General features: G+C 42.0%; 8 protein-coding genes across 8 annotated transcripts in view; 5 read left to right on the top strand and 3 right to left on the bottom strand.

Moving 5' to 3' along the window:
* Positions 1-381: 381 nt before the first annotated feature.
* si:ch211-196f5.2 (uncharacterized protein LOC556372 homolog) lies at positions 382-1722 on the top strand. The gene is made up of 4 exons (XM_061094312.1): positions 382-581; positions 656-755; positions 843-972; positions 1625-1722. The coding sequence occupies exons 1-4, from the start codon at positions 382-384 to the stop codon at positions 1720-1722; spliced, it is 528 nt and encodes a 175-aa protein (XP_060950295.1).
* An 831-nt stretch (positions 1723-2553) lies between these two features.
* ipo4 (importin 4) lies at positions 2554-13440 on the bottom strand. Its single transcript, XM_061093674.1, has 30 exons — positions 13122-13440; positions 12772-12858; positions 12554-12633; positions 12410-12451; positions 12033-12162; positions 11135-11314; positions 10896-10961; positions 10673-10774; positions 10473-10556; positions 10185-10337; positions 10036-10089; positions 9720-9829; positions 9492-9600; positions 9002-9131; positions 8777-8890; positions 8395-8508; positions 8185-8308; positions 7949-8060; positions 7731-7864; positions 7248-7325; positions 6942-6999; positions 6397-6502; positions 6027-6220; positions 5877-5927; positions 5456-5581; positions 5139-5365; positions 4915-5047; positions 4674-4778; positions 4004-4073; positions 2554-3288 (listed from the first exon to the last, which is right to left on the bottom strand). The coding sequence occupies exons 1-30, from the start codon at positions 13185-13187 to the stop codon at positions 3158-3160; spliced, it is 3270 nt and encodes a 1089-aa protein (XP_060949657.1). The 5' UTR covers positions 13188-13440; the 3' UTR covers positions 2554-3157.
* Positions 13441-17410: 3970 nt separating this feature from the next.
* On the top strand, positions 17411-19507 carry nanog (nanog homeobox). Its single transcript, XM_061094230.1, has 4 exons — positions 17411-17813; positions 18423-18811; positions 18907-19050; positions 19199-19507. Exons 1-4 carry the CDS (start codon positions 17411-17413, stop codon positions 19505-19507), a joined length of 1245 nt encoding a protein of 414 aa, XP_060950213.1.
* Positions 19508-20254: 747 nt separating this feature from the next.
* On the bottom strand, positions 20255-27347 carry tm9sf1 (transmembrane 9 superfamily member 1). Its single transcript, XM_061093592.1, has 9 exons — positions 26830-27347; positions 25309-25520; positions 24811-24942; positions 24014-24136; positions 23564-23922; positions 22937-23091; positions 22503-22688; positions 21454-21727; positions 20255-21215 (listed from the first exon to the last, which is right to left on the bottom strand). Exons 2-9 carry the CDS (start codon positions 25513-25515, stop codon positions 20822-20824), a joined length of 1830 nt encoding a protein of 609 aa, XP_060949575.1. The 5' UTR covers positions 25516-25520; positions 26830-27347; the 3' UTR covers positions 20255-20821.
* Positions 27348-27470: 123 nt separating this feature from the next.
* Positions 27471-32545, top strand: fen1 (flap structure-specific endonuclease 1). The gene is made up of 12 exons (XM_061093942.1): positions 27471-27551; positions 27809-27903; positions 28657-28759; positions 28906-29008; positions 29378-29441; positions 29600-29709; positions 29964-30100; positions 30613-30679; positions 30899-31030; positions 31126-31277; positions 31839-31953; positions 32234-32545. Exons 2-12 carry the CDS (start codon positions 27822-27824, stop codon positions 32309-32311), a joined length of 1143 nt encoding a protein of 380 aa, XP_060949925.1. The 5' UTR covers positions 27471-27551; positions 27809-27821; the 3' UTR covers positions 32312-32545.
* Positions 32546-43320: 10775 nt separating this feature from the next.
* Positions 43321-46054, top strand: ppp1r17 (protein phosphatase 1 regulatory subunit 17). The gene is made up of 3 exons (XM_061094313.1): positions 43321-43390; positions 44114-44260; positions 45984-46054. Exons 1-3 carry the CDS (start codon positions 43321-43323, stop codon positions 46052-46054), a joined length of 288 nt encoding a protein of 95 aa, XP_060950296.1.
* Positions 46055-48127: 2073 nt separating this feature from the next.
* Positions 48128-57625, bottom strand: pck2 (phosphoenolpyruvate carboxykinase 2 (mitochondrial)). Its single transcript, XM_061093457.1, has 11 exons — positions 57304-57625; positions 53188-53400; positions 52874-53058; positions 51848-51918; positions 51569-51704; positions 51287-51474; positions 51027-51189; positions 50724-50939; positions 50282-50419; positions 49785-49880; positions 48128-49566 (listed from the first exon to the last, which is right to left on the bottom strand). Exons 1-11 carry the CDS (start codon positions 57333-57335, stop codon positions 49100-49102), a joined length of 1905 nt encoding a protein of 634 aa, XP_060949440.1. The 5' UTR covers positions 57336-57625; the 3' UTR covers positions 48128-49099.
* A 5714-nt stretch (positions 57626-63339) lies between these two features.
* Positions 63340-69614, top strand: part of psme1 (proteasome activator subunit 1) — a 13037-nt gene continuing 6762 nt past the window's right edge. Inside the window, exons 1-3 of the mRNA XM_061093647.1 lie at positions 63340-63517; positions 64009-64041; positions 64129-64191. Of these exons, the coding sequence (XP_060949630.1) occupies positions 63479-63517; positions 64009-64041; positions 64129-64191 (135 nt within the window). The 5' untranslated portion in view covers positions 63340-63478. The remainder of the gene's footprint in view (positions 63518-64008; positions 64042-64128; positions 64192-69614) is intronic.

The raw sequence follows: 69614 nt of genomic DNA on the forward strand, positions 1-69614 counted from the left end.
TCACCTCAATTTACAGCAGAAACAAACACACTCCCACTGATAACACACACGCACACACCTCACAGTACAAACTCTACCATCTGTCCATCAGACTCCTGACAGTTTAATGAAACTCACATCTGAGCGACACATAACACACATCCTCACCAGCTGCTTATATCAGCCAGGAGGGCAGAGCGTGAGTCTGTGTATCATTCTCTCCACAAGCATCAAGCTTTGAATCATCGGCCCTGAGAGCAGAGCAGACCAGGACGGTGTTTACAGAGAGGAGAGGTTCAGGAGTCACAGGGGTAAAGATCAGACGAGAGAAGAGGCCAAGGGATACGTCTTGTCTTTTGATTTTTGAGTGATCCGAACATCAAGCTGGCGGCAGATGAGACCATGAGCTTGGAGGAGGAGGGAGAGGCCGCCGGAGGCCGGGACAGCCCAGCGGACATGGAGTCGCACGGAAAGCTGATGCGCACTGAGCTGGAGTGGGACATCCCCATGGCAGTGACGCTGCCCATGCAGGTGCAACCTGACCCAGCACATCAACCCTTCCCCTTCCTGGACACAACACTGGCCGACCTGGGCATCGAGGAGTGAGTGTGCTGTGAGTGACCTTCAGAAAACAGATGTTTCAGGTAGATTTAAATATATAAATGTGTGTGTGCAGGTCAGAGGTGAAGGAGAGGGTGGTGTGGGTCGACACCAAGAAGACGCAGGTGAAGAACAAAGCAGGGAAGCTGAAGGAGAAGGAGATCACCATCCTGGAGGTACGACTTAAAGATGATAGGAGTCCAAAAATTATGTTTTGTGGCAAAGTAAACAGCCAAAAAAGACCATTTGGTTTCTTCTCGTAGGTGCGAGTGAAAGCCCAGAAGGCCGGAGAGAAAGAGCTCCAGGAGGTGTTGTACAGCACTGAGGCCCACACTGACCGCTCCTTCTGTCGCACGGGAATGAACATCCTGCCCTGGAAACAGAGATACACAGGTCGGCAGAGAGCTTTCACTGATCTACTAACTTGTGCTTTTACACTTATTTTGCCAGGGGGGCTTGTGCATCACTTGCTGTTAGTGTGGCTTCAAAAAACATAGGGAAATAATTGTTTTTGTGCGACCAAAACGTGAGTTGGTCTCAGGGATGTGAATCACAACACTGTGTTGCACCCTGAGGCCATGAAATGACATCATCCCAAACATGACATGAACGTCCAAATAAAAACACTAACTTCAGAACTTGAGAAATTTGTGAAAAGCCGGCTTGAAGTTGCTCAGCAAGTGTTTTCACCGCTGTCCGTTTCTTTGTTTATGACCAAAAATCACTTAACGGATTTCCGCTAAAACTTAGTGGAAGGATGTTCTGTTCAGTTTTTTCTGTGTTTCTGTTTTTGTGTGGGCTTTTTACATCTTCAATGTTTTCCAAGAGAATGATTCATGGATAAATTAAACATGTTACACTGATATCATTGAGTGTGTGAAATTTAGAGCAGCTTGTTTTTATTTTGAAGGACTATTGGGCTTATTTATTTTCATGTGTACAGATAAGACGGGTCATTGTGTGGTGATACAAATGTGCTGTTATTTCCTCTTGAGCACATACTGATATCAGTGGGCTAACAAACACCTCTCTGTGTCTGTGTCAGGGGAGAATGGAGCGACAGCCGTGCAGATGACGAGGGCACTGGACATGGAAAACAAGCAGCCGGACTCGACTGAGGCAGACGGACAGCGGGATATCTGAAGAGACCTGAAGTGTGTTTTGATATAAATCACAGAGCTGCACATTTGCTTCATCTTTAGAACAAGGGCAGCATAGTTGTTTAACTAATCCATTGCAAAGTTTGTTTAGAGGATCCAAAGTGTCGTCAGTTCCTCGTTCTACACCAGGATTAATGTCTAAGTTTGAAATCTGCCTGAGTTGAAAGATTGTGTCAAATTCTTTGCTAAATTGCTGCGTTTGTAAAAAGAAAAATATTCTGTTACACTTGCCGAGTGTGTGACAGGAAACTTTTGTAAAGTTTTGTGTGTAAAGTAGATTAATTTCCTCGCACTTGCATTACTCCACCGGCCAATCGTGTCTATCCAGCTCAGGATATATGTGTTTGTGCAGTTGTCATTATTCAGACTGACCAAAATCGTATAAATCCCCTTAACCATGACCAATTAATGCCTAACCTTAATCCAATTAAATTCACATTTAATCCCAAACTCTGACCTGATGTGAAATGTTGTTACATTCTCCCCAGTCACTGTGTTGAACATCATGAGGTCACAGTGAAGTTGACCTTTGACCTTTGGAATGCAACACATCATCCATCGACATGTTATCCCCTAAAATATCTGTGTGAAATTGTTTTTGTGATAACCGTGTGGATTCTTGAGTAATGGTCGAAAACATGGTTTGTTGACGTTACAGTGACCTTGACCTTTGACCACCAGTACTACATCCGTTTATGTTTGAGTCCCAGTGAACGTGTGTGAGAAATTTCCCATAAGGCATTCCTGAGAGACGAGGGTGGAGTCCGACCATCTGAACACTTCTGCTGCACAACATGGTCACAGGTCGAGTGGCTCACCTTTAATACTTTACTAAAGGTATAGAAAGCAGTTCAATAATTACAACAACTGTTACTTATGAGTTCAAATGTGTTTAGTTAAAGAGCTCTGAGTGTTTTCAGAGTTTTCACAGGAGCACACATCTGAGATGTTGAGCCATTTGATGGATCCCTTCATAAGAGTAACGCAGTACAAGTGGAGAATCCATGCAGCCGCTGACTACAGATTGTAGCTGGGAATGAAATATTATATTTAACAGGAGCTCAAATTTATTGCTACACATTTGTAGCAAAGCCAGAGATCTGTGTGAACAGCAGCAACAAGGGAACAGTAGCAGTTTGGAGTAGTGCTTTTCAAGGAATGACAAAAAAAAAACTAAATACAAATGTAACCAAAGGATGGTAAAGAGGGAGTCTTAAAATAACCAAAGTTCAAAAAGGGCATGCAAATAAGAAAATAAATAAATGGTTCCTACTCCAGGGGAGAACTGCTGAAGGTAATAGTAGTTACTGTAGATATCTGAAGTGCTTTACTTAGATCAGCTTTAGGGAACCTATGCAAAAACTGTCCCGTTTTCCACCTCCAGTATAAAAATGTTTCTTGGCTGGCCTCCGAGTCGGCTACGCTGCAGAGATGGCAGCACTGAGTTTGGCCTGTTGCTCCCCAGCGAGAGGGATCACAGCTAACTGGAAGTCTGCCAAGTTGCGCTGGGCAAATTCCCTCATCAGCAAGGCCACGTTGTTCTGGGTTTCTGTGGACGAGAGACACAAGCTTGTTTTCAGACGTGAACTAAAAATAAAATAAAAAGTCAGTAAAACTTGGTCTGGAGGCAGAACATGAAGTACAATTTAGAGTAAAACCACATTTTGTGTTTCCTTGCCACAATGACCATCATATTCCTTGACCTGGTGTCATTGCTTTTCAAGTGCCTTTGAGTTTGCCATTACATAAGCCTTTGTTTGTATGATACCTCAGTCACATACATGTTTTCAATTTGGTCGTAAATAAGAGTCTCTTGCTGTCCCTGCAGCTTCTTTGAGAATTTCTGTGTCGGCTCTTACCGCCAAAAGATCTCGAAAGGCCCTGTCTTTCCAAGTTGATCTCTTGGTCTGTGTTCTCCGTGTTCTCCTCTATTTCATCCAATTCCATACTTGGATTCTTCTAGAAGATTATCCCTGACATTTTCTGGATATGTTAAGAGGGTTCTTGTATAGTTTTGGGAGAAAACGTTCAGAGTTACTGACTCAAACATTTGTATCCTTACATACAACGCATCTGGGAAATGTCTGGTGTGAAAGCAGCTCGAAAAACAGCGATGCTACAGATAGAAAGCTGCAGATGGTTGACTGTGGATTTCAGTTAGCGTGAACATTAAAATAAACTAGATTTACTCTCTTTGCACTCTGTTTAGTTTCCGTGCTTCACATCTTGCAGCCTGATTCAAAATTTTAAGCAACAATATTCACCTTCATTAATTTCCTTGTTGCCCAACACATCACTGGATGCAGCAACTATGGGCTTCATTAACTTCACAACCTGAAATGGAAAAAGAAAAAAATTATCAAAACAAGAGTCATCAGGATATATAACATATCCTCCTAACACCCACCCAGAGGTTGATTATACTCCCCCTGTAAACAGAAAGCTGTGTGATATCTTTCTGTTGCTTATTGGTAAAAGGCTCTGAGGTTAGAAGACTCAATTTGACCAAGTAAAATACAGAAAATAATTAAAAATTCAAGAAACAGGTAATATCAAAAGACACCATTTTACTACCAGACTGAAAAATCCACATGGTTACTCTTCCAGACATTAGTAGTTTACAGGCTTAATGATCACAATATCCAAATGCACACATCACACTAGGTTTCTGAGTGTAATCCAACATGTGATTTTTGCTCTGAGATCCAAGTATCTGCTTGTAGATATATTGCACATTTTTCCGTCAGTGTCTATTTATTTATCTCTGCACCTTCCTCATTTTTCTGGGAAAGTCTTAAAATGCTTCCAGACCACATGCATACAGAGACGGTATATTTTCTTATATCAAGCTTCCCAGTAGTCACAATCTCAACACACACGCTCTCTCTGCACTGGGGATGTTAATAGTGAGTGTTAATGAGCTGTGTACTGTACCAGATCAGGACTGTGTGTGTAGAGCATGGCCAGGCAGCTGAACACCGTCTTGTTCTCCTCCAGGTCCTCTTTTAGGGGCAGACGATCCACCAGAGCAGGAACCACCTGTCACACAGCACAACAGCTGATTTCACTCAACAACAAACACACTTCTGCCGCTGAGTGTTCTGCTTGTGAAAAAAATGGTGTCAGTAGTAGAGATAGAACCATCTTGAATGAGAGGTGTAAATTGTATCTGTACCTGCTCCAGAGGAACAGCTTCTATATTACTCATGATCATCCTGCAGAGGGCAGCACACAGGTTGTCGATCACCCTAAGGTCTGACTCTTTGGTGAGCATGTTGGAAAACACCGACAGCATCATCGGAAAATCTCTGGTGCACACTTTGCTAAGGAAACCCCATTAGAAAACGATTATTACACAACTAACTCCAAATAGAAGGAGCCAACGGGTGAAAAGGATACGTTACAACGATGGGTCCAGCTGCCTGGGCCAGACATCCCAGTCCAAACACGCTGTTGTTGCGAACCTCTGCGTCACTGTCCCTCACCCCAGCCACCAGCACAGGCAGCAGCCGGTTGGACAGCCGGCCCGCCACTCCCCTACCCCCGGCTACGCCTGCAAGGGACTCCAGGATTTCTCCAATAGTGCCCAAAGAGAAGGAGCGTTCTGCCACCGTGCACGAGGATTTCTGTTGAACCAGAACAGAATCAGTCAGCTACTGACCAAAACCCGGAAAAAACTGTGTTATTCTAAAAGTCGTCCGGGCGTCTGGACTCACAGCTTTGCTCATGATCAGAGGCAGCAGGTCATTGAGGAACGGGGCGAAGCTGTCTGCAGGGACAGAAGCGGCCACTAGGGGAATCCCCTCCCCGGCAAACTCCTGTAGCATGGCGTCATACTCCGCCTGCAACAAAGAGCACACAGAGTTGTTACGGCAGGGATTTGGGCACGAAACAACATGCACCCAGAGAGACAGATAATATTGAAATGGTCCCTGACAATTCTGTAAATGTTGCCACGGTTCTTCTACAAATGTAGAATTTGAATACTTCTAAAAATGAGAAAAAACAATTCCTGATTTCCAGTTCTTTTAAAAAAAATTCTGAATACTACTTAGCTACTATAACATGACAAAAATCACTTGTGTATGACGTGTAAATATGGACTGAAATATTTATTGCGGTGAGGAGGTGTTTGACCTCTTGTTCCTCATCATCAGCTTCATCAGCACCCCCGTCCTGACAAACCATCTGAACACAGGCAGAAAAGAGAGAACAACAGCAGAGGGTTATAAGCAAAACTAGCTTTGGCAGATGACGTCATCTCCTGATCCCCTTTTAGTCTCTCACCTTCTTCTTCAGCACATCGCGGATGATGTGGCTGATCTCCTTTAGGCGTGACGGATTTCTGAAAACCTCCTCCTTGCAGGTCTTCATAAGGTTGTTCATGGTTTCCAGGACCCCCATCACAACCTGGCGCTCCTGCTCGGTCCGAACCGTTTCCAGGAGGCAAGGCAGCACCACGTCCAGCAACTTCAGAAGGGCTAATATACAGTTCAAATAGGCTGAAGGTGAATACATTCATACCTGCTGGACAGTCTTAGAAAATAAGGAAATCTGTAAGTTAGCTGACCTCCACTTTAATGTTTGCAGCTCTGTACATTTCTGCGTTTCCTAATAATAATATCAGCAGGTAAGAGTTCCTGAGAGTAGAGCTTACCCTGGTGGTTGGCCTCAGTGGGACTCTCCTTCCACGCTTTGTGCTGAGCTCGACAGAACTGGCCCATGGCTCCAAATGCTGCCCTGCGGACGTCCTCATGGGGAAACTATGGAGGGAGAGGAGAGGGGGAGCATAGAAAAGCATCAAGTTACAGCAACGGGAAAGGTGTTGCTCGACAAGACAGCTGCCCAATGTGAAGCCAAAGTGTCTTGATTGTCCTTTAGTGGCTGGCTGCAGTAAAGGTTAGAAACCCTGGCTCCTCCATGTTAGCATATTGAATAATATTTTGTATTTTGCAAATTTCCTAATTAACCAGAGACTATAAATAAATAAAAGATTAGCAATTCAGAGAAGTCATATTATATATCTTTTAAAAGGTCAGTTTAAGAACTGAGAACATGTTGCAAGATCAAAACTTGAAAATCTGAATACGGACACATCCATTTATACCCAGACACGATGTTAACACAAATACCGACCACTAAGTGCCCAGCACAGACCATTAGACAAAGAGGGAAGGTTGGACCAAAGACGCAATGACTTACATCTCTCATCTCGTAAACCTGCTGGAAGCTCGACTCCAGGAAAGCTTGAAAGGCAGCTCTGTCAGAGGAAAGCACAACAAGTTCAGAACCACTTACCGATATTAATATACAGGCTTTTAAGGAAGAAATTACACAGATTAGAAAATGTAATTCAAACTAAGAATCATCGCTGCAGTTATAACCTTTAATTTGCCTACATGAAAAATATTACAATAAAATGTGTGAGAGTAGCAGTAAATATAATATAAAGGCTGAGCCAGAATCCTGTTAATGTTAAAATGTGTGAAGCTGTGGTGAAGATTTTACCCTGTGTTGAAGGCGATCTCTCCCAGTGCGTCACAGGCGTCCTCCTTCTCATCGATGTAGGCATTCTCCACACTGAACCTGAGAGACGGAGAAACGTGGTGTCAGATGGGTCGATAGCAGAAGAAGTTGGGGCGGAGATATACTGTATATACCTACATATATTCTAGGAATCTGTGTCTCAAGGAGGTGCAGTGTTGAATTTGGTGCAATTTGGAAACTCAATTTATTCAATTTGAATAAACTTTAAATAAACAGGGGACCTGGGACTTGAGGCTCTGCGTGCCGAGTCAAGCTTCTCTGAACTTTGATTAAACTAGTGTACAGCTCTCCCCTTAATCCATATCTTTACGCTTGCAACTGTATATTAATTTAAACCGAATATGTTGCAACACGAAGCCTGAAAAACTAAAATTGTGTGAATGTGCAAAAACCTCCACTCTGTATACGTATGAGTGCACGTGTGTACGTGTGTGAGAATTTTACCCTGCAATATCGTTGATATCCGCCTCGGTCTCATCTTCTGTAAAATCAGATACATCTTTTCCTTCATCTTCTTTGTCGTCATCATTGTCTTCATCATCCAGGAGCACGAACGTCTTGTCCTCCTCAAGGTGAGCCTGAGGAGACATGATGGAGAAAAGTCAAACGCTGTATCATACTCATATCATTGAGGAGTCGCATTGACAATATATATTTTTTACCGTGATGCCTTCATTAGACTTGAGGGCGAGCAGCATGACTGTGGTAATGGCAGTGAGGTGAGGAGTCAGGCATTCAGGGCTCACTGTGGATACAGCAGAATATAGGCCGTACCTAAAAGAGGGATAGAGAAGCATATACCATTATTTCTAAATAAGAGAAAATGCACCAAAACAGTTGTGGCAGAAGGAAACAATATTTATTCAGGAAATAATTTTAAAAAACTCTAGCTACTTACGTGCAGCGTCTCAGATCCGGGTCATCGATGGTGTCCGTGAGGTTGAGGCCCAGCTGAATACACTCTGCTGCAAGAGGACTGAAGACATCTTTGCCAATGGTACGAGCCAACACAGACAGAGTGTCTGAGAGCATCAACAAAACACAGTCAACATCCAGTCATTCAGGTTACATGCACTCAGGGTGTTGTTGAGGCAGATGCAGTACCTACCCAGCGACTGAGTTTGTAGGGACCTCATTTCTTCCGTGGTGGTGGTCAGGAAGCCCTTCAGGTTCTCAATTACAGGAGGGAAGTATGGAACCAGCAGCTCTTTGGCAGCGTTGGCTGAGAAGAAAGCGATTCAGATTTTGGTCTTGAGTTTGACATTTTTACTTGACAGTTTCATTAATTATCAGCCTTTTAACCAGAGTTGAACTGGAATATCGTTTGGCTAAGATGTAAACCTGCCGTCTCTCTCAACCCGGACATAGTAAATACTTTAGTAAAATAAACCCATACGCTTGCAAAGTGATGTTGCCATGTAAACTAAGACAATCCTTTTTTTGTGCGTGTGTTTGCATGATGATTTTCTTGTGAATCTGTGACCTCTTACCTATGGCGCCGATGGCCGACACAGCGAGCTCCCTTATCTTGAGGTTTTCAGTGTTGTTGAGGGCGGACAACATGGTCTCCATCAGAGTGGGCAGGTACGGTTCAATATCTGAACCTATTTAGAGAGAAAAGTTAAAGTTGTGTAATTTTCTGATTAGCTTTAAGTTGTTTTACTGGACAAGATGTGCAGGTTCTTCTGGATCAGTCATATAAACCTTTAGCTTACCTAAGTTCTCCATGAAGTTCTCGAGGGCGTAGAAGGCCTTGGTGACGTGGCCGACCTTGGCCTGGTTCAAGGAGGAGAGGTATCCCAACAGCAAAGGCATCAACTCCGGGCTGAACTTACTCACTTCAGGCTGTGAAGAGAAGGGGGTGGAAAAAAAGTTTATAACCAGAAACTTAGAAATGTATCGTATTTTGCAGGGGTGCCCCTACATTAGTATTATTAGGTAAGTAGATTTCCGACTTCCGACATACACAATCCCAATGACATAATCAAAACATTTAACAGTGTTGACTTTCACATGGGATAAAAACTATACATTATATTACTACATATTTGAGAGAAAAGAAGGAGAGGTAACTTAATTTTGCGAATTTGTATTTGCGAATGGGGGCAATTAAACAACTATATCAAAGTGCTTGACTTTGCAATCAGATGTACGCATTGAATGCATGATATGCACTATTGAATGATGATGTTTGTCCTGACTCACCTGTAAGTGTTCAGAGAACTGTCCCAGGGCAAAAAGGCCGGCACAGCGAACCACCTGATTACTGTCAGAGAGACTCTGACACACGGCCTGCAGCATTGGTGACAACAGCCTAACACAGGTAAACACACAGAGGGGTTAATGAACTCAAATCTTAGTGACTGATGACATATTAGTTATTTTCATTTGCCAATAGACAATACGGATCCTCAAAGAAAAAGAAAAACATACTTGGTGCGTATGTGGTCAGCACATCCTTCAGCCAGTACTGCCAGACACAAGAGGCCCCCCTTCTTCTGATAGGGGTTATCACTGGCGAGACAGGACTGAATGAAAGGCATCTGAAACACAAGATACAACACAGGGCTTTTTAATGAAGCAGGTATGTGACCGTCTCTTTACTCACACTTTACTTAATTCTGCATCGAACAACAAAAGGAACTTCAACGTTCAAGATGTAACTCCAGCCGCTAAGAGTCTCTCAATCAATACGATAACAAAAGACCTAGTTTGATGACATCATGAAGCAGCGCGGGAGTTAACTCACCAGTTGTTGGAACAGTTTCTCTGGAGGCATGTGGAGCGCCATTGTGTCAATGATCTGGATGATCAGAAAGAAATGAACAAGTTCAGATTATAATTGAAAGTACACACGTGGATTTTGTAAATCAACCCCACTCGTAAACTTCTCCCCACCTGTGCAGCGCAATGTTTGGGATTGTCATTCTCCGTGTCTCCAGTGTCGTTCTCGTCGTCCTCTGGGTCGTGCTCCCCGGGTGGGGGGGCTGCAACGAGGATGGGGAAGATGGCCTGCAGGCAGGGGTTCAGCAATTTCTGCTTCAGCACAGTCTGTGAAGTAGAGGACAAGGTGATTGATGTGAATTATGGAGTTTATTCCGAGCAGCAGGTGGCACCTCTTTTTCATCACAAGATATTTACTCATTTATTCATTATTTATTTCTAGTGGCCAAGGAGCGACCTTACCTTGCTCTTCAACTTGATGAGGAAGGTGACGCAGGAGAGACCCTTCACCCGCAAAGAGTTACTCAGTGTGGTGTCACTGCCCACCTGACAAAAACACACACACAGTGAAATTCAGATTACGAACATTACATGTCAGCTACAGGGACAAGTTGAGAATATAAAATTTGACAACAGATACAATACAGACAATTAGCTCCTACCTCCAACCAGAAGCGGATCATGTCGGCAACGTGAGGGACGATGACGGACACCTCGCTCTCCATGAGCTCGTTGAACACCTCCATGGCCTCGCTGGCTTGGTCCTGTCAGACAGAGAGAAACACAATGAAAGAACAGGTCGGACTTAACCATAATCTTTAATACACTTGACCTACAGCAGAAACAACAACAGTGATCTAATGTCTTTAACATATCACAATTTACCTGATCTGCCTTGATGAGGACTTTCAGGGCCGCAATCAGACTTGGGATGATCGAACGCATCAGGTGCTGTGGAGCAATCAAATGTAGCTTCAGCCATTGAAACATTTCTTCAAAATTACCTAAAGCTCGATACAGTTTTGCCCTTTGAATATTGTTTGTTCGCTAATGGTTTGTCTTTAGATTATATGAAGCTGTACTGGCAAGATATCGAGTGGAAAACAATAAGGAGGCTGCCCCACCATCTCCTCTGAGCCGGTGTATGCAGTGATGGCGGTGAGGGTGAGGATGCAGTAGTACAGGGCGGTCGGGTTGCTGTGGTCCTGCAGCACGGCACTGAACAGCTGCAGCAGCTGGCAGTAGTGAGGCTTGAAAGACTCCGGGTTGGAATCCATCACCTTGTTCAGCAGCAGGAGGCCAACCTGTCGGGACACAGGAGATTGGATTTTATTGACAAACATAACATAAACAGAAATGGGTGCGGGACTCTTCTCCCTCACCCACGCCTCAATTCTGTGTTACATTAACAAACATAACAGTATATTGCACATCCACATTTCTCTCCTGTTTTGCATTTGACTTTTTATTTAACTTTTTATATCTTGTATATATCTGTTTTTGCATTTTACTCTTTATTTAACTTTTTATATCTTGTATATATTTTTGTTTTATATACAGTTATTTCTTTCTTATGTGAAGTACTTATTGTGTTTTTATGCTTTATGTTAAATGTATGCACCTATTTACCAAAGAAATCCTTTCTGATTCTGATTTCTGATTCACAACACCAGTCTGTTTTCTTATAAATATTTCACACTGAATCTGAAGCTGCAATTTAGCTTGAGGGTTAGGTCCGTCCGTGCCAACTGTGCCATGAGCATGTCACCTCTGCCTTCTTTCATACTTGTATTTGATGCTCAGTGCTTTCAGTCTTCAAAATGCAACCACACTGCCAGAAAAAGGCAAAGAGGAAGAGGCAACACAAACAGAACAGTTTCCACAGACTCTTCTTGCCTCAGGCTCAATCCGTGTTACACTAGACGACCCGAGCACCAGATCAACATAGTTGGGAGGTATGAGACGGGCGACACAACACCACGGACACTAACAGCGCCCACAAGTAGGCTCGACTCCCTGTACCTGTCTCTCGTGGAGGTTGCTGCTCTTGGTGGACTGATTGAGGAACTGCAGCAGAGCAGGCCAGCGGTCCGGGGTCTCGTGTTTGACCATCACTGCGCAGAGCTGGGAAAGCGAGTGCTGCACCGTGTGTCTGCGAAATGAGGAACACAGACATGACTCCGGACTTATTCATTCATATACGAGCTTTCAAGCTTAAGTCACAACTGTATCATCTGTGTGTCTAGACAATGTCACTTTAAACACATTAAACCAGGGAAATTCAGAATTAGAATAATGACACTAGACAATACACATAATAGTGCAGAGTGTTTAAAGTGCATGTACATCATGAGTATTCAGATATAATAAACTACGAGTGTAAAGACTGAAGAACTTACTCTGTTTCCTGCACGAAGGCCTGTAGCACCACCAGCTTGAGGCTGTCAGAGCAAAGCAAACATCACCGATTACAAGTTATGTTCAACTTCATTTCAACACTAATATGGAGGTGTTAAAGTCTTCATTTAAAAGTTACGACGCACCTCTCTCTGTCGCCCGGGCTGATCTTGCTCCAGTGTTTCTTCACTCGCAGCCTCAGCATCACTGCAGCCGACTGACGGACCTGAGAAGTCAAACAGAGAGATTTGAGCTGGTTTACGTACACAGTCAGACACAGAGACAGGAGCTGACACCTGTCAATCATCTGTCATCCTGGAGGTGATGCTTCGATTTTCCCTTCTCACTCAAACACGTGAAGTACCTCGGGGTTCTGGGAGCCGGTCATGACAGCACACAGGGCTGGGACAATGGCTGGATCTTTGAAAGCCTGCTTCAGCTGGGCTGTGGCCTGACAGTGGACAAAAGAAAGAGTGATCTCACCAGGTCTGGCTTCCTGCCACAGTCACAGAGCTGCAGCAACACATGGCACAGACTCTCCATCTTTATGACGAGTTACTGCACTGAGAGCAAACAGCTCAACACAGAACACACTGCTACTAAACACCATGAGCAGGGTGTTTTACAGTTTGCAAGAATTAACTTAACTGGGTTAGTAAGCTAGCTAACTTCTTGCACTGATGCTAACTTGAGTAAAGTTGCGTGGGGCGTCACCTGCTGGATGACGGCATTGTCAGGCTGTGTCAGCTGCAGCAGAATCTGCTCCAGTTCTTGTGTCATGTTGTTCGCTGCAGATGTTTCTCCTCCGTTCACCTGCTGGTTCCGATCCACCTGGACTCAGTGTCACTGTGCTGGCTGCTGACTCGCTGGTGTCCGGCCTCGGTGTGGCTCGGTTCGGCCGCGATCAGCAGAGTTAACCTGCACTTTGTGAACTTGGTGGAGAGTCAGAGGAGTCGTGGAGCTGAGGAGGTGGTGAGGTGGAGCTGACAGACACGAGCTGCTCGGTGAGAGCCGACACGAGGAGGACAGGGGCTGACAGGACTCACTCGTGGGATCAGTTAAAGGGACCTGCGGGTCTTCAGCCGGGCGGCAGCAAACAGCGCCCTCAGCTGGACAGGAGGTCACAGCACAACTCGTTCAGAAACTAAACGAGAACTAGAAACTTCAAATAAAAAAGTATCCCTAAATTAAAATTAGAAAAAGCTAAGAAGTTGTTGAATAAAGTTATACTGAAAATGTGTTCAATGTGATCTGTAAATTATATGTTCTTTAATAATGTTTAATTCTATCTATCTATCTATCTATCTATCTATCTATCTATCTATCTATCTATCTATCTATCTATCTATCTATCTATCTATCTATCTATCTATCTATCTATCTATCTATCTATCTATCTATCTATCTATCTATCTATCTATCTATCTATCTATCTATCTATCTATCTATCTATCTATCTATCTATCTATCTATCTATCTATCTATCTACCTACCTACCTACCTACCTACCTATCTATCTATCTATCTATCTATCTATCTATCTATCTATCTATCTATCTATCTATCTATCTATCTATCTATCTATCTATCTATCTATCTATCTATCTATCTATCTATCTATCTATCTATCTATCTATCTATCTATCTATCTATCTATCTATCTATCTATCTATCTATCTATCTATCTATCTATCTATCTATCTATCTATCTATCTATCTATCTATCTATCTATCTATCTATCTATCTATCTATCTATCTATCTATCTATCTATCTATCTATCTATCTATCTATCTATCTATGGTCCAAAGTGATGTGCTCAAATTTCAGAGGCTGGAACAACATTTCTATAAAGTTTTTCATTAATTAACTACTTTACTTTACTTTATTTGATTCAGTAAAGGCATACCAAATAAATCCCTTTTTGTTCAGCATGTATTGAAAACGTTATTTTTAAAGTTTTTTCTCATACATATCTGAGTCTATGGATTAGAAGTAGGCTGATATCAAGTACATCGGTTGTATTGATAAATACAACATCTGTGTATAAACCAAACTGCAACATTCAGTTACTACTTAGGAGTGTAATGTGATATCTCAGTTTTTCCTTTTTAATAAATTAAAAAATTGAAATAAATCAAACAATCTCAACATAAGGTTGCAACATAACAGAATGTCCAAGAAAAGGATCTGAACTGTATAAGGAAGGATGAGTTTTAGAAATGCATATGTAATATGGTGCGCCATATACTGTAGGGTAATTGAAAAAGCAGATCCATGTCAGTGTAAACAAACCTGATCTTCTTGTTTCTTTCATTGTGGGACTGCTATTTACCACCTGATTAAAACATCCTCTGATTTAAATCCAGATACCTCATGCCTGTCACACAGTGAAGAAAGGCATTCTAGCAGTTCAAGGTTAACTGGGGAAGGGTGGGGCTCCATGGTCTGTTTTGAGAGAGCAGCCTTGTGAAAGGTCATTTGCACGCAACAAGACAACAAACGAGAGACTGATAGCCTCACTCTTCACAAAACACACACCCATTAGACGTGAAAACACATCTGAACTGAGTGATCTGCTCTCAGCCCACAGAGGAAAGGAATGCCAAAGAAGGCAAATCCATTTTTTGAGAAGAAGTTTTCTGCAAGAGTCAGCATTGATTTTCCGGTCTACCCCTGAAAATTCAGCTCATTAGATTTTTACTATTTACTATACAAGGCCGTAAACATTGTTTGTTTATGTTCTCTGGTCCTTGCAATTACAGTACATAAACATCACAGATTTACAAATAATCCATAAAAATATAATGCAATTAAAATCACACTATTATTTAGCTATTTCAACATGTTCATATGTGTGTAGTGTGATTTTCAAATTGCTTTTAATTGTCGCCTTTTTATTTTTACTGATGTAAAGTACCTTGTAAATGGGTTCTTTCAGCGCACCATGTCAAATTATCTAGCACAAATACATCTGCAAAATACAGTCCAGTATGCTCATAGTCACCAAAGGTAAACATTAAGTCTTATCAGCACATACCAGCTCTAATGCTCTCTCACTTCTATACCTATCCTCCATTCAGCCCTACCTGCAACCCCCCTCCTGTATGTTCATGCTCGTAAGACATCAGACAAACACACCCATAGATCAGTTGGAATGCTAATGTTCCCATTAGAGCCAGTGTTCCCACATAATGCCGCCACTAACTGAAACATTACCACATCGATACGCCCAGGGTTGAACACAAACAGCAGAGTGGATGGTAACGTGCAGGCTAATCTAACTCATCTTTCTGAAAAGGATTGCAAATCTGGTTGGAAAGATCTCTGCATCAACATGTTCAACCCAGTGAACCTGATGGAGGCCTGCTGGGATTTGAAGCTACTGTCTTTGCACATAACTGCAGAAATGATACCATTGAATAGTGATTTAAGGCTCTAAATTAGAGATAAATGTTTTCTCAAACAGCCCCTTTTTACTGTAAGTGCTCATACTTACAGTAAAGTAAAGTATCTGCGTTAGAGTACATTTTGATCATTAACAATAAGGCTAAGAATTTTTAGTGGTTATTAAACTATTCATGCTCTTAGTTTAAGAGAGTGATTCATCATGTCAGTAAGGGATAGAACAGACTCAATATCAAGGGTTGGACACTAGAGCCTGTGTGCTGACAAAACAGTTAATGTTGACATTAAATTTAATAATTATGAGAAAATAACCCCAAACAGATGAAATCAAATTTAGTATAAACTGATGACAAGCATGTACTGTAGTAGAGACAAAACTGATCTGTTGTCACAAGTTCCTTGGATCAATGTTTAAAATGTGGCTCTCGTATAATATATGCAATTTTGAATTATGGAACTCAGTATAGGAAGATTTATGGATTGAACAGAGCTACAAAACCGGCATTGATCAACCTAGGCTGAACTTATAGCAGAAACCTTGTGTGAGTGTGGTTGTGAAGGAAAGACAAGGTTGCCATTGATCAACATCATATGACTGTAAGGAATTTATGGATTAAATACCATAAAAGAGTCAACAAATTAACTTGACATGTCCCATGGCTCCCAAAAATAAATACAACACAACACCAGCAGTAACTAGCAGAGAATCAAATTCCTCATCAGATGCTGTTAAAGCTGTCAGACAATTTGATTGAATGTGGGATTTGGGGATGTCACTAATTATTGTGAAGTAATTTTCATCAATGGCAATCCTACAAAGGTGGAATATATATTGATATAATTCTGAATTATATTCAATATACTGTTAGAAAACACAGTGAGGAGGTAAAAAAAAATAATTAACCTTTCTTAGATTCGTAAAATGTGTTGTTGTTTATCAGGTATTTGTCATTCTGTGCGTATAAACAAGAGTTTAAATCGACAAACTTCCCTCATGAGCAGATAACAGTGACATTCATCGTGATAATTGATATATTGATGTTGAAATGTTTCTATTGTAACATCACTTTTGGCCATATATTCCAGTACAATGTGGGAAAAGTTGAACTCGTTTTAGTTTTAATTATCGAACTAAATGCTATATGAATTAGACTTCTAAGTATTTATCCTCGATTTCTCTTCCACACTGGGCCTCGAGATACAGTCGATATCCAGTAATTCTTTATAAAGAGTTTAAGCTCACTTCAGTGATACAAAGAAGAAGGTACTTTAGTGTCTTCTAAGCAAAACTTTTCTTCCTTTTTTTGTCCACAAACATGTAACAGCGTCTGAAACCATCGTTTGAACTTGGATGACCAATCAAATGGCCCTACAGCCGCCCTGTGATTGGCTGCAGTCAGCCGGTCACCTCCCTACCTGTGTACGCCCACACGTCCCTATATAATCACGCTCCAGGTGAGTGGTGCACATCTGATTGGTTCGAGAGTGTGAGTTTGCCCGGAAGCTCCCGCCGCTTCGTGTCGTTTGAATTGGACCTTTTTCACAATTTTCGATCTTTTTAAAAAACATTCAATTCGTGAGGATAATAAACCGACCATGACCGACTGGAAGACGCAGATCGGCTACAAGTACAACCCGTCCTACCATGCCTACGCCTACGGCCTCATGTACCAGCCCGGGCCCGAGCAGAACCACGGGAACCACACCAGCTGCTGGAGCGACTCCGGTGTCACCGACCTGAGCGGCTACAACACCGGGGTCCCGCAGGCCTACTACCCGTCCACCACCGCCCGGGCCCGGGATGAGTCCCCGCCGGGCAGCCCCCCGGAGGAGCAGTCCGCCGTCAGCGGCCAGCGACACTACCCGGGCTCCGGGGTGGTGTACCTCGGGGACGCCCAGGCCGGCCGCCTGCTCCAGACCCGGCCGCACCAGGCCGCGTACGACGACCCGCGGGCGGAGCGAGCCGGGCGGGTCGGAAGCCCCTCCACCAGCGACTCAGGTACGTCAGCCATGGGAGAGTAATCCCAGAGAAAGCGTTATCGAAACTGTATGGTCTCAGTCACCATAGTTCTGCCCAAGAATTAATTTCTTTCTTCATTGTTTGGAAATACTGAAATGTATACTGAAATATCAACATAGTTGGTACTAGTTTTGTTAGCAAACTAGAGTCGTACTCAGGCGCGCCAGTCTACGCCAAGGCAAAATGAGCATAGACATTCCTTTCCCTGCTGTAGAAATATAGAAGATTATGTCTGAAATTGTGTATCTACCATATCACAGTATTTGAAGAACGAAAAAAAAATCCCACAAAGACGTTTATTCAAATTTCAAAGCAATCAAAATGGCGTTTTCTGCGAATCTGAATAGGCCTACAGTAGCACTTATTACTGAGGCCCATCCAATCAAACTGCACTGAGTTGAAGTACCAAAAGCATGCCTGAAAGCCTCCATTATGATTTGCTAAAATAATAGGGCCATCTCCTTTATCAATTTCAACGGCTCTGTAATAATAATAGTAGTAGTAGTTGTTGTAGTGGTGCATAGTCCTGCTACCCGACTGACCTCTTCAACTGAACCTAAAAATCTCTTTTTGTCCTTTTCCCCACAGACTCATGGAGTTCGAGGAGTAGCAGCAGCAGGGAAGGAGGTCTGCCCCAGACAGACCATGCTACTTGGGTAAAGAGGGAACTTGAAAGTGAGGAGCGTGACAGGAGCCCCATTTCCAGCAAGGACATTTCCAGCTCTCATGTGGAGGAGCCGGGAACCTTCACCGCCCCAGGGAACAATGGCGCCGCGGACATCACCCCTCTACAAGTGCCCGTAGCGGACCCCATTAAGCCAAGTCCTCCTGCTGTACCCAAACCTAAAGGGAAGGTGCGGGCAGCCTTCTCAGAGAGTCAGATGAACACTCTTGTCCAGCGCTTCAGGGTTCAGAGGTACCTCACCCCGGCTGAAATGAAGAACCTGGCCGAAATGACCGGCCTGACTTACCAACAGGTGAGGTGTCCACGGGTACGCTGGGTCACAGATGCATTATAATTGGATGCATGTACCCGTCTGATCAGTTGGGACCATCTTCATCTCCTTTGTAGGTGAAGACTTGGTTTCAGAACCGGAGGGTGAAGCTGAAGAGGCACCAGAAAGACACCAGCTGGGTGTCTGAGCAATACACCCACAACAAGGATGGTCCAGCTCACGGAACCATGTACAACAACCCTCCCCCACACATCCCACCCGTAAGCAGTTCCCATTATTTGTAGTAGAACACTGTTTTTATGCATACACTATACTTACGAATATGAACACTTGTATTAAATCAGAAAAATGTGTTTAATATATGCTGCTCTTGGCTTACAATAATGCTATAATGGTTTTATCTTTCAGTATCGGGGTGAAGCCCAGTCCCAGCTCAAGGACCATTACAACCAGCACATGATGAAGGCGACCCCACAGAACCTAGCCTACTACCTGGCTGCTATGGGAGGAGCCCCAGGGCCTGCTGGTTACCCCTCCTGGCCCGCCACCTCTTCCCAGACAGCCATGCCGACCAGGCCCCCAGCAACCGGCTGGTCCATGCCGCCGGGCATCAACCATTACGAGTACAACCACAATGCGTTCAACGCATCCACGGCAAACAACACCGGGCACAATACGAGCTTCGAAACCAAAGACGAGGAGCCGGTCAACAGCTGAAACTTTTTGAAATGCTGCCTTAAGTCCCACATGTACATTAGCCTTTCTCTTAATGTTGACAGCTATGTTTGCCTCCAGCTCTTCAAGTTTCGTGACTATTTGTCAAAGGACTGGGGTGGTTACAACAGGCTGGGTGTACATATGCCTTACTCAGACTCTTGATCAAATGAGTTTTACGGTTTTATTTTTATATTCAGCTATTTATGTATGTTGGTGTGTTGTTTGCGCTTTGTGATACTAGATGGGTCCGGTTTGGATACATTCTTGTTTTACAGTTTTTTTCTAAATCTTTTTTCGAACTCTTTATGGGCAGGTTCAGATACAGACCAGATGTGAACAAATTTGACACTTTTTTTTTTCCTTTATAAATATACGTTCAATTCAGCAACTTGAAACATTGTCTTCATTTCACTGATTGTTTTGTTCTGAGCACAATGACTATATGGTTTCACTATTTTCCTTTGTTTTCTGGTGAATAAACAATTGATGTTACTTTGCCGTTAGTGGCTAAATGCTAACATCTCTCCCAAAAAGGGATATGGTAAGCTAAATGCATCATAAGTGCAAATTGTAAACCTCAGTGTAGAATTTAAATTTAACAGATTAGTCTTGTGATAACTGAGGCTTCCAATATTTATTCCTGTCAGAGTTACAAATGGCTAAAAGTAGAACCTGTAAAGCATTATACCAAAATAAAAGGACATTAAATAGTCGAAGGTTAAATAATCAGCCCAGTGTTGTCTTGCATTATTGTATTTCAAAGAACTTTATTGAAAAGACAATATTTACAATAGAACTAAAATTCTGTCAATGGTGACAAAAACGTACAGTGACAATATTGCTCCCATCACCAACGTACAGCAGCCGCTCTTAAATCTACAAGGCAACGTTCATGTTATCCACCGGAGGGCCATGTTGCACTACAGCATATGTGCAAAACTCTCGTTACAATAGTCTGTGTGTGTGTGTCGGCTTAAAGATCTAATAAGAGTTGTGTATGCAGTAAAATTAAGTCCTGCCAAGTACTTGTACCATGAAGTACATCAGACCAGATGATGCCAGACTGCATCAGTCAATTATGAATTTCAGCCAATAATTTCACAACCACCTCCTGATGATTTTCCCTTTATTCGTTCTTCCATCCCATAATATCAATATCTCATAGTTCAAATCAAGGGTTAAATGCCCCTGTTTCTCCTCCCATTAACCAACCAAGTGTTTTTCTGGGTGTGACAGAACAAGAGAGGAGAATAAAGATTGTCCGTGTGTGCTACGAGGAAATGTTTGTTCAGAGCCGAGTGTGTGATTTCGTGTCTAGTCCATCTTGAGGCTGTGGTAGATGTATCGAATAAATGCCAGCGAGGCCCAGAAGGAGACGCTGCCCAGCATCAGCGAGAAGACGAGCGCGGTGAGCAGAGAGTAGCCAAAGAACTCTGTGCTCTGAAGCAGGCCACTCATAGACGAGCGGTTGTGGTAGTAGAAGACGGAGTAGACGAAGATGAAGAGGCCGGTGGAGCCTGTGCTGAGCACGCTCCTCCACCACCACCGGTAGTCCTCGCCCGCCAGCAGGAAGTAGGTGAGCGCCACAGAGATACACGCGCCCACCGAGAGGAGGATGGCGTAGACGCACAGCAGGATGCCGTAGAGGGTGTAGTGCTCTCGGCCCCAAATGGTGGCGAAGATGTAGTACAGCTCCACTGAGATGGCACTGAGGGGAAATTGAAGGAAAAATAGCGTGATGAATATTGATTTTAAACAGCTGTACGTTTTCCATTGGGGTGGAGAGATCCTTAAATTGTTTGAAGTGCACATAGATGTCTGATTTAAGAACATTTAGGGCCTAGATGAAAAATATTACAAAACCTCAATGGTCCTTTGAAGACATCACTACCTCCACCAAGGTTAGCTAAGCATCACTTAGTTCTACACATTGGACGCCAGCTCACCTGAACGGCAGGAAGCCGCCGATGGCCATGTGCACAGCTGTGTGTTTGTACCACGGCTGTGTGGGGATTTGTCGGGCGATGTTGCGAGTGCGGCAGGGTGCCTGGAAGTTGCCGGCTCGGTTCTTGCCCACGATGCCTCCGATGATGGTGAGGGGGAAGCCCACCAGCACCCAGGCCCCCAGCAGGAGGAACACGGTGGAGGCCGGCAGAGCCTGGGTGGAGCCGCACCACCAGTGGATGGAGTTCACGATGCTCCACGTCAGGAAAAGAGGAGCTGCGGGGTTGAAGGATCAGGTGACTTAAGATCAAAAGTTGTTTTTAAAATTCCACAGGTGAAAGAATGGTGATGTGCAATGACTGAAACTGCATCCTATGAATGTATGCTTAGTAGATTGAGTGATGACAGGAAGGAGGGGGTGACCCCTTGGGACAGGTTTTGGAATTACATAAAAGTAGATAATGATCCCCACTAGGACTAGGTTTTATTGCTTTGCTGTGTTTCTCCCAAGTGGGATCCTGTAATACTGTATACCTCAGCAACATGTCTATATGATGTATGCTATATCATGTATGGTGGTGGTTGCAGGTATGCAATGAAGGTATGAGTGGATATCATTATGTACTCACTTTGTTTTGTAATAGCTGCCTATTTTTGTGACAAATATGTGTGAAGTCTGTTATTAGAGTCAATTCTCAACCATATACTACTTGTTCCTGTATAAAGAAACATGTTTAATTTGCCATGTACCATCCCTAAGAAAAGTTTAATAAAAACCTAAGTTGTTTTTAATTCTTCGAGATGATTCTGCTGATAAAACTGTTGATAAAAACGACGCATCATATAGCTGCTTTTAAAGATAAAATACAATTGAATAAATCTGTATTTTGTGCCAGAGGCCAAATATATTTTTTAACAACAGCCTGAACCTAAATTAAATCAATAACTGACAAGAGCAGCATTGTCACAAGCACCTAAACGTGTACAAGTTCAACCCTGCTCTGACAACCAAAGTGGGGCGTAGTGACAAACCCTTTCACATGAGACTCACCAGCAAAGAGAGAAGAGGTGAGGATGATGTTCCACACCCAGCGCTGGCCATTGATCTGCGTGTAAAAGCTACAGGAGACATAGCCCGACACACAGCTGGTCAGAGCGTACAGAACAATAGCTGCCGAGTTGATGGCGCCGTGGCGGTGTACGTTGAACATTCCCAGCAGTGCCATGATGATGATCCCTGGAGAGAAGCAGAGACATTAGGGTGGGATTTGCATCTGCAGTGTGTTCATATGTACAGAGTCACACTATGTAAGCCTTCCTTTCTCAGGTTTAAGTACAAAGATGGTTGCTACGGGTCACTAGTGCTCAGAAAACGAGTCTCCTCGATTTTCTAAAAGGACAATAGCAGTGCTGATACTGTTTTGGAATTCATCAGGGCAGTGTGTGTGTGCGTGTGCGTTTGTGTTGCTGTGTTTGTGAACTCACCCGTAGCCAGGGTAAGGAACTGGGCCCCCACTCCCAGCACAGCACACAGCAGGCTTTTGTAAGGGGGAAACCTGAAGACGTCCGTGTGAATGATCTTCCAGCCGTTGTCTCCCTGGTCCAGATCATCACAGCCGCCCTCCTCCTCCACGTTGTATCTGCAGGTGAAGGGAAAAGTGACGTTATATAAACCGAATAAATTAAACTACTCCGTACAGTTGACCATATCAGTGGTCTGGCATTTAAAACCAATTATCTGCTAAAATCCCAGATTTTTACCACTCACACAGCATGCAGCCATATATAGCTTTTGTGTATATTGCAGAATAATTTAAATGTGTGTAAAAAGGAAAGGCCGTTGAAGGAAAGACTAGCAATGATGAGATGTGTGATTCACATCTGTATGTCCAAAAGATGATATGCCAACATTACGACCTTTTAATTGCTACCTGGGAGTGAATTTAAATTTACATAGGCAAAATTGGTTATGAAGAAACACTTCCACATATTGAAGATACTGTCTTTATTTCCCCTCCTCAAATTGGTATGTAACCAGCAGTATTTCTAGCTGGCCTTTTATCCAGTTTCATATCAAATGTTAATCTTATATAAGCTGCTTTGCAAACTGACCTGGCAAAATCATTCTTGAGGACCCGCATGAGGATGATGATGACGAAGCCCAGCAGCAGCACCACCAGCACCAGCGAGTTGATGATGGACAGCCAGTGGATCTCCAGCGTTTTGGGGAAGAACGAGTAGTCCCGGAGGCGCTCGGCTCTGCGGGCATGAGGCAGAGGGGACTCGAACCAGTGCACGCTGTAAGTGTGGGTGACAGTCAGGCCGCCCCCGCCCAAACCAACGCCACCGACTGCTGTGCCCGCCCCCTCCTCCAGGGGAACGGGTTTGACGTCTTTTACCGAGACGTTGGCGAAGATCACCGAGTCACTGTTGTACTCGATGTTGAAGTCAAGGTGAGTCCACAAACCCACCTGGAGGCAGAGAGACAGGTTCAGGATCAGAATGGCTCTCACGCCTTTCAGTCGGCTCCACATATCTCACAGACCATCACAACAGTTTTACCTTGTGGCTGTGAGGCAGGAAGCCACTCTCTTCAATGTATCCCACAAAACCCCAGATTGGAACTTCATCCAGGACAAATTCAAAGTAGTACAGCTCCTCAATGGCCTCTCGAAGCTGGTCCACCTGAGGCACACAGAATGCACCGTGGATCACACATCATGCATCATGATCAAGGATACAGAGAACAGACAGCTTTCCAATTACACCCTACAGTCTATTTCACTGAGGAAAAAAGGAATCCTAACCCACTCCACCCCCTGGATCCAGACCACCGACCCCAGCCGGGTATCACTGCAAAAGGTCCTTGAGGTTCATCGATGGGGAGAACCAAGCCTCTACAACTGATCTGGTTAAGTAACACTGTACTCAAGGTTTCACAAATAACTTGATATGTAATCTGTCAAATTAGGTCTACAAGTATCTGAACTTTGAAAGATCTCAAGAAGGAGATAAGGTCAATTCAATATTTTCTATTGTTGTAATTTTGTCCAACCTGATGCCAATACCTCTGATGTCCTTTGCTCGTGTGTTGGTTTTAATTGTGGTTGTATCACTGTAATTACACCTTGTGCTGTCCTACATGGCATGGATATGAAAAATTGCATATATTAAATGGTCCTTTTCTTACAACATCCACAAACCATGGACTAAATTATGACTCAACTCCTAGATGATTTAAATGTTCATTAAAATATGAAGTATTTGATTGTTATTTGAATTTTCTGAGTGTAATGTCACTTGACCCAGAATGTCTACTAATGCTGTCCCAGACTTTTGTAAACTAAAGACACAAATACCTGTTTCTCTGAAAGAGTGAGTTGACAGAGAGTCTTTTTCTCCACGTTCTCTCTGAAGCGGATGTGATATAATGACTCGGCCATTCTGTCCCCATCCAACACTTCTCCCAGACTCAGGGACTTGTGTCGTACCTGAGGGAGAAACATTACAATAACATACAGGGGTGTGGTAGAAAGTGAAAACAGCGTAGAATACAGCCACACTACATCTCTGCATTCTCCTTGTTGAAGTATTATATCATATAGTGGTGGATGATAAGTTACTACTACTATAATGTTGGGCTTGTGTGCATAACAGTATAACACCCATGAGCCATGAATTAAATCTTGACAACAGCAAAACACAGAAAACAAGTTAACAGAAGCTAATTAAAGTAAATGAAAAAGTATGTGTTATTAACTTGTGTTTATTCAAAGTTGACATGGCATAACTACAATTTGACATGTGTTTGTGACAACTGTCCAGAACAAACAGTGAAAGAGGGTTGAGAGACTGACCTTCTCTGGCCTGCAGACCGGCAGGGTGTAGTAGTGATACGTCTCCTGGGGGTTATGATAAGGACCCACTTTGTTGACATAGATAGTCACGTTGTCCCCCTGCTTGTAGGCTGCGATGCAGCTTGAGACCAAGCACAGGACCAAGATGCATTGTAGCCCCATCGTCTTCTTGCAGCCCCCCAGCAGGTGTACGACTCCACGCTGCATTACCCCTGCAGGAGAGATCAGACAGTTCGTCATTTAAACATGTCGAGAAACTAATTTCCGTAGTAAAGCACTGATGTGCAGCAACGTTGAGTCAAGTCACAAAGACTTTTATGCAACATCAGTTTGAAAATTGAGATAAACCAGCATTGTGTAACCACCATGAATTCTAATGCATTTCATCAGTGGATGCTTTTTTGAGAGGAATTGGATAAGCAATGCTACAATGCTACAATGCTACAATGAACAGGAAATTGGATATATTGCCCAGAGAATTCACAATCTATGGGTATGATAAGTGCTCAAATCAATTTTAAAGAAGTTTGTTAGTCAGTGCCAAAAGAGCCGCACAGCCACGTAGATATATACAGATATAAAACGAGGAAGTAAAAACGGCTGCATCATAGAAGAATGAACATGACACGTATCAAAGTGTGTATTCTGCAGTTGTGATGCAATTCCAATCTAGTTGATCATTTTCTCTATCCTGCACTGTGCTCCATATACCTTCATTGACCACATACAGTACAAGCCAGCCTTATGGTTATGTTACAATCATAACAAATGCATTTACTGGCGACATTAAAATAACTGGTTGCAGAATAAAACAACTTCACGCTGCCTTGGGTGAGCTCTCTCTGGAGTTTAAGAGGAAGGCTCGAAAAGCGGATCACTCGTCACTTATCTCTCTGTCATCGGTTATAGCTCTCTTCTTTATCATCACAACTTGGCCTTCGGGTTTTTCTTAGAACCAGGGAAGCCACCGAGACTCTGCCAGGAGAACAGCAGTGTCTGTGAAGTGGATAAAGCCTGGAATCACCAGGTCTCTTCCTGGAGAAGGTTGCTGAGTTAGGGCCTCTGTCAACATGGCCTCTGTCAACCAGGCCTTTAAGGTGGACTGTCTGTTAAATAATCTCCCCAGAGGAGGGCATCCTAATGCTGCCTCCCTTTGGGGATGGTCTGAGCCAGGTGATGAGCAGTTGCTGGAGCTTAGAGATCTCCTCATGCCTTATAAAGCCACAACAAATGGAGTCATTATTTTTTTAACCATTTGCACTAAAGTGTAGTGAAGGCAAATAAGGCCCTTCCTCAATTTACAGTAGGAAGGAAAGATCCAGCTTTTTGAAGGTGCCACAGATTATAGTGTCACTGCTTCAGGAGAAGGACGCTGGACTTTGATGAAGAGCATCATGCATGTATATCTAACCAGCTGATCAACAGCAGTGGTATTGATATGCAATCTGTGGTTTTAATATCAAGGAGACATGTCAGCCCTCATATTACTGCGGTGGAAGGGTTAGCCAAAACTTGCTTTACCGGTTTATCAGCGCTGTCACGTCAGCTTCGATGCCACCGATCCGACTAAACCTGTCTGTCCGCCGGATTCCTCTCGACTCGAGGCCCCGGACTCTCTCTCTCCCGGTCTCCGGTTCACTGGAGCTCAATGTGCAGATTCACAGGTGAACCTCCTGGAGAGCCTCGGTGCGGAGTCCTCCATCCATCCCGGTCATATCCGGGTACACCGAGTACTTTCACTGACACACGCGCCCTGGAGAAGGGGTTTGACTCCACGTCACCTCAGAAAATAAAAAATAACGACGGATGGCTGAAGTCTTCCGGAAGGGGCGGAGGAACAAGACACAAACACACCTCATACGTTGCCGCTTGCTCTCCCACCGGTGACGCGCCCCTCTCACGGGCTATTTGCAATGGATGTCGTTGGTTTTCGTGATTTAACGACGCCGAAAAGGCGTCATTTTAACGACCGAAGCTGCGACTTGAACGACGATCTTTGCGCTGTGTTGACCGGATATCCTTGAGCTTCGACCAGCCAATCAGAGGCATCCCTGGACTTCCTCGTTCGAAGTCAGACCAGTGTAGTCGCACCTGCACCATCGATGCGCTCCTTCTCAGGCTCCGTCAGGGACGCTCCGCTCGACATATCTACAGGTAATGTCTGGGATCTGTTTTCCCGCGAACGAGTCGCAGGTCCCCGCGCCACAAAGCGAGTGAAGGAGGATCGGAGCTGCAGCTAACACGTGAGTCCACTTTAAACAGGTTTAACTCTAATTTAACACATGCAGTTTAAAATAGCAGAGGCTACTTCGTGCTAACAGCAAACCTTCCAATGCATGTGTTCTGTTAATGTGTTAGCCCCTCTGTTAACCGCAGGTACATTCCATCACTCTACAGGGAAGTTAGCGACCTAGCTCTGTATCCCATCAGTTCTGCAGGCCATAGAAAGAGCTCAGCATGGAATGAATGTGACATAATGACATTATAAATATCTCTTCAGACGTCAGACCACCATGGGAATTCACGGGCTCACCAAGCTGATCGCGGACCAGTCTCCCGGAGCCATCAAGGAGCAGGACATCAAGAACTACTTCGGTACGAGTTTTCTTTTACAATGCAGCCACTTTTAAGTTTGTGTCTCTCGTCGGTGAACTGGACCAGGCGTGTATCAGGTGACACTGGAAGATGGATCCAAATAAAGCTGGATATATGCAAACAAATGGCAGCCATGGCAGGTTGTAGTCAGTCAATCGAGCCAAGGATAAAACTGTAGTCAAACGGCCCCCTGTCAAAGTGATGCAGTGACAGTGTAAAACTGAATCAGATGGAGGTTACAAGCATCTATTTATCCTAATGCAGCTCTGATCTTAACTGTAGATACCACTTCAGTAGATGTGATTCAGTAATACCAAGCTGAAAATAGTATTGTTGTTGCAAACACAACATCACTTAAAACTATGGAAATCAATTGTATATTTTAAAAGATAAAATGTCTTTTTAAAATATCTTATTTATAATGCATTCAATTGCTAGTGAAATTGCTCAAATGTATAATATAAATTCAATGCATATTGTACTTTGTTCCAATACTTTATTTACCTGTAATATTCCGTCTGAAATATATATACTATGTCCATATCTGTATATTATAAAATATTATTTTAACTAAAACATCCTCTCGGTTTCCTCATTTTGAGTGTTTACTGCTCTAACAAGTGAATTTCCCAGAAGTCGGATCAGTAAAGCTTATCTTACATAATATCAATTAAATAGGCGAAAGACTAACAACCCCTGTTTGTTTGTTTTACATATTGAATAACTTGCTGATTGTTTTTCTTAACTCTACAGGCAGAAAAATTGCCATAGATGCCTCCATGTGCATCTACCAGTTCCTGATCGCTGTGCGACAGGACGGAAACGTTCTGCAGAATGAAGATGGAGAGACGACGAGGTGCAGCCCCCAACATACAGGCACTTTCAAAATTTACATTGAGGAGTCTTAATAAAAAACCTGGGAGAAATGCAGTAGTTCTTGGTTTGATCCCAGATCAGGCAGTTTGAGTCTGGTCACAATACTGATGTGTTTTCTCTCCTCAGCCACCTGATGGGAATGTTCTACCGGACGATCCGCATGCTGGAGTACGGGATCAAACCTGTGTATGTGTTTGATGGCAAACCTCCACAGCTCAAGTCAGCAGAGGTTGGTGTGGGCTCGGTCTTACTCTGGGGCTTTTCCCTTGTTAAAGTGGCAACCTGAGTGAACTCTCATTGGACGTCACCTTTAGTCTTCATCCCAAAAGAGTCAAACCATGTGGTTTTATCAGTGTTTTGTGAGCTCAAAATTAAGCTTCTGAAAATCCCCCTCTTCATCATGTTTAACAATCATCCTAGTCTCTGAATGAATCACATTTTCAAACTGCCATTATGTTTTTATTTTCTATTTAGAGAAACAAATCAGAACACATCTTAGACAGTTTCATTTGCTCTCAACCCTTTATTTATAATGATTAATGATTTTATATTTTTGTAACTAACCTCTTTCTCTGTGTGTCCTTCTCCTCACCCCCAGCTGGAGAAGAGAGGCGAGAGGAGGGCAGAAGCTGAGAAGATGCTCGCTCAAGCTCAGGAAAAAGGTATAATTCATTATTTTCACACTAAAATAATAGTCGTGATAGTGTTTACTATATTAGCAAATTGGCATTAGTATAAAGGGTGGGATTGATTTTATTCGTACAAGCTTGATCTACACATGATTTTGGTTTTATAATAAATTCTTTTTTTCTCAACCCAGGGGAACAAGAGAATATTGACAAATTCTCCAAGCGTCTGGTAAAAGTCACCAAACACCATAATGACGAGTGCAAGAAGCTGCTGACCCTGATGGGGGTCCCCTACATCGAGGTCAGATCCAGATTCAACTTACTCCTACTTTCACTGGCTTTAAGAACATGTCCACATTTGTACTGATAGTTTTACAACCTGGTATAAATTTACATTTTTAGAATTCCAGAAAACTAATATGACCAATGCACCATTAAGTGTTTTACATAATGTTTATGAATTACAATATGGGAAAAGCCTGAAAAGTGTAGCTTTTTTCACCTGTAGAAACATTGTTTGTGCCAATAATAATGAGAAATGTAATTGTATTTTAGGCTCCGTGCGAGGCAGAGGCCAGCTGTGCCGCTCTGGTTAAAGCAGGGAAGGTGTTTGCCACGGCAACAGAGGACATGGACTGTCTGACCTTTGGCACCAATGTCCTGCTCAGACACCTAACCTCCAGTGAAGCAAAGTAATGTAACACACTGTATTATTGATATTTCACTGTCAGCGGAAGAACTAAGATGTTTGGAGATCACTGGATGTTTTCACTTGGTTCGGTTGTGGCAACATTTTGTGTAACTTATGACTGAGTTTCATTTCTATACTTGAGGAAATTTGACATCAGTCTGATTCTCAATGCAAAGGTGTAGTGGATACAGTCATCCCATTAAAACATAAAACAGGTGAAGATGTTATTCTTCTTGATGTTTTTAAGTCAAGAGAAACTCTGCAGTCATAAAACCATAATATTGAGTTGTATAGAAAAACCTTGATAATGGCCGAGTTGTTTTATTTGATCATTAGCACCTAACATTTATCATCTCCATGCTTTCTTCTAATTAAACCATTTGAGGTTAGATAGTTGTATTTATTCTGATGACGGGACGTTCTGCTCAGGGCGACCACACAAACCGCAAACTGTCATTAAATCTACCAGTAAACTTTGCACTTAATAAAATAGTACTTTTTTGTGCGTTTCAGGAAACTTCCAATCCAAGAATTCCACTTCAATCGAATCCTGCAAGACATCGGCCTGACCAATGAACAGGTTCAGTTTTTTTTTTTACTTAAAGTAAATCTTTGTAATTCAGAGCCATTTTTCATTTAGAATAAAATTGAAATGTGCATCATCCCTTTTTATAGTCAATTTGCAAATTTTCACATAAATGTCGCAAAACAGTTTGTGCTGTGAAAGTGCCATCTACACCAGGAGGGATATTAAGCAACTCCTTGCATTGACACCTTCTTCTTTATGTTTCCCTTCTAGTTCATAGACCTGTGTATTCTGCTGGGCTGTGACTACTGTGGCACCATCAGGGGGATCGGCCCCAAGAGAGCCATCGACCTGATCAAACAGCACGGCTCCATCGAGGAGATCCTGGAAAACATTGACACCAGCGTGAGTGGATGTTTGCCAGGATCCTGCCGCTTAGCTCCAGGACAGAGGAGCTTTGGTTCTGACTCTGTGTCTGTGTCTCGTTTTCCTTCATGCAGAAGCACCCAGTTCCAGATAACTGGCTGTACAAGGAGGCCAGGGGCTTGTTCCTGGAGCCTGAGGTGGTGGATTGTTCCACAGTGGATTTGAAGTGGGTCGAGCCTGATGAGGAAGATCTGGTCAAGTTTATGTGTAACGAGAAACAGTTCAGGTGAGTCATAGCATGTTGTGCATCATTTGACCAGTAGGCCGCGCTGTTTGACCAGTAGACTGCACAAAGTTATGTCTCCAGGGCCCCTTGCATGAGTAGTTCATCACATGATGAATTTAAAGGGACTGTTTGGCCTTGGCAGTCATATGCGTTTTTCTAAGTGCTATTCTACTATTTGCGTTCTCAACCTGTCAGTTGAAAACAAAAATATTGGCTGCTTGGGATTTATTTTTAAAAGCAGACAAATCGATTTTACAGTTGACACGACAGTAGTTAATGAGTTTAAATGGTCGCACTGTGGAGTAAAGGCTGAGATTATTGTTCTGCCATCAATGAGGTTCACAAATTTTTGTAAATATAATATGAGGTTAAGTATAAATATTCATTTGGAGCTAATTTGTAGTCTTAGTTGTAAGTTGCATTGTTGCTTGTTCATGCCTCACATTGTCTTCATCCTGCCTTTAAAACACTGAAGGAAGCTTCCATTGAAAATACCATTGTATCAAGGATGAAATACAGCTTTTTATGTATTGAGCCATTTCTTTGTGTATCTGTTTGAAGTGAGGACAGGATTCGTAACGGCTTTAAGAAGATCCTGAAGAGTCGACAGGGCAGCACACAAGGACGACTGGACTCGTTCTTCTCTGTCACTGGATCTCTGTCCTCCAAGCGAAAGGTACCTTAATGAAAATACACTTGTGTCCATGTGTTTCCAAACCTAATGACCAGTCACTGACTGAACCCCCCTTACAGCAGTTTGTTAATTTGTTATCCCTGGTCTGTCTTTTTCCTGTTTTACCGCGAAGACAAAGTTACATATTATTAAATAAGCTGCTTTATTTTGACGCCTGTGTATATTATCAACTTTTTTTCTTGGAGTTGCTGTTCCACATTTTCAGTTATTTTCTAAATCTTGAACTCGTTTGATATTTTTATATCTGCTTTGTCTCACTTAGGAACCTGAGGTTAAAGGATCGGCGAAGAAAAAGCAAAAGACTGGAGCCACAGCCGGCAAATTTAAGAGGGGAAAATAGACTGAACGCAATTATAAATAATTCATGAACTAATTAAAGAGATGTAAAAAAATAAACTTGTGTTGACAAGAAAAGAAGCAACAGAGTAGGAGGTTGTGTGTAATGATGAGTTCAGCTGAACGTCTGTTATACACAAGTTAACTTGATGATGTAAAAACTATTGTTTTAAGTGACTGTTTAAGGGTTTTGTCTAAATTCGTTTTCTGTTAAATAAAGGTAAAGATTTTTTTTGTACAGCAGCTTGTCATTTGATTTAAATTACTAGTTTAGAGTGTATGTAAAGATGGGCAACTTGACATTTCTACTAAACTGGAGCCAAAGTGTCTCCATCGCTCCCTGGTGGCTGGCTGCAGGGTAGGTTATTCATCTGGCCTCCTCCATGTTTTTTAATGGGACATGGACCCAACAAGTCAAAAGTACAGGTGAAATTATGTTTTAGAGTCAGCTCAGGTAGTTTTATCACACGTGTTTGTTCAAGTATTAATTTTCACATTAAGTTTGGTTTCATTATTTATTTGATGCTTTTAAACAAGAGGAAACATCTTGATTGACAGCTGAGAATGACTCACAATCGGTGGAGTGTGTGTATTGGCAGCACCTCCCTGAGGATTCTAAGGAAAAACAGCCACTGGTCCAGCAAATCAGAGAGGCACCAGATGAGGGTTGTGTGTGTCCGTGGCCTCTGTCCCTCCTCTTCATGAAACTTGACCTGTGTTTGCTGGGGAAATGCAAAGCACTGGCTGCCGAGGGAAGCTGCAGGTACAAACCATTTCAGGTGCACGTCTCTTAATGTGTCCTAATGGTCTTTGTGGGATTTGGTGGAGCATTATGGTGAGTACAATGTTTGTTTAGCTCAGGGCACTTCTGAAGTGGTGTTTCCAGCTTTTAGATGGATTGGAATGAGGTGACAAGTAAAGCCATGACAATGAGCAGCTTCCTGAAAAAAAAGTAGTAATTATATACCTAGACTGTATGTAAGTGCAGTTATAAGGGAATAAGAAAAATGCAGATGTACAGTAGGTATCATGCATGCACATAGAGTGGCTGCTGCTTCACAGTCAACTGTTACATAAGTCCGTTGAATCAATTTTGATGCTCTATCATAACACATTTCATATTAGTTGGTACTGTGCTGTGTAAATTAACCGAAAAAAAGGTTAATCTTGTTTGTCAAAGCTTGTTAAAGTATTTTTTGCGTGTGGTCGAGTATTATAAATCCTGCCCTGAGCCCATCTTGTGCTAACAGCATGCAAATGGTGGCCGAGAAAACCATGGGAAGGGCAAATTGCTTTTTTCCCTCTGTCCACTCCCCCTTCAGCAGGGAGGGAGCATCTGTGGCCTCCCTGCTGCCAACAAGAAATCTGGATTAAAAATCATATTTACGTGATTTTTCCCACATATGTTGTTCCTGAACCCCTCCCTCATCACACACCTGTTGAATTCATTTTCAGAAGAGATCTATGGGGCCATTATTTTAGCAACACTATTGACGAATGTGAGTCTCAATCCTTCTGTGTGTTATGATCTGTGAATGTGACAAGTCATACATTTCTGCTCCAGCTGCCTCTCAGTTGGTTGTTGTTCAGCTGATTTTGCATTTAAATTGTTTGGAATTGAAAGAGTTTGACTAGTGTTGCTGGTGTATGTGTGTGTGTGTGTGTGTGTGTGTGTGAGACAGAGGAAAAAGAACAGCTGTCATGAAGACATTAAGTATAATGTGGTTACAGAAACCAAATGCCTGTTGAATATCTGATAGCCTTATGCAAAATGAGTAATTAGACGACACTTCAGTCTCTGTCCTGTAATATGTTCTAGACATGAGCTTCAAAGAAAGTCTTAAAAAAACATATTAGTAATATCTTTTAATATCATGCGTCATATGACAATTTTTGAAGTGAACAAATGTTTTGTGGTCAATTTGAGCATTATGAAAAGGTAGCCTACTAATGCAGGGTGTCTCTCACTGAGTGTTGTTGGTTTAATGCTGTGGTAAAAGCTCCTGGACAGATGGACATACCGACAAGTCATATTTACCTGGCAAATAAGCCTCATCTCCCCTCTGTGCCCGAACAGCACGGTTTGCATAGATTGTGAAAGGATGTGACGTAAGTTATTAGAATGCTTCACCACGGCACAGAAAATATCAATCAGCAGACAGCAGCTGTAGTTTAAAAGACAGAGTTATGAACGGGAGCAAAACGTGAGTATACGACTTATCCATTATGTATAACTGCCTTTTTTCTCTTATGTGTTACAGGTCTGCTTTAATTCAAATTTTACACCATGTTTATAAAGATGGTTTCTTTGTTTATCTGCTTGGAGAGAAATACAAAGAGAAGTTGATTTTGAAAACTGCAGCAGGATGGGTTAGTTAACTTAACACTGGCTATAAGTTACAAGTCAGGCAATAGAGTATCAAGCAACATCCCACATTTCACCAAGTCTTTGTATCGTAATGCATCATTCAAGAGGTTATGATTATTATTTAATCTGTAGATTACCAGTAACCCAAAAGGTTCTTGATGTTACAGTGTGAACTTTATAATGCCTCCACTTTGAAGTATCTATCAGTGGCTTAACTGAGTGTCATTAATGAGTACTTGAGTAGACAAAAAAAACTCTTGTGTACTATTTTCTTTAGCTTATGTCCCATCTGCCACCATGGAGGAGTGAAGTTTAGGACCAATCTTGCAGCGAGCCATTAGCTTTCATGTGATCCATCGTTATTACAAAAGGGTTGAGCATCATTTAGTTTAATTTTTTACGAAGGTTCAATAATTTCGTAAAGCAGATGGTCCCAGTAGAGTCAGCAAACGTTTCTCAAAGAGGAGGAATTACAGCATTTCTCAGGGCAGGAAAACAGTGAAGCTCTATAGCACTAATGTATACGATTTATCAGGCTTTGGATACGTAGAGGAATGATGTATTGCCATTCTCCTGTTGGCAGAATGATGGATGTTCTCAACCTGTGGAAGGATGACCCAGTGGAGCTTCTCTTGGAACTGGGCTTCGGCCGCGACGACCCTGGCCTGATCGGAAAAATTCCGGCTCGATTCATCAATTATCAGTCTCATGCGATAGGGATAAGTCTCCAGGTGTTTTTGGAGGCCCAGAAGAATCGACTGGACCTGGAGAACCCAGATGTGAGCAGTAAGTCAAAGTTTAAGTACTACATGGGTGGAAAATAACTTCCAGCAAGCAATACATGGATGATGAGGTTTAATAATATCACTACAATTCTTTCTTCTTTGTCAGATCGTTTTAAAGAACTTGAGGTTCTCCAGAATGTTACAACAAAATTCTGTTCCTTGGTGGTGTCATCATCCTCCTCCTCTCTGAGAGCACCAGGGGCAAAACACATGTCTCCTGAGGCCCTGGAGAGGAGGAGACGCATCGGCCTTCGGTTCAGACGAGCATCAAAAAATTTACTCGGCCAAACCGACAACCATAAAACCCAGGAAATATCTAAACTTACTTCGACCTGTGATCAATACACAGCGCCTGAGTCCCTGCAGCCTCCGCCCAGCCTTGGAGAAGAGAAAGTCCCCTTAGAAAGAGTCAAACCTGGACTTCTGGAGAATGTGAGTCTTCTGCCAGACGGAGAAGGAGCTGGACTAAACCCTCAACTCCAGCCTAACATGGTTTCTTTCGACGGCCAAGAGGGAGCACTCAGTCCTGGGCACCTGAAGGAAGGTACCCCCCTGACAGCTAACACCTTCTTAGAGAGAAAGAAGAGCCTGGAGCTGGCCAATGAATTGCTTGAAATGGAAGAGGTAAGTCAAAGGCAACAATTAGGACATAGTAACACAATAACAATTTTCTGACGGCTTGTATTTTTGCTTGATTGCAGGCTCTGCCAGATCCATCAGGAAGGAACCTTGGCAGCCAGAGAAGTGAGATGCCGGACTCTCCCTCTTCTCCCTCCCAACATAAGTCCTCATCTCATCCCCTTTCTCCATCTCTGATCTCGTCTGGTGGTGAAAAACGTCACCTTTCCTCACCGTGTCCTTTACCAGAGCCATCAAAATATGACCCGCCATGCTCGGAAATAGAGATACCACCAGATCGGGTTGTGTATTCACCTGCTTTATCGTCCAGATTGGAATACCTTGAGTTACACCACAGAACTCGCTCCCAGTCACCAATTCTGACTTCTGCTGCCTTATGTATCTCTGTCTCCTCCACTGCCTCCTTCCTACAATCTGACTCTGAAGACAAGGATGCCCCATACCCCTACCTCTCTACTCTTCCTCAGGACTTAAAAGACATAGCATGCCCTACCTTTACAAGTGTTCCTCCATCTCCTTCTCCAAATTTTGAGTCTTCACCTTCTACCCTGATTGCTGTGCCTTTTACGGAGTCTGACTTCTCCTTTGGGAGCCCAGGAAACACAAAGTCGGACTGGACTGAGGTCCTGGATGAAAACTCTCTAGCTGTTTCCGGTAGCGTATCATCTCTGCTTCTTTTAGCCCTTGACGATTTTCATTGTCCATCATATTTTGCCTCTTCCCTTCTAACTGAATCCTTCTCACAGAGTCCAGAAAACGAAAAGTCAAACGATTCTGTTTTCTCACACTCGGATGGAATGGGTCCCTCTGAAGAACCTAACAATACACAAAAGGAGGAGGGAACATCCCTTTCTCTCTCCTTTCTATTAGAAAAGGAAAAAGGTAATTCCTCACATCCATCCCTTTCTTTTCTGGAGTCCTTTAAGTTGTCCCACCTTTCTCGTGAGGCTTTCATTCCAGTTTGTCTTTCTGCTCTATCCTCACAATCACATCCACACAAAGATCTGATAGATCCAGCTCATGTAAGAAAATCAGACCTTACAGAGCAGTCTATCCCCCAACAGGGCCAATCATGTTCTAATTGTGATAACACAGACTTTATTCCATCCTCTACTTTCCAAGATGTTATTTATGCAAAGATGGATCAGCTCTCGTTGGACACAGAGGGCAGCCCACAGAGAAGGAGAACAGGGGAGGGGGAGATGCATTCTGACACTTTGCAGACTCAAGATACTGCAGATAAAGAGAGTTCTGCAGATCTCACAGAGGGTTTTCAATTAACCTCTGAAGAAGTATTTAACCAAACAGAAATGGATCCACATGTCGTCTCCTCTAGTCTATGTGATGAGTTTTCAGCTGAAACCAAACAGGAAGAGTTTAGTGAAGAAATCAATGGAACAGAAAGGGATTCACCAAGACGTTATTTTGTTTTTAACAAACTTCCAGAATTACAAAGAAGAACCGAAGTGGAACCAACTGATCTAATCAATACTGAGGACTTAGATTTGGTATTTGAAACCTCTGTTGATGACTTGGAGGGTGAAACCGTGGATGTGGACAATTTTTTTCTGCAGCTTGAAACTGAAGGTCTGGTCTATTGGGCGGAACCCATTCAGGTTTGGAGTCCAACCCATGAGCTCAACGAGTCAAGCGGCTCTGAAGTGGAATCTCCTGAGAATTCCTTTTGGCATATCGGCTCAGCTGCTACGGATTCAACTTCGTCCACAGTCAAAGCTTTATCTTTTTTATCCTCAGCAACAACGAGCACTGACCAAAACCCAGAAATTAAAAAAACTGCATCCTCAGATACACCCCCCTCCTTGGTTGTAGCTCAATGCCAATCCTTGCCTACAAATTCATCAGACATCAAGCTATCAAGCCGCTCAGTGTCTGTTCAGATGTCTTCATCAATGTCTTCTCATATTGTCCAGAGGAAGGATGTTCCTTATGTTGATGACTCTAAACGCACCTCTCCTCTCCCCAGTGTTTTTCCTTTGGACACCTCCAACCCCTTCCGTGCTGTCCAGGTATGGACAGACGTGCAAATTCAACGAAACCTCAGGAAGTTATCACGTCAGGCTACTAGTACCGTCACACGTGAGGCGACCATACCCAGGAAGGCCTCAGAAATTACACAAAGATCTACACTGACCTTCTCTTCATCTCAATCTTTCCCTCTGATGTCTACCGACTCTCAGTCGTTTGACATTTCCCTTGGGATGACGACGGATTATCGGACTGTGTCAGCCTCTGTGGATACAGCACTGTGGTCTGATCAGGAGGAGGAGGTGGACAGGAACCGAAATAAACATGAGGAGATCCTCTGGGAGGGCAATCAGTCCTTCACCATGGCATGCTGCTGCTCCTGTGACGATCACTGTACCTGCTGTACCCAGAAGACATACCACAAACAGCACAGTCCTGTGAGTCATGACGCAACCTGTTGGAGTATTGAAGTGTCCTGTTGCAAATCTGTCAGGTTTCAATATCTGCGGGAAATGGTTTAGAATTGCAGTTACATTGAAATTTTGCTGCTCTGTAAGATGTGATGTTGTGGTCACAAGATTATGATATTATCATCTCTGTCTTGTTTTGAATATAATTGCAGAAAATAATCATAATTCTGCCTCAGAGCTAAGCCGTAGGTACGCACCCAGCCTATGCAGGCGGAGAGGCTAATACATTAATAATTAAATCAAGATAATCCAAAAAGTCCACACAAGCATTTATAGTCCCTGACACGCTCAAATCATATATACGAGCTACAATTAAATTTCGTACTTGTACTATTGCCAAAAGAAAATGTGAATGAGAAAAGCTTTTCAGCTGTCACCTACCTCCCTTAATGTGGACACTATTAGAAAATATAGATGTATTAGTCAGTATGTCGGGTGTGGAAGAACTGTGCAAAGACCAGAGCATGGTTGAGGAATATTTCAATAATGGTTCTGGGAGGAATGTGTCCCAAGACAGTGTAGTGTATGACGCACAGTGTTTTTGTGTACGTCTGTTTCTTCAGATGGAATATTGAGGCACCAAGTAAAACACACATGAACGACCAAGCCCATAATTATCCTTATTAGTCAGTGAATGAGTTTCTTTTGACCAGTGCTGATGAGTTCTGCATTGACCAATGACAGAAACAGGACCGAGCCACGACGTGTCCATCGTCCATTGAGTCACGATCAGTCACATTACCATAGTTCTTGAGATGGAGCCCTTTTCAGAGCCGGCACCTAATTAACACATGAATGTCTCATTTGCCTGTGGAGCTTGTGAAGCTGTCTCCTCGTCTTCTACTCTCAGTTTTTGTGTTTTCTCTGAATTCACTGCTACTCAGCGACATCTGTCAATGACACTCAAATGTAAATCTACAGGATGTTCAAATACATACAACAACAAAGTATTTTTTTATTTCAACATATCATTATGTTTTAATAGTTTCCTAAAAAGCCTACGTCTGTGACTTATCCATTTAACTGCAACAACCATAGTCTTTCTTTATCAGTCACCAAATGCTTTTATGGAAAGGTGACCATATAGAGAATATGTTGGAAAAGCCATCTAAAGAGCAATTACAGTGAATGTAATTAAATAAGTAAGTAAATGCCATCTGGTCAATTCCTTTTGCATTTGATGTAACAACAAACTAGAGATTGAATGCTAAAAGTTACTTCTACACACTCTGTGTCTAGAACATGATTGTGGATTTAATATCCACATTGTGAAAGTGTAATTAAGCCTGAAAATGTTTTTCTCATTAGCTAACTCGTGTGCATGTTCTCCACAGTTCTCTCTGGGGGATTTGGAGGAGATGATGCTGTGTCTGCAGCACTTTCACTCTGTTCACAGGAACATGGAGGAGCAGCTGTCTGAGGACCAGGCTTCAGTTTACAGCACTCTCTCTGACCAGGACAGGTACACACTATAGTTCATGTGTAGTTTATATACTGTGGGACACTGACATGTGCAGGCTGTGGTCTATGAGGTTTTATTTGGCTTTATTTCACACTTGTTGGACCATAGATGTTCTGCTCGGGACAGATGTGCACGTGGAGTCAAAGATATTAGAGCAAAATAATTCCTCACCCCTCAGAGACCAAATACTCTCATTTTCAAGTTCATCTTCCATCTCTATCGTTATCAAAACATCTGCGAAAAAGCTTTTCATTTAACAGTGAACACCAACAGTGAGCAAAATGTTTGAGAGTTTAAATTTTAGATCAGATGATCATAATGTATTTTATTAGAGACTTAAGAAGTAATGTCTTGTAACAGTTTAGCTCTCACTTGCTGCAAAAACCTGGTTTGTGTGTGTGTGTGGACAGGGAGAAGATGCAGGACCTCGAGGTGCTGAGACGAGCAGTTAAGCAGGAAGCTGCAGAGCTGGGGACGCATTTGGATCAACTCGCCCTTCACTGTGGTGAAAGCTTGAAAACGGTAACACACTGGATTTGAAAACAACTAAAATAATGCAAATCTGAAAAGAGGCATCGCACCCTCAGAAAATAAAAAGTAGATTTGACAGCTTTTGGTGACAAGGATTGTTCTTTATATGTGAAAGGCAAACTCTGGAAGATAACCAGACCCTATTATCCTGGAGTTCATGTCTGAAAACAGCTTTCATCCTTTCTGTCCCATATACGTAAAGAAGTGTTCGTTCTACAAATGGTTTGTTTTACCACTTTTGTGTTACATGAACGTTTCCTAATTCTCCTTTGTTTTTAAGTAGAAGATGCAAAGACTTCTGGATGAGCAGTCTCTCCTGTGCTCTCAACTCTTTCTACCTGGAGCAGTGCGCTCATCATCAGGCGTCGCCCCCAAAAAGACGGTCTCCACTCAGTGCTCTCTGCTGCCCTGGACCTCAGCTGATGTGCAGAGCGACCACATCTCCTCCTCCAGCACGTGGAACGAGACCTCGCCCAGACACTCTCCCTCTGGATCAGAGAGCAGCTGCAAGGGCCTGGGCTGTTTCTCTGAACCAATGTAGTTAAATGTTGAACTCACAATGGAAGACTGACACAGAACTCTTCATGGATCATTGAGTTCATGGGCGAGACAACAGGAGAGAGCAACTGATACGCTGAGAAAAATATAACTAATTAACAATGTGTGCAAGAGCTCCTGTATGTTTAATAAAGTCTGTAACACAATAATAAGTCTGTCTAACAAGTATGAATTTGTGGGTGTCGAGGGCCAGAGGTCCAACATATGTGATCCACCAATCATGACTCAGTCTCAGCTTTCAATATGACGATTCCCCTCATTTCTAAAGCATTAAATTAAACGAATTGAAACAAACTTACTGGAAAAATACAAACTTAAACATACCATTTTGATAAAAAAAAAAAAATATCTACCAGAATGACAGAAACCAACTTTTACTTTTCAGTTTTGTCCATGGCCAAACTATTTACATGGAGGAGGCAGAATTCATGACCCATTCTGATGGTGATTGAGACACTTATGGGGCTTTTGGGGGCCAATCATATTGTCCATCTTTATATATACTCTATGTAATGAATAAACACATTACCTTTTATTTTGAATAGAACTAAATTATGCTATAATTTTGTTTTATTTTGTTACGTGTCAAGGCAACTGTTTTTTTGATTAAATAATCCTAGGATCAAAAACAAAAACAACAGAATTTGTAGTGGCATAGACGAGGGTGGTTGTCAACAATCAAAATACTTGTGTAAGAGGTAAAATATGTAAATAAAAATGAAATAAATATTATTACACACTCTGAATCTGCTCAGTGAATGCACTGTCCTTCATGTGAATAATACCACGAGAAATAACCCAATAAACAACGGTGAAACATAATTGTTCCCTGTGTGTCTTTGTTTAATTATCTAAAACACATCAGTGATGTAGTGCTGCAGAGGAGGTTCGGGAACAAAAGCTTTGGCGAAGAACAGCAAGCACTTCAAAGTGAAGCACGTTGTATCAATTACTAGAGAGCAGTCGCTCATCAAGACTTCAAAAGGATTTATTTGTGGAGAACAGCTCACGTAACTGACCTGCTGTACAGACAACGTGACGAGGGCCAATCTGTTCCCCCTGTTCTGTTTCACACACTCCAAAATGAATTGTATTTAATGACACTAGAGGCAGTGGTTACACAATGCACTGCTTCATTCAGAATTTACAACATTTTATTTTGTTTTGTTCACGACTCACGAACCGAGTCAGAAAAAGTCAACATTACAGATATAAGACTTCTATGCAGATGATATTCAACTATCTGTCTATTTCAACCCCGAAAAACATGTCGCACTGTTTATTTTACTTTTAAAATACTGCTAAGATTATTGTCAAATTTGCTTAAAAACCACAAAAGGACGTTAGACGTCTCTTGATATTTAGCAGCTCCTCTTTAGGGAGGAGGAGGGGAGGGTCTTGTGGCAGATGATAGATGCAGATGGGGGAGGATGCTCCTCCTCCGACCTTCATAACCCAGAGTCACACCGCTCCCGTCTGTCTGGGTCACACTGCTGAGACTGAGGTAGGAAAACAACCTGCTTGGATTCTTGATTCTTGATTCTGATTGGTGTTTGTCTTTGTCTTTTATTTGAATTTGTATACACTCATGTATTCTTTTTTTCTATGTTTTTTCTTTATCTTTGCTTCTGTCTTCAGTCACTTTTGTTTCTCTTTTATTTTTTACGTCTGGTTTTCTTCCTCGTCACTGCAATGTGAGAGTCAGTTGTCCTTTTAGTCCAATGGAAAATGAAATAAAAGTATATAATAATATACTTACTAGACAAAAATCTGAGCTTTCACCTTTGTGATAAGATCCACTAATGAATAATGGATTATATTTGTGTATGTGTGTGTGTGTGTGTGTGTGTGTGTGTGTGTGTGTGTGTGTGTGTGTGTGTGTGTGTGTGTGTGTTACAGGGACTTGTCTTCCTAATAGGGACAAAATGCAATTCCCTGTAACATAAATGATTACATTCAAAGTGTAGACATATGGTTAAGGTACAAGTCAAGTCTCTCCAGAATATGAATATAAGTCAATGCAATGTCTCTATGTGTGTACCAGACACACAGAGGTGTCTTTTTCTTTGTCTCTTATCTACACTATATTCCTCTGTCCAACCCGTTACTTCCCCTCTGTCTCACAGCTTGTGTATGTGTGTGTGTGTGTGTGTGTGTTGGTTTGTGTGTGTGTGTGTGTTATGTGATCTGTGCAGAAAGCCCAGAGGACCTGAGATGACGACTAGCTGTATGAGGTCAACCCTGGAACCTGAACATCGACTGATGACACAGGACAACAAACACTGTGAGTACGGAGAGATTATATAATAATAATAAGAACAATAACAATAATAATAATAATAATAATAATAATAATAATAATAACAACATTGATTTGAATTAAAACACAGTTTACATTGTTCTTTTGAAAAACATACTTATGGTATGAAGTTATTTTTCTCCTTTTCACCAAGTTTTCAGTAAATTGCAGGTGGAATTATTATTATTAATGATATTACAATGCAACTTAACACGGTAATATCATTGTATTAAACCAGTATCATACTGACTGGAGAAACAGTGGGAAAAACATGAATATGGAGAACAAGGCAGTAACAGAGTAAAAAAGAAATATATAGATAATATTATAGATTTGTAAATGTCGGATATCTACATGGTTCAGTAATGGGGGAAAAACACAACTTCCCTTCTATAATGGATGAACTCACATTCTGAAAAGCATCAGATAATCTCTGTGTTTTAAAACCAAATGGATCACTGAGTTGGAATTTGGAGAAATGTTCTGCTCTCAGTTGCACTTCTCATCCTGAACATCGATTCTTGGTCTATATAATATCAAATTAATACATAATCACCACATGTGGCTGCAGAGGGCGCTGTTGCCCAGTAAAAGCTACATAGTGTTGCTTTAAGTTTAATTTTCACCAATACAAATCTGTCTCCACTAGGGACAGGTACAGGGGTGAAGTTGATTTACAGTGTAATGCTTTGTTGTCCTGTGCGACAGACCAGGGGGCGCTGAAGAGCTCGGTGGACAGGAAGGACGATGAGGACAAGGCCGAGGTTCTCTGTGCAGAGACTCAGGAGGAAGACCAGCTGAAGAAACCTCGCAGAAAGGACACACCCGTCCTCACCTGTCCTCCGCATATACCAGGTCATGATGAACACACACACGCACTCACACACACACACACACACACACACACACACACACATATACACGCACACACACACACACACACACACACACACAGAAAGACACAAGACTTTACCATGATTTCCTTAATTCGTGGAACTGTAATTTAAGAATATGATTATTTATGTTACAAGGCCGTCAAAACCAAACCACTGTTTATGTCTCAGACTTAAAGTATGAATAACATTTACTTAAATTCAACATAAAGATGTAATATAAATCTCTGCTTCCCTCTGGAGCTTTGTGTCGACATATAACACATAATATTACATATTTATGTTTTCTGAAGTCACACTGCAACCTAAACCGAAGCAACAGGGTGCAGAACATTGTGAGAGTGAATGGGCCCCATGGTGTTGATGGTTGAGGGACCTTGTACTGATTTGGAATGGGTTGGTTTAGCTGAGATCTTTGTTCATCTGGGAGCTTATAGTGGGTCACGTTGCAGATGAGATGCGAATGAAACAGTGGCTCCTGGAACAATCTGGACGCCGTCTGTCGTCTCCATCAATCCATTCTACTCGGTCTCCTACTATTCACACCATTGACCATTCCAGTGATGCAGGTTTTTCAAGGTTTCTTCTTAAACGTGCAATGATGTGACCTCCCACACAGCTAGCGAGGTTTACTTTCCTTTAAGCCGTGCAGCTTTCTGTTCTGAACGTGGAGGCATTTGATCAGGAGGAGAAGTTTGTCTCTTAATGGATGTGTTTGGTGGATACTCTGTGTGGAATTGTGCTGGACTTGAGTGTCTTCTCCCCTCCCTCCTTATCAATAGTCTGGGCTTACGTTGGTCCTTTGGGTCGTTGTGGATTAGCCTCTCCTCCATTTTAGAGCCAGTGTAAAAAGTCAATGAGAGAGCAGACATGTGGAACATAGGGCGTCAGACGGATGATCTCAGTTTGGGTGATAAGTTACTGAGCAGGTCCAGGAAGAACAAAAGACTGTAATAGCTGATCTTTCAGATTTGTTGTTTTTCTTTAGAGAATTCAGTCTTCATCATTTCAAGACTTGTTGATCGAGTCAGATGTTGACCCTGCGGATGTGTATGCAAATGACTCTGTAAAAATCACAGACCTTAGGAAAATAAAATAAAAAACATTCCACAAAAAAAAAATATATATATATACATATATGTACAAATATATTACAGTATGTTTTAGGATGTATGTGATTAAATGTGTAAAATCTGTTATGTCAAATCAAAATTAGTAAGTTAAATCAGTGTTTGCACTTCAATGCAACTTTTTGAAACCTTATTAAAATAAGAGCAATAGAAATAAAGTTTATTATTATAATTGTATTATTCTATGTCTTGACATGAATGAGGTAGTCGCTGCCCTCTAGTGGCCAACCGTAAGAGCATTTTCAGCATTTTGTGAACACATGTGGTCTCTTTGGCTAACATACTGCAAACTGGATGCAGACTTTAAAGGATATAACCAACAGCAGCAACGTTTATTAAATCTGAAGTGACCTTCTTTGTTATTATTCCTACAGTATTCCGTCTGGTAACAGTCAATTCGGCTACACGTCACAAACTGTTGTAAAGGATGTATTTCTGATTGGTCTCTGTAACAGCTTAAGTTGTATTTTAGTCATTGACCCTGACGTTACATTCAAACATCCCAGTGGTTCCTCGCTTCGACCTTGACGACCTGTGTTTTCCTTCCCTCTATAGGAGTGAGGCTGATGAAGAAGGAGAAGCACTTGGTCCACCTGGAGGATGCAGAGAAGGATGTGACCAACTAAATATTCTTGTTTTGTTCATAAATCGTTTATGTTCAGTCTCATTAAATTTCTCTTTAACCATTTTAACAACATCTCTGCCCTTTTTGCTGCATAAAGATGATGACATCTTTAAGACATATCACATGAATGTACAACTACACCGCGTTCCACATTATTATGCAGATTACACTTTGCTCAGATTTTCCTAAATAGTAATGCACAGCCAGTCAGTATATTTTTCAAGTCATCAACTGTTAGAGTATAATTCAAATTTTATTGAACAAACCTCCCAATGATAACAGTATTTTTTTCAAAAATAAAAAACTCAAAATGCAGTGTTCCAAATTATTATGCAGAGTTTCTGAGTTTCTGAGTTTCAAGATATTTTATAGGTTGTAAAGAACTAAAAATTGTCATTTGTTGAATTTGCAGCATTAAGAGGTCATATTTACTGAAATCAAAAAAAGTTTTAATCAAAAACATCTTAACAGGTCAAGTTACATGTTAACATAGGACCACTTCTTTGATATCACCTTCACAATTCTTGCATCCATTGAACTTGTGAGTTCTTTGATAGTTTATGCTTTAATGTCTTTGCAGGATGCCATAACAGCCTCCCAGAGCACCTGCTTGGATGTGAACTGCCTTCCACCCGCATAGATATTTTGCTTGATGATGCTCCAAAGGTTGTCAATAGGGTTAAGGTCAGGGGAAGATGGGGGCCACACCATGAGTTTCTCTCCTTTTATGCCCATAGCAGCCAATGCCCCAGATGTATTCTTTGCAGCATGAGATGGTGCATTGTCATGCATGAATATGATTTTGCTTCTGAATGCACGGTTCTTCTTTTTGTACCACGGAAGAAAGTGGTCAGTCAGAAACTCTACGTATTTTGCCGGGGTCATTTTCACACCGTCAGGGACCCTGAAGGGGCCGACCAGCTCTCTCCCCATTGATTCCGTCCCAAAACATGACTCTGCCACCTCGTTGTTGACGTCTCAGCCTTGTTGGGACATGGTGGCCATTCACCAACCATCCTCTACTCCATCCATCAGGACCATCAAGGGTTGCACGGCACTCATCCGTAAACAAAAAAGTTTGGAACTTAGTCTAAATGTAGTCCTGAGCCCACTGCAACCTTTTTTGCTTGTGAGCTTGGTTTAGGGGAACGAATAACAGGTTTAAGGACACTTGCAAACCTCTTGAGCATCCTTCATCTTGAAGTTCGCGAGACTCCAGAGGCACCAGCGGCTTCAAACACCTGTTTGCTGCTATTGAATGGCATTTTAGTGGCTGCCCTCCTAACCCTACGCATTTGTTTGGCAGAAGTCTTCCTTATTTTGCCTTTTCCTGGCCGAACCCGCTTGTGCTGTGAATCAGTGACACATTTCTTCACCGTCCGATGATCACGCGTAATTCTTTTGGAAATATCCAATGTTGTGATACTTTGACCAAGGAATTGCACTATTTGCTGCTTTTCAGCAGCAGAGAGATCCTTTTTCTTCCCTATTTTGCCTGAAACATGTAGCTTGCTTAATAATGTGGAACATCCTTCTTAAGTAGTTTTCCTTTGATTGGGCTCACCTGGCAAACTAATTATCACAGGTGTCTGAGATTGATTTCAATCATCCAAATAGCCCTGAAACACAATACCATCCATGAGTTTAATTCAAAAAATAAAAAATGAATGTTTTTGACCCTTATATCCAATTTGCATAATAATGTGGAACGCGGTGTACACTGGGGTTCAGATAACATTAAGCAGATCCTCACATTTAACAGTCTTAAAGAAGTGTATGTGCAAAATGGTTATTATAATACAATTTCAATTGGTGGAGATAAGTATTGATAAGGGGGAAAAGCATTTCTGATCCCTACTGATAATTATAAATACATGTTCCTGATCTCTCCCCCCCAATCAAACCAGTCGAGGCAGATGACAAAGTTGTGATGATTAATGACTTGTGGGAACTGATTAATTAATTATATGGGTGAAGTGTTTGAGTCCACAAAACAGTCTCAGGGGTAAACAGTGTTGCAGCCGAATCCAATGCAATTGAAGTCAATGGGAAAAAATGAATAGGAAACATCATCTGTGTGTGTGAAAATATTTATTCATTGCACTGTAATAACAACCTCGGCATACACCTGTGACAATTATTACCATCAGTTGCATTTATTGGTCCAACATTTCACATGTCACCCGGAATCAAACACTTTAATCATAAAACATTACATAAGCGGCCAGATGAGTGATGTGTAGTTAATCTCAGCCCAGTGGAAAGGTGTTGAGCAGTTAATGCACTTTTTGACCCCTTAAGGACATTTTAAAGCATTCAAAACCTCTATGATAGACATTTTTGTACTTTTTGGTCAAAAATTGGTCTGAAAAGATATTTGTGCTTCAGCCTGTTAACATTAGCAGCCTGGAATCTATTGTTAAGTCTAAAAAAAGGCACATGTAGGCCATGATGACTTTGCTCCAGTAATGCGACATATTGTGTGAGTGGCTGCAGGGAGGGACATTAGCTTCTCTGACCTTCGGGAATAGAATCCCTCATGTCGAGTCAAACCTCCCTGCCACCACTGACCTAGCACCAGTCTGTCAGTGTCGCAGTGTGACGTAGGTTTTGCATTGTAGATTAACTTCTCCCCCCAATTCATTCTTTACTGATTTCTCTCCCTGACAAGAAGAGTCACTGACTGTGTTTTTTTAAACACAGAGAAATATAGATACTGGCCTGAGGGTTGGTCTTTCTGAAGAGTACCTTCATTGTCAACGAGTGACTAAACACGTCTACCTTTACAATCCTAAATCAAGAAAGAGTTAAAAAAAAAAGTAATAATCTGGTATCTTGTCTTATCTCATCTTTTAGTTGAGCACGTCAAACAAATTCTTATTTCATGTTCATATGCATTTAACCAGAGCCAGTTTGCCAAGCTGATGTTTTTCACAGCTGCATTCTCTGTATGTTTATAAACCCAGGCAGTGACTCTGATTGCACCATAATGATGTGATCCTTTGTCACCAGGGACGACCACCTTGTTTGTGTCGTCACTGTGGTTTTACTTGTGCACCCTGTCCTCCAGCGCCTTCAGCTCAGCCCCAATCTGAGCCGGCAGATCAGCACCGACCTGCTGCGTGAAGTACGATCTCAGCTCTTTGGTCTCATTCTGCCAGAAAGCCTTGGGCACATCAAACAGGGCTCCCATATCCACGCTGCTGCCCAGGCCTTCAGTGTTGATGGCGCCTTCTAGCGGCAGCCAGCCGATGATGCTCTTCTTGGCCGCCTCGTCCTCCCTCTCCCGGCTGCAGCGCTTGAAGATCCACTCCAGCACGCGGGCATTCTCGCCGAAGCCGGGCCAGAGGAAAGAACCGCTAGGGGTCTTTCTGAACCAGTTGACGTGGAAGATCTTGGGCAGCTGAGTGGCGGCCTTGCGGTTCTGCATGCTCAGCCAGTGAGAGAGGTAGTCGCCAAAGTTGTAGCCGAAGAATGGTCGCATGGCGAAGGGGTCGTGCATAATAGATTTACCTGAAGGAAGAGATGAAACGCCTTGTAATTCTGATAGCTTCAGTAATTGAAAGATTTCCACTTCCTTATCATCCCAATATCTTAACTTTGTGGTGTTGCAAGTGATTTCTACAATAAAGTAATTACTTGAAGCAAATGAACCCTAAAGCACAAGTCTTTTCTCTTAGCTTTAAATCAGGAAAACTCCATAAACAAGTCAGAGGTGTGTGAGTCTGTACCTTTGTGTTCAGCAGCTGCCGTGGCCTCAGATCTCATCGCGGCTCCAACAAAGACGCCGTGTTGCCAGTTGAAAGACTCGTAGACCAGAGGGACTCCTACTCAAACAAACATTATATCAATACACCGCTAATAATGTCTTTTAAAAAACAAATCAAATTAAGCACAATTTAAAAACTCACACAGTAAAGGCAAGTTAAGTAAGTAAATAGATACAAAATACAGGCAGGAAGGACTAAATGTAGTAATTTCACTGTATTGACAAAACATAACTATATATAATATATAAAAGACATTGGGGCATTCACTATTTAATATAACAATATTACAATAAAACAAGAAAAATAAAGATCATTGCATCTCTTCAACCTCTACACTAATTGTCAACTAAAAGACTTCATTTTTTTTCCCCCTATGAAACAGAGGCACATAGCCAAAATGTCATTGTTAAAAGTGATAATCAAAAACTCTTAAACGTGTATATAGAAGTGGCACTAACCTTCTGGCCTCCTGCCTCCGAAGATGATGGCATCGATGGGGACCCCCTCCTCGCTCTCCCACTGGGGGTCGATGATGGGACACTGAGCCGCTGGGGCGCAGAAGCGGGAGTTGGGGTGGGAGCAAGGGGTCGAACTTCCTGTTTACAAAAAGGAGATTAAGAGTTTTGAATGCGTTCTTGACAATGTTTAATTACACCAACTGGTCATCTGAATATCAAGGTGCAAAGTCTGTAAGATGTTAAGTTAATGAGCAATGAGAAAGTCTGCCATTTAAGAGAAACTGATTCCTACTCCTGCAGCTTTAAATTAACCCGATCCATTCTTTTCTTCTGCAGAAAAGTCTATTACTAATCATAAGTGGTGGAATGATATCTCTGTCAGTAAAGCTGTACTATAAACCAGGACACTTAAACTTAATGACCTCCCTCTAACTGATAATACCTTGCTTCCAGGATTTGCCGTGCCAGTCTGTGAGTGTGACGCCGGCGGCCGGGGGGGCAAGTCCCTCCCACCACACTCCTCCATCGCTGGTCTCACCGACGTTGGTGAACACGGTGTTTTTGGCGATGGTGGCCATGGCGTAGGGGTTGGTCTTGTCCGAGGTGCCTGGAGCCACGCCGAAGAAACCGTTCTCCGGGTTGATGGCCCTCAGTTTACCTGCAATGAATACAGATGGTATATCAGCATTTAAGATTTGATACATTTTTGCACATGGAGCGACAGAGCGAGTCCCCTCCTTCTCACCTTGGCTGTCGAACTTCATCCACGCAATGTCGTCTCCCACACACTCGACCTTCCAGCCTGGCAAAGTTGGTTTCATCATGGCCAGGTTGGTTTTCCCGCAGGCGCTGGGGAAGGCTGCCGCTACGTAACGCTTCACTCCCTGGGGGTTGGTAATACCCAGGATCTGAGGAGAGGATGTGATAAAAATAAAAACATTGAAATTATCGTTTATACTTGAACATCGGCCGACTTTCACAGTAAATTTCATCCTTCATCCTCACCAGCATGTGCTCTGCCAGCCAGCCCTCGTCCTTGGCGATGCGGGAGGCAATGCGGAGGGCGAAGCACTTCTTTCCCAAGAGAGAGTTTCCTCCGTAGCCGCTGCCGAAGGACATAATCTGCCTGGTGTCCGGCAGGTGAGATATCAGCACCTGCTCCGGGTTACAGGGCCATGAGCTGACCAGAGGGGCTGGAAAACAGGAAAAGAGGAAGAGAGGGGAATTTGAAAAATCGTATCAAGTTTATACAAAGGACTAGCACTTGTTTCAGGCCCCTTTTTGTACCTTTGAGTGGTAAAGGTCGTCCCAGAGAGTGCTGGCAGCGGACAAACTCCTCTCCTTCCGCCAATTTGTTCAGGACTGGTGTCCCCATGCGGGTCATGATCCCCATACTGGCCACGACGTACGGCGAGTCCGTCACCTTGAGGAAGCGGAAAGTGAAGAAGAACGTTTACACCCTGAGACATTACTATAGACGTCTATTAGAGTATATTAAGATAAAGTACAGCGATGAAACAAAGCATTGATTTGTATGAAGTCTGGACAGGAGCACAGTCACTATACCTGGACGCCATATTTACTCAGAGCGGAGCCAACAGGACCCATGCTGAAGGGAATCACATACATGGTTCGACCTGGAGAAAGAAAGGAGAAGTTTATACAACAGAAGACAGGTTATCTTTGCACAACAAGACACATTTTTTCAACACAGACAAGTGTTGAAATTGAGGTCATTTTGTGCTGAAGACATCTCAGCCTTCTCTTTATGGAATCCAGATCCATAAATAGTATGTTAAGTTCGAGATATTTCTATCGTTTGTGCAAGTCAGAAATTAATGCCATGTGTCTCCAAGATGCAATACACACAAGGGAACCTTTTTGCTATTAAGCCAGATGTTCTGTACCCCCGTTCTACATGGTCTGAGTTCTGTGGCGTACCCTGCTGCCCTCTAGTGGAACAGTAACAAGCGTAGTTCCCAGCAAGTATGTGAACCATTATGGCCATGATGCATCTTGCTGTCTTCAGAATGTACGATTAAACACGTTCCAGCTGAATTTCACGCAGTCCCACTGAGCAGCAGTTGGTGGTGCGCAAAAGTATAAAACAAGTGCAGCAATACACCAAGAAAGAAGAGAAGCTTGTCAAGAAATAAGAAGTTCCTGCATTCACAGATAACTCAAGATTCAATTGTGTGCATGGAACTCTTTAATATGGGGGTTTATACGTTACATCTCTAATACCCCCACCAAACGAGAGAAAGCGTACCGCCGAGCCCAATGCACACTGTTTCTAGCAAACATGTCATGCAACCTGGAAACTGGTGTCGTTTCGACTTTAGTTTAACCCTAGTTTACTCCGGTGACCCATTACACCAGCACTGGGTGTGGTAACAGGTGGAACAGAGAACGCTGCAAACCACACCCATCTGTGAGTGAACTGAAAACAGCTGCTATGTCTGGTGTTACATTTTTGTTCAAGACATTAAAGTTAAATCATCCCATTTTATTCTCTTTTACGTTTTAAATAGTCTGATCATGTTGAAAGTCAATGACCAAACTGAAAGTTAGATCCACTCTCCAACCACATACCTGTCATGCAGCCGGGGAATCTTTCCTCTCTGGCTTTCTGCCAGTCCGACTCACACATCCAGCTGCCGAGCTGGCTCTTCACGCCGTCCGCAGGGATGGGGATGGTGTCCCTCTGGTTCTTGGTCACAATCACAGTCTTGCTCTCCACTCGAGCCACATCTTTTGGGTCCGTGCGTGCCAACCAGCTGAGGGACAGAGGGTTAGAATGTGGGTGTGATGCAAAAACAGACTAAGAGGGATAAAATATGAATACAATAGAATGCACAGAAGGCCTAATATCAATGAGCCACTGACTCTGTATACAAAGCTCCTACCAGTTGTCATATTTGGAAAGCTTCTTGACCATCCCCTCCTTCTCCAGACCTGCGAGGATGTTGGCCGCTTCCTCCGGTGACCCTGTTACTACATGAACACCGGTGGGCTTACACTCCTCCACTGCCCCCTTGACAAACTCAGCCACCGCCGGGGGCAGCGAGTTCAGTGAGGACAGGGACCGAACTGTGACATTTGCCCCGACACCACCCTGTCTGTGGAAATAAAGGGAAAACAAAGTTACTCTTATGCCTCTAATGAAGAACAGTGTGCTGATGAGTTAATGACAAGCACAAAAGAAACAACCCTGTGGCTGCCTCATAACACAAACACAGCGGAGACACACCTATTATACACGGAACCATAATCATCTAATTAAATCTTCTCTTAATTGTGTTGAGTTAGTTCCTGTGGGGGTTATTAGTGAAACCAGAGACCCTCAAACTGACTTCTCTTCATTCAGAGAGGCACGTGGGGGGTGAGCATCTATTGTGAGTCAGCAGCATGATATACACAAAAACATGCCATTGAGAGGGACAGTGCTTTGGAAACTGATAAAACACAAGCCTGTTTGAGGGTGTGTGTTCTCTCTGTCCTCAACAATGTTCTGACAATGGAAAAATCAGTGTGTGTATGTGATCCTTTGTTCCTTTGTGTATCTGTCTATGGCAGCTGGGTGACCTCAGATGACAGCTTCAGAAAAAACGAATGTGTACGTGTATCCAGCCATCCATCATCTATACTGATACAAAATATATATATATATATATATATATATAATATATATATATATATATATATACACACTTGTAAGATTTTTTGTTCTTATCATCAGATCTGCACGAACTGTAAATAATAATAAAAAATTCTAAACTGCTCTAAATCTAGTTTCAACCATAAATCAATCGGCCATTCAAGTGCAGGCAAGTGTGACATCATATGTGCAAAGTGCTCACTTGCACGCACACACACACAGATTTGTACTCATGCACAGAGGGAAGATAACGTGTAACACTCTTATTCCAGGTTAAGGGTTCAAACTCATCTCCCTCTCTCTCACCAGGAGTTTAACCATTGATGAGGGAGCACACTGCAGTTGTGTCGAAAATGCCGACTCAGAGTACAGGGACAGACACTGGAAGCTGAGTCATTTCTTTTCTCTGATCAAATCTGATCTAATCTTATATTTTGTGATTTTGACCACAGCTGGGACATGGCTGTAGCTTGGGAAGCAGAGCTGGTAAACGGATGGATAAAAGTGTTTTGTGGCTTTTTTTGATAGTCAGTGAAGGACAGAACGAGAAACTGGATGAGAGAGAGAGGATGACTTGCACTCAATGATCCAATCGGCCAGGAGACAAACCAGAAACCTGCTGCTCAAGGCTTAAACACCAGGGTGGTATACACACCATTGATTGTATAGAAAGATTGGCGATCAAAGTGGTTTGGCTTTCTGTATGGGAGCATATACTGGCTGCTCTGTGAGGCTGTACTTGAACACAGTAGTAGTATATGAACTAATGCTGATATCCTGATGTTTAGCAGGTGTTTTACCAAGTTTTCTATCTGTATGTTAGCATCACTCACATTTGGTAGCTAGCAGTAAACACTGAGTCCAACTGAGGCTGCAAGAAAGCAACATGAAGATCTGAACCATATAATCACAGTTGTTCATCCAACAGTAGTTGAGATATTTAACTCAACACAACAAATGTCAAACACATGAATGCCCTATAGAGCAAAGGTCAGGGGACAGTTGTGTCTCTGCACCCATCAAACACACTTCGTTGACATTCATTGGAAGTGACAGAACAGAAGAGTTACTGTCACATCTTCTTCTTCTTTGTTTGGTTTATTGGCGGGTGGAAACCGACGTCGAGGGGCATTACCGCCATCTACTGCTGTACTTTTCTTTCCCTTTTCATTACTTCACATCCCCCAGGGAGATATTAAATGAAGCAGTCTGATTAAAATAAGCTCTACGACCCTTTAGTTCCATTCTTCTTCACACTAAATCAATAATCTATGCCCCTGATCATCAACCCTGTCATGCAACCAGTTTCTGTTTCCATTAAAGTCATGCTGAGAATGATCTCCAGTGTGATTGGGATTAGGAAAAGAAACGAGCTGGACTGAATTTGAATTTAAGTCAACGGAAGTGAACTGTTCTCATTTTCATTTGAAAACGCATCAACTCTGCCTGGTGTCTACACTACTCTGGAGTTTAAGAGGCACTTAAACTGAGAAGTTTGAAACTTGCTGCTGGCATCGTTTTAGTTTTGAAACTCTGGGGATAAGTTTTGGTCTGAATGGGAAGGAACAGAAATGTTTGGAAACTATGAGGTGGATACTACCAACTGCTTGCTGATTGGATCTTTAGGTAACAACGTAGCCTTCACTGATTCATGGGGCTCCTATCACATGAGCCTCTTCCCGAAGAAAGCAACCGGGATTAGCCTCTGCTACCAGTGTAGAAGTCAACACGGATAAATAATGACAAGAGTTGATGACCATGTTTACTTTGCTAAACAGCAGTTACATTGTGGCATTTTTACAACGATACAACTGATTACATGTTATTAGAGGAGATATTTTTCAAGCAATTCCTGTTCACACCAACACACGAATGCACAGACTATGCCATTGGTCATGTGATGGGTGTTTCCACATTGCATTTCCTTATAAGGAGCAAAAACATGTGTGTGATCAAAAACGTAGAAGTGTGGATGTAGCCACGTCTCAGGCGGCAGCTGACTTGAGCCAGATCCTGGAGGAAGGAGCAACAGGTTCAAGCTAGCCTTCTTCTCTGTTCTTTGAATTTTTCTTTTTTTAAATCCTGAAATGCCTCTGATGACCCCTGCAGTTATTCATCCCCTCAAGCCTTTTGTCTCTGTCTCCCCATTCCTCACCCCATCCCCCACACTTTCAAGAAAGCGTTTGCAGCACTGACACATCTTACAACCAACTTCTATTTTTTTAAAGGCGACTTTTTCTCTTTCAAAGAAATGCAGAAGAAGATACATGATCCAGAGCAGGAGACAATGAACGACATGTAACACATGGGCCTGATATGTTTTCCAGTCCCATGACTGTCTCTTTGCTCCTGTTAAACGGGTTTTCCTTCAACACACACCTCCCAGTGTGCAAGCCAATCCTAGCACACCGCAGGCCGACACGCCTACACTCTCCCCACCATCCTCCAGCGCCCTTATGGATCCTGGTCAATAGCCCCTCTAGGTGCAGAGTCTACACATGGAGCAGGAACAAGCTGGAGTGCATGCACACGTGCTGCATGCATTCACCTCACAGAGCCAGTACAGGGGGAGGGGGAGTTACAAAATAAAGAAAAATAGAAAACATGCTCAGGGGTTTTCACACAAACAGGAGTGATGACTCTGGTCATTAATCTCTCAGGCAGAAGTGCACACACAATGCACAGGAACATCCTGACTGTAACTCACATGTCCCACCACGGGGTCTGTCAGTCACACACATGTGGCTTTAATGAAAAAATAAAAGCACACACACATATATACACGTTGTTCATTTCTAAGGCTTCTTATAAAAATAGGAGGGGGAGGAGGAAAAAGTGTGGGTGGTTCACTATTGAGATTACACACCTCTCTGCTTACGTGTATTTTAATAGACACCCACATGTCTTTCTGAATCAACTAAATTGTCAGAATAAAACTTTTTGAAAAAATGGTCTCTTTCAAAATAAAAGCATACATCTTAAAAGCTGGACTGCAGCCAAAAGTCACATCTTGTTCTTTCAGTGGCTGCATATTATTGATCTTTATATATGAATCGACTGATGGTAGAAAGTGGATGTAATGTTGTGTTCAGCTCATAAAACATGATCAAAACAAGTTAGAACATAGATACACATCTGAAAAGTACTCGTGTGTATAACGTTTAAAAATAAAACAAAATCATTAACGATGCAGGTAAAAACACATGGGGTTGATTAAGAACACACGTATAAAGATTGAGCTGTGGCATAAAGAAGCTCTTGGCATTAGCTGGGTTGCAGTCAGGCGCCGTTTTAAATGAAATAAAGTTCAGTGGACAAAGCTACTTCCGCTGAAGACACAATAAAAGAGAAGAAAGTTACTCACCTCAGGATGACTCCCAGCAAAAGAGACGACATGTTCGGTGCAAAAATAAAAAACACAAACTAGCTTATAAAACTCGGAGAGCGTGAAAAAGGCTCATGTGAGAGACGTGGAGAGGAACCGAGTGTGTGTTACTGTGTGTGAGTGTCAGTGTGTGTGTGTTGTGTGTGTTAGTGTGTTCAGATGGGACCTTGCACTTTGTCCACAGTCAAACACCTGGATGAGCACACAGTCCTCCACAGATGTTTACTGCTCCGAGGCCCTAGCACAACATGTCCCCTCCGGTCCTCTGCTCCTCCGCCGCCGACGATGCTCGCTCATGTCGCCGTGGAACCGCGGGCTGATGCAAGTTCTTCTCCCGGGAGGAGGAGGAGACCCAACCCGGAAACACGAGTCCGACGGAAACCGACCGCTGCTGCACACAGGGACACACACATACACATGTTTGTACATCTCAGGGAGGACACTCATTGACATAATACATGTCCTTAGCCCCTTACCCGAAACATAACCATCCAAACTAAATGCCTAACCCTAACCTAAACCTAATTCTAATCCAAAAACCAAGTCTAAACCCCCATTGAAATAGTGAGGACCAGTCAAAATGTCCCCACTCTGTGGGGTCTATGCTTAAAATTGTCCTCATAAAGAAGTAATTACAGGAATACACACAAGCAGAAGATAACTTCATGTACTTTTACTTTTTCATTCATCCTGTCGATTTTAAGAAAAGTATTTAATTCACGTCTCCTCAGTGTCCTGTAGCTTTGTTATTCACCATCACTCTGTGTTTTATATTATTTATATATTTCTCACGTGTTTTATTCACATTCATTATTTTATTTTGTGAAACTTCCTGGGGATGGAGGTCAACACTGTATTTTATGCGTCTGACAGGTGTCTTAGACCTCTTTCTCTGGTCAGAGATGGTTCCTCGACTTGGACATAGATGACTTTCTTCACTCCTCTTTCAAACCATCTCGTTTACCACAATTCACACCTTAGGACACATGACACACTGGGGGTGGGTGGGTCAAAGAGGCAGGACTCCCACTGAAACCAACAGCAGGGTGGGATCCATAGGTGGGACCAGCCTCTCAGGTAACCTCAACCATGACCTCAACAGCACCCATGACCCACACGTTAAATACCTGGGAACCAAGTAAAGTTTACCTGTATTAGCACTTGGATACAAGATGGCAGCATTCGTATCACAGATATTTTGGCTTCATTTCTGGATAGTGGGAAGAAGTCAAGACGTGACCTCCATCTTTATAAATAGTGTATGGTTACACGTTTGGATCTTGACAGTGGGAAGTGATGTAGCCTGACTTTCTGTTAACTAGTTTAATCAATTTAATCAATTTCATGTTTCAGAGAATCTGAGATGGCCCCTCATGACATCCACAAGATTACATAATTTATTCATTTATTAGCCCTATAATTTGTGTGCTGAAACTATATGGCTCCATGCATTATACTTACTTATACTAAATGTTTATTTGTGTAACGTATCATTTCACCCTCTTTCTTCCTTCTCCTCTTTTGCATGTATTTGACTGATTCTTTTCAATAAAGTTAACAAAATAAAACCAGGAAAAAAGGAGAAAAAAAGGTTTCTAGTGGCAGAGTGCAGAATACATGTATTGTTAAGGGGTTACATTTTTATATCTGCCTTCACTTTGAAGTTCAACAATACTAAAGTTTCCAAATATTTTCCAGTTGTATTTCCACAAAAAGTGTCTGTGTTCACTGAATAGATTACCAGATGTGACGGTTGTTTTCATTATCTTTTGACTTGATAAGTTTCTTGATGAATTCATTAATGATTAAATGACTTTAGTAAGAAATGCCAGTTTAACTTCTCCACTCTGTCTGCATACTATTGTAGCAAAAGGAAATGTTATAGAAATAAAACTTGAAAACAACATGCTAAATATTATCTTGCTCAAAAAGTTATAATGTTTGATTACCAGAGCTCAGATTTACAAGGGTTCCCTCTTGGGTAAGAGTTCGGTTCAGGGTCCTGGAGGCTGAAGGGTTTCTCTCCAATGATTTGAAGTTAATTATTTAATGTAATTACTGTTGCACGAGTGGAATAGTCTGATTTTCAGCCACCAGGAGGTTTTAACATTTTCTTCTAACTGCACAGGGCAAACAAGTGTGTCTGTGTGTGTTTTTTAATGGTGGATTTCCTGTTAATGTTTCTCTCTGGTAAATTAGGGAGGCTCACACACACACTTCAGTGAGACCCAGGGGAAGTAGAGGCATGTGGGTTGGACAGAGGAATACACTGTAGATAGGAGATAAGGAGAAATACCACAGTCCAACATGTCTGGTTAAACTTCAGCCCATGGTCTCTGATGATAGGCCCTGCACACTCAGCAGTCAACCAAACAGAGTTTGTGCACGTACACACACACACATGCAGGTGACGTTCAAACAGTCAAGAATGCAGCAAAGAAGGAAGGGAAGGAGACATCTTTAATCATTTAACTGTGTCCTGTCATCTCAGTTTCACAGCGAACACAGCTGTGGTTGGTGGCTTTTACAGGAATACTATTTGTCTGGGAAAGGCCACAATTGCCTACACTACTTATTGGTAATTCCAATAATGTATTGTATACATATCAGGGAAAGAAAATGACATATCTCTTGGGTGGAAAAAATTCAAAGCTATTTTATTCTCGTCAGACACAGAAAAATACTGTGTTATTCTATTCTTCCAAACGCAGGGTCGAGGCTGTTGGACCTGGGTTACCTACAGGGAGTGGGGTGGTTTTGTGTCCCCCAGGTGCTGGTTCAGCAGGTGGGGTCTGCCCCATTGTGACACATAGTAGAGATAACGGCTCCAAATCCAAATATCTACCATTCACTGTGTCAGTTCATCCAACATGTTTAAAAGAGCCTGGTTTATTGTTGATGTGGTTTGCATGACTAAGCCCTGGATGTCATCTATAGAGAGACCAGTACATCTAAGTAGTTCTGTTCACTAGTGTGTTGAATAAGTGGAGTCTAAAATAGGAGGCTGTGGCTCAGGAGGTAGAGCGGGTCGTCCATTAGTAGGCTGTCTGTAGTGCGATCCCTTGCATCCTTCAGTCTGTTTGCCATAGTGTCCTTGGGCAAGTCACTGAACCCCAGATTGGCCCTGACAGCTTCCCTGTGTGAAAGTGACTGGAGCAAAGACTTTATTGTAACAAAACATAAAAAATATATATTCATGAGGTAGAATGATCCCAACATCCGATGGAACATTGATGGGAGTACCGGACACTTAGAAATACAATGCTACATTTGTTCTCACATGATAAATACAATGCTGCAGGCAAAGTCTCAACAAGGACAACGAGCAAAGCTTCTTTACTGAAAATGAAGCAACACTTTTCTCTCAGACTGTGCAGAATCGAAAATTAAGAGTCAAAGTGTGAATATTTTATATTCAGAGCCAAACACTTCTACTCTGAACTTCACAAGGAAATGACAAAGATATGAAACTAAATATTATCAGTGGTGGAAAACGTGGTCACATCATTTACCCCCAAAAAACGTAAAAGTCACAAAAGCACAAATAAGATCAAATATAATTTAAACAATCTCATACCCACAACAATTTAATGTGAGCACAAGTTACTATCATGTGCAACAACATAAAATATAATAATTTAAAGGAAACTTTAGGGGCACTCTTTTTCACTACAGCACTATTTCAAACTTTTTATCGTTTGATTATTAGTACATGATGATCACATGTGAATCAAAGCTTATGAACATGTAGACCACACCCACTGCCCCTTTAAAATAACCAGTAACAAGAGATAACTTTTGCATTCCTGTATTTATTATCGATTCATTTATCGTATTGTATATAAATATTTCTGTTCAGCATGTCACTACTCTACATGAACAGTTACTCCGCTTTACATGTGTTGTCAACATTATATCAGATAAGATGTGCCTGTAACTATGTATTTCAATGATAAAAAACTGGTATAGACGTATAAAGACAAGTTTACTAGACTGAGTAATTTGTTTACATTTGAGCATCAAATATCAATATACTGTGGATCTATTCAGTTATTATAGTTAGTGTGCAACAGTGGGAGGGTTGTGATGAAATCCTGTTAAAACCCAAACAACAAGATAATTTACTAACGTGCTCACAAATCCTAAACTTGTTGTTGTCCTCTCTCCGCCCCAGTTGGCCTCACACACCTGACCTTTGTCCTCCATGTTTCTCAACACCCCTGAACTAAATAACAGGGCAGAGTTTTTTGATCACTCACGCTATCAAATCACTGAATCAACAACTAATGGCAAACGCATTGTAAATGAGCGTGGTCTCTGCCCTTTGGGTCCAACCAGGTATCGACCCAGGTGTCGTATTATCGTGGTGGTAAAAAGCTGCAGATGTTCAGACTGCTCTGCTGCAGATTACACACAGCTTTCACATATTGTGATACGGATGAGTTGAGGATTTTTCGGCCTCACCTGCACAATTTCAGAGGGGACATACATTTAATTTTCACAATTTTTTTCAGGAATACATGAAATACAACATTTTTGTTGCGCTCCTTCTTCATTTACTCTGACCTAGTAACATATACTGATGCTTAGGCCTTTGCAGAAACCTCACAAGGTTAACCTTTGTGCAGAGACCAAGCTTCTTCACATAGACCCTGTAGTTGTAGAAATATACTCAATTAATTTTGGGCATGAGAAAAAGGTCAGATTTTAAAAGGTTAAAAAGAAAAAGAACTAGAATTTACACAGAAGGTTTTACGACATATTGAGTCAATATCAGCCCAGTGATTAAATCTGATGGAATTAAACAGTTAACGTTGGTATAATGATTGTGTGTAACAGTGAGATGATCAGTGCTGTGTTGACACTGGGAGCATCTGACGTCCTTTTTGTCCACTCAGGATCTTATATTTATTCAAGGCTTTAACCCGACTGTGACAGACTGGCTCTGTCCACACGGCTCCTGATTAAAGGCCCCGTGTGACATCAGATGTGCGATGGTAGGTCCTGAAAATCTGGAGCGTAAGAGCAGACGCACTTTGGCCCCCAGCTTTGATCAATAGTCACCTAAAGCAGAGGTTGTGTGATCGTCCCATGAGACAAAGCTCGCAAAAAGGCAACTGGAGTGACCATGGTTTACCTGGTGCCAGTGTCATCACGATTGTGTTATTTGATCCCATGACAACTGAGCAGAACAGGCCTATTGTTAATGTTTGATATAACACCAGTCTGCCCCAAATCATAATAAGGTAAAGCCTTTATCAGTGTCTGACCCTGAGAAAATGTAAAAATGTAACTACTTCATCTGTTTTTAACCCAACATTACACATTCAGACTGTTTTTCTATGAGATCTCCTTTTATTCTGCACCTTTTAATCTACATCTACATCTTCTCTCATAACACAGTTTTAACAAGTTTACTCAGCTGCTGTCAATCATTATCTATTTCCTGTATTTTGCCACAGTACAGTTTGCTTTACTTCATAGATAGCAGCAGCCCCATCTAGTGGACAATCTTAGAACCTACAGAAGAAGCTACAATATTTATATTTGATCGATTACATGTGAGAATTAATTGATATATAAATTGTTGTGAGCTGTTGATTATGATCTTCGGGATATACTAATATAATTTAAGGATAAGGCTATCAATAACATATGTTTTTTTCTACATACACAAACAAAAAAGTGTGCTTGTACAGCATACAAACAAAGATACTAATACTACTACTACTAATAATAATAATTTTAATAATAATAATTACACAAATAAGATGCAGTTAATATGATGCACATATGTACAACATTTCATACATGTGCAGCAGATTTATACATGTTGCATATTTACATGTACACGTTCAAAAACAGATCAAGCAGACTGTTGACATTTGAAGTTCATCCATCAGTATTTATCATCACTGGTTATAGGATTTGAAAATAAAAAAACTACAAGTCCCACAATGCAACAAGAGTCGCCTCTTTCCAAACGGGAAAGTACGGAACTGTCTGAATATGCGCTTTTACTTTCATTTTCGATTTTATTGCGCAGCAGCTTCTTCGTGTCGAGACGAGTAAAGACGTTAATATTGTTATCTCCGGAGCGGATTTGACGCTTCAAAACTTTATTTAAACTTGAGCGTTCACGTGGAGACACAACATGGCTGCTAAGGATATTCCACAGGCGTCAAAGAAACAGGTGAGAAGAATTGAACCGGAGTGACACCGATTCCTTGAAAGCCATGTGTCCTTCCGACTCCGGAGCTGTTGACCAGGTTAGAGATCAGCTCTGTGATCCGGTGTCACACTGGTTTCTAACCGCAGCTCAACCCTTTCACAGTGATCTGATATTTGTCACATTACATAACACTTCCATTGTTTTCACAACAGGCCGAAGAGTTGGTTACAAAATTGAATGTTTCTGTTTTTTTCTTTTTGTGTAAGTGTATTTATAACTATCAGACACAGAATTAGACATATATTAGTATAACAGAGGGAAGAATAGATCTCGTATTCATAGTGTGAATGACGGAATTATTTTCATTACAAATCAAAGAGGCTCCACGTTTAAAAACACTTCCCCTGGTTATGTAAGGAACAAAATGGAAGCAGAAAAGATGACACGGCAGATTCAGCTTTTATGGCATGATGTCTTTTTTTATCTATATCAATCTATCTCTTGATTTGCAGGTGGATGGTTTCTGCCAGAAACTCACCAAAGAGGTAAATATAACACAACTATTTCATTAAATCAATCCCTTCACCTTCTTATGTGTTACATAAATGTTATATGTTGTGTTTTTCCTGCAGGCCGAGCAGCTGGTTGCAGTTTTTTTCCCTCAGAAGATTGAAGACCTGCAGACGCTGATGAAGGTATCCGTGTTGAAAGGGGTCTTTGGGGATGGGGTTCTGAGGCAAACTAGAAACTGCTGGAAATGCGTGGATGAATCATGCTGAAAAAGCAGTTGTGTCCCTTCACAAATATATATTTTTTTTAACTTACCTTTCGTTATACAAGAACAAGTATGGTTGACAATTGACTCTAATAACAGACTTTGCACACATTGTCTCAAAAATAGGCAGCTATTACAAAACACAGTGAGTACATAATGATATCCATTCATACCTTCATTGCATATCTGTACACCCCACCATACATGATATAGCATACATCATATAGACATGTTGCTGAGGCATATATTATTACAGGATCCCACTTGGGAGAAACACAGCGAAGCAATAAAACTAGTGGGGATCATTATCTACTTTTATGTAATTCCAAAACCTGTCCCAAGGGGTCACCCCCTCCTTCCTGTCATCACTCAATCTACTAAGCATACATTCATAGGATGCAGTTTCAGTCATTGCGCATACCCATTCTTTCACCTGTGGAATTTCTGGCGCCTTCCAATGTCTTAAGATAACTCTGCAAACCGAAATTACAGAAAAATTACATTTGGTTATATTGGGTAATTGAGACTTGTCCCCCAATAAACAGAGCTCTGGACTTAGGGGAATCTCTGCTCCAAGCCAGTTACTTAAAATATTTAGAATCTGAGTCCAGAAAGGTCTAATCAAGACGCATTCCCACATACAGTGGAGGAAAGTACCAGTTTCCTCCTTGCATTTCCAGCACAGATCATCACCCAATAGTTTCATCCTATACAGTCTGGATGGTGTGAAGTAGTATTTATGTAATACATTATATTGTGTAAGTTTTCCCCTTGCCTCTCTCACATATTTACCACAATCAGCCACAATTACTGCCCATCTATCACTATTAATCTCTCCACCAAGGTCCCTCTGCCAAATCATCTTTAACTGGTCAGAGTCAGTGCCGAGAGAAGAATTAGCAATTTTATAAAATTGTGAGGCTTTTCGTTTTCTGAGTGGAAGTTTCATATAATCGCTCATCATATTATCAGTAATATTGTATGGTTTCGAGGTAATGCAACTCCTCATTTGCAAAATTTCCAAAAATGATCTTTTCCCACCAAATCAAATTTCTGCAACAGCTTTTCATATGACAAAAACACTCCATCTTCAAATAGATCATTAATGGTGTTTAAACCTCTAGCGTGCCACTGTTTCCAATACACGGGTTTCTTCCCAATGCAGACATCGGGATTATCCCACAATGATGAATATCTTTGTAGAGTATGTGTAAGTTTAAACATTTTATGTACTTTACTCCAAACATCCCATGAATGTAAAAGTATTGGATTTGTGATGTTAGACCTTCTTTGTGACAATACTTCTATAGGTTGAAAAGGCGAGCATATCTCCTTTTCTACCTTCATCCAAGCTGTCTCACCCTCTGCAGCCTGCCAGTACCTTGCTATTTTAGCCATCTCAAAAGCTAAATAATACAATCTCAGATCTGGCAGGCCCAACCCTCCCTTCTCTTTATGTGCACATAACTTTCTCAATTTAATTCGTGGTCTTTTTCCAACCCATAAAATTTTTTTTATTATATCATCCAATTGTCTAAAGATGGTGGATGGTATATTGATCGGTAACATCATTGCCACATAACTGAATTGCGGGGCAATTATCATTTTTATAACATTAATTTTTCCCCATAATGTCAGTTTTAGTTTTCCCCACTTATCAAGGTTTATTTTCATCTTTTGAAGTAAAGGGTGAAAGTTAAGTGCCACTATTTCGTCTATATCCTCATGAAGTTTGATGCCAAGATACTTCATTCCCTGTCGTACCCATCTAAAATTAAACTTCTCCACCGTAGATGAAATACATGACTTGGAGATAGGCATTGCCTCGGATTTGCTCCAGTTGATGGAGTAGCCTGAAAATTTTGAAAAAGATTGGATGGTGTCCATCAGATGTGGCAGCGAAGTCAGAGGTTCGGATACTACTGCTAAGATGTCATCAGCATATACTAATAATTTATGTTCATTGTCTCCTCCCCTTACACCTCTTATTCCAGGGTGTGCTCTAACAGACACCGCTAAAATCTCTAAAAAGATGATAAACAGTAATGGACTCAATGAACATCCCTGTCTAGTTCCCCGGGTCAGATTAAAGAAGGGAGAGATTATTCCATTTGTCATCACTGCCGCCTTAGGTTCTTTATACAGCATTTTTATCCATTTAATGAAGTTGGAGTTGAAACCAAAATGAGATAGGGTGGAGAACAGAAATTGCCACTCCACCCTATCAAAGGCCTTTTCTGCGTCTAGGGAGATGGCAGCTTTGGAGTATTTTGGGATTTACTCAGCCACATAAGGTGTAGCAAGAGTCTAACATTATCAGTTGAAGTTCTATTTTTCATAAAACCAACCTGACTGGAATGAGTGATGCTCGGTTAAACCAATTGTAAACGTGTCGCTAAGATTTTTGTGAGAATCTTACAATCAAGATTGAGCAGACTGATAGGTCTGAAATTGGAGGGATCTGCTGCATCTTTACCGGTTTTGGGAATTAGTGAGATTGCCGCTTCATTAAAAGTTGGAGCTACACGACCCTTATCAAATATCTCTTGATATACCCTCTGTAAAACCGGTATAACAATATCTGCGAATGTTTTATAATATTCTACTGGGAGCCCGTCATAACCCGGTGACTTCCCATTTTTCATTGAAAAAATTGCCTGCCTTATTTCATCCTCGGTTATAGGTGTTTCCAAACCAACTGCCTCCTGAGGTGGGAGCTTGGGTACGTCTATTTTAAGGAGAATGTGTTCCATATCTTCCTGTGGGGCACTAGGAGACATGGAGGATGTATATTACTTCTCATAATATTGTTGAAATATTCTATTTATATCTTTAGCATCAAAAAATTGTGCACTCCCCTGTTTTATAACTGGTATGGTATTAGCAAAGATTTTTTCCTTCAACTGTCTGGCTAATAATTTCCCCATTTTTTCCCCACCTTCATAAAAGTTTGTTTTCAGTCTATAAAGAGCATATTCTGCTTTTTTATTATAAATATCATGTAAAGAGTATTTAAGCTTACAAAGTTCTTGAAATTTCCCATTAGAAAAGTGTTTCGACAGGTCTAATTCCTTCTCTTTTATCTCCTTCTCCAAATCTTAATTTTCCTCTCATATATGCCTTTGAGGCTTCCCACACAGTAGTTATATCTTCAGTGCTACCAATATTGATTTCAAAAAAGCTTTTCAAATCTTCTCCTATTGTCTTTTTAAAAGTTGAGTCCGACATTAAGCCAATGTTAAGTCTCCATCTACCTCTCCTTTCAGTTTTTAGATTGGCCTTAATAAACAACTCGACCGGTGCATGATCTGTAAGGGAGATTGCTTTTATATCACAGTTAGCCACATTATCTGCCAAGGAAGTACTTATCAGAAAAAAATCAATTCTAGAATAAGTTTTGTGGCAGTGGGAGAAGAAAGTAAAATCCTAGTATTAGAATAAAATATTAGTCCTACATCTCTACTCAACATATGTAAGGCTTCTCTCTCCTTGGTCATGAGGGGAGGTCTGAATGAGCTCCTATCCAGTACTGGATCCATAACTTCATTGAAATCCCCAGCTAGGACAATTTCACCCTTGAGTATCTCCCAGTATTTTATTTACCTTGTGGAAAAAGTTGGGATCTCCCCTATTAGGTGCATATATGTTGCATAATACAAGAGGCACCCCCTCAACCACCGCTTCCACAGAGATAATCCTTCCCTCTGCATCTTTAGTTTGTTTTAACAAAATGAAACTTACATTCCTGTGAACCAAAATCAAAACACCATTACGTTTACTCGAAAATGAGCTATGGAATATATGTCCTACCCATCCCACTTTAAATTTCTCCGCCTCCAGACCCTGCATGTGGGTCTCCTGTATCAGCACAATGTCTGCCTGATTTATTTTTCAAAAATGATAATATCTTCCTCCTTTTAATAGGGCTGCCACATCCATTTATATTCCAAGAAATAAACTTAACTGGTCTACTAGTCATGTTTTTACATTCAAAAATAAAATTAATATAATAATAAAATCAATAGGAAACAAAAAGAGAAAGGAGGAAGATGAGGTAAGTACTCTTTGCTTTAAATGTATGTCTGCAACCCTTCGTAATAGAAAATGTTACTATTTTTGGCTCCTTATAATAATCACTCATTACCCTGTACCTGTGCCTGTTTTTGAACACATATAACAAAACCACAGTATAACAATGCCAACTGGGCTTGCACATAAAGTTGAAACAAAAAGTGTCCGGCTGCTACAACTCAGCCGGAGTCCGAGTGCTGAACGCTCCTCGCTGCTGAAAAAAGAAAAAGAACAGTAAAAGGATAACAACGTAAGGTCCGTGGGATTAACGCCGCTCCCATGAAGACCAGTCCGTGTCAGGAAAAGTCTCTTGTTGGTCTGCACATGGGTCACTTCAGTTCAGTACAAAACGCATAATCTCACATCGGGTACAAACAGCAACTCACCTCTCTCCATTCATCTCAGTCCATAGCTCCTCCCGATCATTGCTCATTAATGACTTTCTCCGCAGCTTTGACAGTGTTGCAGCTCACGTTTTTTCCTCTCCATTTAAAGTGCAACGTTGCGGGGAAAGCCAGTGTGTATCTAATGTCGAGCTCGTGTAATTTGCGCTTCACCGGTGTGAACGCTCTCCTCTTCTGCGCCAGCTCTCTAGACATGTCCGGAAACATGGATAGGCGACATTTTTCCCAGACGAATCCTCGCTTCACCTTGGCTGCATAGATCACGGCATCCCTCGCGGATTGCCTCAAGAAGCGGATCAGCACCGGCCTTGGAGGCTGATCTGGACTCGGCATCGGTGCCAGTTGCCTGTGCACCCTCTCTATCTCCATCTCCCCGTCAGTTTCAACACCGAGTCCCTCCGCCAGAATCTTTCGAACACAATCAAGCAGCGTCCCGTTAGTACCAAGGGTCTCCCTTAGTCCCACCAACCTCACATTATTTCGTCTGCTGTGGTTTTCAAGGGCTTGTACTCGGTTCCATAGTTGTTCCGTCTGTTTATCCTTGCTCCCCTTGTCCTTCAGCAGCTGCTCCGACGTCTCCTCCAGGCGTGTGATATGCACCTCGGCCTCGCCCAGCCTCTCCTGCATGGCCGTCACCGTATTATTCAGCTCCGCCGTTGTTTGTTTAATAGAGGAAACGTCGGTTGCAACGTTTTGCAGCGTGTCGTAGTGTGTCGTTCATCTTTGAAATTTCTGCAATTAGCGTTTGCAACTTATCCGATGTGTCCATGGTTGTAAGGGGAGCGTCAGCGGCCTCGAGGTCGACTTCATGCGCCGGGCTTTTCCGGGTAGACGAGTGTGGAGGGTTTCTGAAATATTTCGATGTCGT

This window comes from Limanda limanda, chromosome 20, assembly GCF_963576545.1.
Source record: "Limanda limanda chromosome 20, fLimLim1.1, whole genome shotgun sequence".
Lineage (NCBI taxonomy): Eukaryota > Metazoa > Chordata > Actinopteri > Pleuronectiformes > Pleuronectidae > Limanda > Limanda limanda.

Bases quoted from the DNA above. Each gene is read 5' to 3' on its own strand.
- si:ch211-196f5.2 (XM_061094312.1), top strand. From the start codon at position 382: ATGAGCTTGGAGGAGGAGGGAGAGGCCGCCGGAGGCCGGGACAGCCCA. The intron at 756-842 runs GTACGACTTAAA...TTCTTCTCGTAG, and splicing joins AGGAGATCACCATCCTGGAG to GTGCGAGTGAAAGCCCAGAA. The intron at 973-1,624 runs GTCGGCAGAGAG...TGTCTGTGTCAG, and splicing joins CTGGAAACAGAGATACACAG to GGGAGAATGGAGCGACAGCC.
- ipo4 (XM_061093674.1), bottom strand. From the start codon at position 13,187: ATGACACAAGAACTGGAGCAGATTCTGCTGCAGCTGACACAGCCTGAC. The intron at 10,775-10,895 runs GTAAATTGTGAT...TCTGTCTGACAG, and splicing joins TCCTCATCAAGGCAGATCAG to GACCAAGCCAGCGAGGCCAT. The intron at 8,061-8,184 runs GTAAGTAGCTAG...TCCCTCTTTTAG, and splicing joins CCGGATCTGAGACGCTGCAC to GTACGGCCTATATTCTGCTG.
- nanog (XM_061094230.1), top strand. From the start codon at position 17,411: ATGACCGACTGGAAGACGCAGATCGGCTACAAGTACAACCCGTCCTAC. The intron at 17,814-18,422 runs GTACGTCAGCCA...TTTTCCCCACAG, and splicing joins CCCCTCCACCAGCGACTCAG to ACTCATGGAGTTCGAGGAGT. The intron at 18,812-18,906 runs GTGAGGTGTCCA...TCTCCTTTGTAG, and splicing joins CCGGCCTGACTTACCAACAG to GTGAAGACTTGGTTTCAGAA.
- tm9sf1 (XM_061093592.1), bottom strand. From the start codon at position 25,515: ATGCAGCGTGGAGTCGTACACCTGCTGGGGGGCTGCAAGAAGACGATG. The intron at 23,923-24,013 runs GTAAAACTGTTG...CTCTGCCTCCAG, and splicing joins TCCTGCCTCACAGCCACAAG to GTGGGTTTGTGGACTCACCT. The intron at 21,216-21,453 runs GTGAGCTGGCGT...ATTTCCCCTCAG, and splicing joins GGCGGCTTCCTGCCGTTCAG to TGCCATCTCAGTGGAGCTGT.
- fen1 (XM_061093942.1), top strand. From the start codon at position 27,822: ATGGGAATTCACGGGCTCACCAAGCTGATCGCGGACCAGTCTCCCGGA. The intron at 27,904-28,656 runs GTACGAGTTTTC...TTAACTCTACAG, and splicing joins GGACATCAAGAACTACTTCG to GCAGAAAAATTGCCATAGAT. The intron at 30,680-30,898 runs GTTCAGTTTTTT...TTTCCCTTCTAG, and splicing joins TCGGCCTGACCAATGAACAG to TTCATAGACCTGTGTATTCT.
- ppp1r17 (XM_061094313.1), top strand. From the start codon at position 43,321: ATGACGACTAGCTGTATGAGGTCAACCCTGGAACCTGAACATCGACTG. The intron at 43,391-44,113 runs GTGAGTACGGAG...CCTGTGCGACAG, and splicing joins GACACAGGACAACAAACACT to ACCAGGGGGCGCTGAAGAGC. The intron at 44,261-45,983 runs GTCATGATGAAC...TTCCCTCTATAG, and splicing joins CTGTCCTCCGCATATACCAG to GAGTGAGGCTGATGAAGAAG.
- pck2 (XM_061093457.1), bottom strand. From the start codon at position 57,335: ATGTCGTCTCTTTTGCTGGGAGTCATCCTGAG. The intron at 53,059-53,187 runs GTAGGAGCTTTG...TCTGTCCCTCAG, and splicing joins CTTTCCAAATATGACAACTG to CTGGTTGGCACGCACGGACC. The intron at 50,420-50,723 runs GTATTATCAGTT...TTTTGTAAACAG, and splicing joins CGGCAAATCCTGGAAGCAAG to GAAGTTCGACCCCTTGCTCC.